This window comes from Coregonus lavaretus, assembly GCF_964263955.1.
Source record: "Coregonus lavaretus genome assembly, contig: HAP1_SCAFFOLD_55, whole genome shotgun sequence".
NCBI classification, from domain to species: Eukaryota; Metazoa; Chordata; class Actinopteri; order Salmoniformes; family Salmonidae; genus Coregonus; species Coregonus lavaretus.
In genome coordinates this window covers 1,969,017-2,041,105 of record NW_028161934.1, presented here as the reverse complement: position 1 = coordinate 2,041,105, position 72,089 = coordinate 1,969,017, and the positions used below count along the sequence as shown (strand labels likewise).

The 72,089-nt window shown below is 41.2% G+C and overlaps 1 protein-coding gene across 3 annotated transcripts; it reads right to left on the bottom strand.

Annotated features, from left to right (window-relative positions):
• Positions 1–20,360: 20,360 nt before the first annotated feature.
• Positions 20,361–58,816, bottom strand: LOC311119904 (uncharacterized protein). 3 transcript variants are annotated; one of them, XM_084194557.1, is made up of 4 exons: positions 27,020–27,103; positions 26,263–26,585; positions 24,327–24,492; positions 20,361–22,287 (listed from the first exon to the last, which is right to left on the bottom strand). In XM_084194557.1, the coding sequence occupies exons 2-4, from the start codon at positions 26,299–26,301 to the stop codon at positions 20,945–20,947; spliced, it is 1,548 nt and encodes a 515-aa protein (XP_084050683.1). In that variant the 5' UTR covers positions 26,302–26,585; positions 27,020–27,103; the 3' UTR covers positions 20,361–20,944. The 3 variants fall into 3 exon arrangements, with proteins under 3 accessions (XP_084050683.1, XP_084050681.1, XP_084050682.1); XM_084194555.1 differs by having other exon boundaries at positions 20,362–22,287; positions 24,315–24,492; XM_084194556.1 differs by lacking the exons at positions 26,263–26,585; positions 27,020–27,103 and adding an exon at positions 58,737–58,816 and having other exon boundaries at positions 20,370–22,287.
• Positions 58,817–72,089: the final 13,273 nt, after the last annotated feature.

The window sequence follows — 72,089 nt, the reverse complement described above, 5'->3', positions numbered from 1 at the left end:
CTTTCTCCAAGAAACTCATCTGAAGGTATCACAACACTCAAGTCTTAGGTGCAGATGGGTGGGTCAGGTGTTCCATTCCTCATTTCAGAGTAAGGCGAGAGGGGTGGCTATTTTACTTCACAGATCGGTACCTTTTACATGTTCTAAGGTGATCGCAGATCCCCACGGTAGATATATAATTGTCAGTGGTAGGCTGCTCAATACAAAGGTTCTTCTTGTTAATATCTATGCTCCTAATTGGGACAATGGTGATTTTTTCAAATCGGTTTTCTCTACACTCCCAGATATGTCCACCCATATGTTGATTTTAGGAGGTGACTTTAACTGTTGGTTAGACCCACAATTGGATCGATCCTCCACTAAACCTACCACCTTATCAACCTCAGCTAGAGTTGTTCGAACCTTTATGTCTGAATTCGCAGTCTCAGACCCTTGGAGAATGGTTAATCCAACTGGGAAAGCATACTCTTTTTTCTCATCGGTTCACCACACTTTTACGCGCATAGACTACTTCCTTGTTGATGACCGGCTCCTCCACTCCATATCTTCATGTTCATATAACCCAATTGTAGTATCTGACCACGCCCCTGTTACTATGGAAGTAGCTTTTCAAAATCTTGACAATCAGCGACCGCCTTGGCGACTAAAAACTCAACTGCTCAGTAATGAACACTTTGTCAATTTTGTTTTGAGTCAAATCGACTTTTTCATGATTACAAATAGAACCCCAAACATCTCTGCGTCTACTCTCTGGGAAACTTTGAAAGCTTATATCAGAGGTGAAATTATCTCCTACGCCGCACATGAGAACAAATTGAAAAGGAATAGGTTATCTATGTTAACACGCTGTATTGCCCAATTAGATGACATTTATGCCGTTTCACCATCCCCGGATATTTATAAGGAACGTTTAACTCTGCAAGCAGAATTTGACACACTATTAACAGACCAGGTTACTGAAATGCTTGTCAAGTCTAGGAGCACTTACTATGAACAAGGAGATAAAGCCAGTAAATTATTAGCTCACAAGTTACGTCAACTATCATCATCATCTCAGATTACAAAAATCCGTACATCATCTGGGATATCATTAGATCCTGGGGGGATCAATGAGGAGTTCAAGAGATTTTACCAGTCTCTATATACCTCTGAAAGTAAAGCGGATACACTGGAATTGGATGATTTCTTCCACTCACTTTCTGTGCCTTCGGTCGGCCGGGATTTGGTTAAAAAATTAGAGCAGCCGATCACTGTTGAAGAACTGTCTAACGCTGTCAAATCCCTTCAATCTGGGAGAAGCCCAGGGCCTGATGGCTACCCGACAGAGTTTTATAAAAAGTTTATCACCAAAATAGCCCCTATTCTAATTGAAATGTACAATGATGCATTTGTAAATGGTGCTCTCCCACATACTCTCACTCAAGCAACCATTTGTGTTATTCTTAAAAAAAACAAAGACCCTCTTGACTGTGCATCATACCGTCCAATTAGCCTGCTAAATGTGGACTATAAAATTCTAGCCAAAATTCTGGCAACGCGGCTAGAAACAGTCCTCCCATCAATTATCTCTCCGGATCAAACAGGATTTATAAAAAATAGACACTCATTCTTCAATCTCCGAAGATTATTTAATATTATATACAATCCTCCTGTCGACAATACCTCTGAAGCCATTATATCCCTGGACGCGGAGAAAGCGTTTGATCGGGTGGAATGGAAATACCTTTTTTACACTCTAAATAAATTTGGCTTTGGCTCCAAATTCATGACCTGGATAAAACTTCTGTACTCATCCCCCCAAGCCTCTGTCAGGACTAATAACACTCAATCAGATCGCTTCCCTTTGCAAAGATCGACACGTCAGGGTTGCCCTTTAAGTCCCTTACCGTTTGCCCTCGCCATAGAGCCACTTGCAATAGCACTTCGCTCCAACCCCCTCATCAAAGGCATAGTCAGATACGGGCACGAACACAAACTGTCTTTATATGCAGATGATTTATTAATATACACATCCAATCTTTCTGTCTCTGTCCCTGCTGCCCTTGCCACTTTCGCATCCTTCGGTCACTTATCAGGGTATAAACTAAATCTCAGTAAAAGTGAATTGATGCCACTTAACATGGCTGCAAAAAAATTCCCTCTACATAACTTGCCATTTAAAATAGCTCACAGTAGTTTTATTTATCTCGGGGTACATGTCACAATTAGGTTTGAAAACCTTTTTCAAGCCAATTTTGCTCCTCTCTTAACCCGTACTAAGGACGATTTGGAACGGTGGTCTTTGCTACACCTCTCCTTAGTTGCTAGAATTAACTCTATTAAAATGAATACTCTCCCTAAATTCTTATACCTCTATCAGTGCCTTCCAATATTTCTACCCAATGCATTTTTCAAAAAGATCGACGGCCTAATTCTACCCTTTATATGGGACAAAAAGCCTCCTAGGATGCGAAAACAGCTCTTGCAGAGGCCCAAACCAGACGGCGGTCTAGCTCTACCAGATTTCAGATTCTATTATTGGGCCGCTAACCTTAGGATCATTCAGTACTGGTTGCAGAGCAGAGTGATACTCCCACCCCCAACTTGGCTGGAGATGGAGGCTGCCTCGTCTACACCGGCATCATTGTCTTCCCTCGCTCACTCCTCTATTACAGGCCCTTACTCCTCCTTCACCAATAATATATGTGTCAAAACAACATTGAAGATCTGGAATCAATTTAGGCGCCACTTTGGGTTTCAAACAACCTCTTCCTTGGCTCCGGTAGCCTCAAACCCAGCTTTTCCCCCATCTATGATTGATGGTGCTTTCTCAACATGGTCTAATCTCGGTATTAAAAGATTCAGAGATCTGTATACTAACAACACATTTAGTACGTTTCAACAATTATCAGCTAAATTTGGTCTCCCCAGACATCATTTTTTTAGGTTCTTACAAGTCCGGAGTTATGTCCGCAGCATAGATCCAGGATTCCCCAACCTTTCTGGTGGAACACAGTTCGACACATTTCTCACCCCACTTCCTAATCAGAAAGGCACATTGTCAATAATCTATAGTCAAATTTGCTCACTACAAGCCATCTCATTAAACAATATCAAATCCTCTTGGGAGGAGGAACTGGGTGAGGAAATACCTGATGAACTATGGGAAGGGGCACTCAAAAGGGTACATAGCTCTTCTATTTGCGCTCGACACGGCCTCATCCAATGCAAACTCATTCATAGGGCCCACTGGACCAAAGCAAGACTATCAAAAATTTACAAGGATGTGAACCCTAATTGTGTTCGATGTAACCAGTCCCCTGCTAATCATGTGCACATGTTTTGGTGCTGCCCATCTCTTGTTGGTTTCTGGAAAGACATCTTTAACACACTCTCAGAATTAAGCGGTACACAGATCGAGCCAGACCCTCTCATTGCATTATTTGGAGTTTCCTTACCCACAATACAATTGACCAAAATGAATAAGGATGTAATTGCCTTTGTCACGTTGTTAGCGAGACGATTAATTTTACTTAGATGGAAATCCTCTGCAGCCCCTTCTCATGCTCTTTGGATTAAATCTATTTTGAATTGCATAAAGTTGGAGAAAATAAAACAGACACTCAATGGGTCTGTAGACAAATTCTATGCAAAGTGGGCTCCCTTCTTTTCTTATGTTAAAAGAATACATTTCCCTGCAGTTCCAGAGTGATGTATATTTATATATTGGTGATGTAAGAAGCCTGGTATGTGCATATACGACATCTCGGATGTTAAGGATGGTAATAACTGTGCTAGCTGACCTATAACAACTGGATCAAAACATATATTTTTCCTTTTGTTTTGTAAATTTTATTTATTTTATTTTTTATTATTATTATTATTTTTTGTTTGTTTTTTGTTTTATCTTATTTATGTATTTAATGTCTATTTTTTCTTTCATGTCTGTCTCTCTATGTCTTGCTGTATCGTTGTCTTCAAATTGTTGTTCCATATTCATACCAAATAACTTCCAAGTGCAATTATCTACTAAATGCTGGTACTGAAAATTCAATAAACAAAGTATATAAAAAAAAAAAAAAAAAAAAGTTGGATATGAAATGGTGTGGTCTGTCCCGCAGTCGAATTTTACAATATGCAGCGTGTCCCACAAAATGTGTACATTTATAACTTTTTTGAAAACTCTAAAACCTAACTTAACTTACATAAATTGCACTGAAAATCAGTGGTCAGCTAGCTAGAAGGGTGTCTCTAGTCGCAAAACTTACCGTTATTTTCCAGTCCATTTAAAATGTTGAGCTCGAGGTGATTTAGTCCCCCAACCGCTAGTGTCCGATGTTGGGGGGAAATTAGCTAGTGTTTGATTCATATCATCGTTTTGTTATAAAACAGCTTAGCTAAGTAGCGAAATGCTCAATCGCGACATTAGCTAGATGAGAGCTCGTGTAGGAACATAACATATGCTTCAAGAGCTAGTGTGTTAGATATGATTCCACCATGGGCGGCAACAACTGGCTACTAGTTCGTTTTATGACATGTTCAACTCATAGCTAGTTTATCCAGTGACCACCGCATTTGGAAGTACAACTACTGACTGAAATGTAGCTGACTAGTTAGCATTCTGACTCACACTGGCCATGCAGTAGGAAAATACACAGCTATCTCGATTTAAGAGCTCATGGTAGAGATATTAGAGAAAGGAGGATCTAGGAATCTCATTCGTCAATGAATGGAGGAACGTATAACACCTCACCCAGCAGACTGTCGAACAATTGCGTTTACATTGTAATGACGAAATTCTTCTTCTTCTTCAGTGGGCGTTAATGGTGGTTGGCATCCAATATCTTCCATTACCGCCACCAACTGGACTATAGTATAAATCCATTATACTTTAGGGACAAGCAGAAATGTATGCAATTACTGTATTTCCAGGGGGAGTGTCATGCTTTTTCAATTTCAGTAAGTGGGAGAGTTTAGTATTTTATTTATTTATTCCAGGGGAGGGTAATGTAATTTGTAATTGATTAAATGTCAGTATTTGTCACCATTTTGGAATTTACGTAATGTATTACCAATTCAATTCATGGGACTTTTTTTGGCATGGGAAACATATGTTTACTTTGTCAAAGCAAGTGAAATAGATAATAAACAAAAATGAAATAAACAGTGAAAAATTAACAGTAAACATTACACTCACAAAAGTTCCAAAAGAACAAAGACATTTCAAATGTCATATTATGTCTATATACAGAGTTGTAACGATGAGCAAATGGTTAAAGTAAAAAAGGGAAAATGAATAAACATAAATATGGGTTGTATTTACAATGGTGTTTGTTCTTCACTGGTTGCCCTTTTCTTGTGGCAACAGGTCACAAATCTTGCTGCTGTGATTGCACACTGTTGTTTTCCCCCAAATAGATATGGGAGTTTATCAAAATTTGATTTGTTTTCAAATTCTTTGTGGGTCTGTGTAAATTGAGAGAAATCTGTGTCTCTAATATGGTTGTGGTGTATTAACATTATGACTGTTTTGGAGGAACAAGGAATGTTGTTTATGTTAGTATCAAAAGGGAATGTTTTAGGGTGACGCCCCAGGGGAGACTGGTGATTGGCCAGAAGAGGGAGCATCATTTTATATAAATAGGGGGGAAAACGAAGGAGAGGGCAGAACGAGCAGCCATTCTGAGGCGTCGCTCTCCGGGTGTCATGTCACCTGTCACTCATGCTGAAGCTTGTGGTCTGAATAAACCTTATGATCAACGTTCAGTATGAGCAGACTCCTTTTGTTCATCAGCAATAATTGCCACCACTCACTCGATACGACATGGTCATACAATTGGCAGGAGGTTAGGAAATGCAGCTCAGTTTCCACCTTAATTTGTGGGCAGTGTGCACATAGCCTGTCTTCTCTTGAGAGCCAGGTCTGCCTACGGTGACCTTTCTCAATAGCAAGGCTATGCTCACTGAGTCTGTACATAATCAAAGCTTTCCTTACGTTTGGGTCAGTCACAGTGGTCAGGTATTCTGCCACTGTGTACTCTCTGTTTAGGGCCAATTAGCATTCTAAATTGCTCAGTTTTTTTGTAAATTCATTCCAATGGGTCAAGTAATTATCTTTTTGTTTTCTCATGATTTGGTTGGGTCTAATTGTGTTGCTGTCCTGGGTCTCTGTGGGGTCTGTTTGTGATAGTGAACAGAGCCCCAGGACCAGCTTGCTTAGGGGACTCTTCTCCAGGTTAATCTCTCTGTAGGTGATGGCTTTGTTATGGAAGGTTTGGGAATCGCTTCCTTTTAGGTGGTTGTAGAATTTAACGGCTCTTTTCTGGATTTTGATCATTAGTGGGTATTGTCCTAATTCTGGACTAATTCTGCTCTGCCTGCATTATTTGGTGTTTTACGTTGTACACAGAGGATAATTTTGCAGAATTCAGCATGCAGAGTCTCAATTTGGTGCTTGTCCCATTTTGTGAATTCTCGGTTGGTGAGTGTATTCTCTCTCACTCTGTGTCTGTACCTGTCTCTGTCTCTCACTCTTTATCAAAATTTATATGGAGGTTGGCAACCAACCTGTATATAGCTCCATCTTGTGTATTTATTCCTTTTGTGTTACTATTATGTTTTATAACTCTGGCCTCATAAGCAAGCATTTCACGGTATGTCTACACCAGTTGTATTTGGTGCATGTGATTAATAAAATTTCAGTTATTTCATCATGAATTCAAAACAGGATGCTTAAGCAGTTATTGTCTTTCTCTTTACTGTAATCAGAGAGCTAATATCAATACTATGCATGCCAGTCTCTCTTGGCTAAAAGTAAAGGAGAGACTGAGTACAGCTACATGCACTAAATAATGCCATTATTGTGGATATAACAAAATGGCCGCTACTGACCAATCAGCATTCATTTGGGCGTGGTGTGGCAGATATACGCTTATAAATCAGACATGGATATTGATACACATGTTCCAAATACTGTCAAGACTCAACATATCTAAGCACATTCAGATCGACCACACGGTGGCGCTACAACAAGCACACGTTTATATCTCTTGATCCGTTTGACTCTGAGTGATGGAATTTGGCACACGTTCCCAGGGGTGTGAGTATAGCTAACCTGTAGCGTATGGTTCATTATGCCCACATGGGGCCACCCTCCAGAGGACTCGGGCCTCCCTTGAGGAGACCCAGGCAACCCTTGAAGAGACCCAGGACTCCAACCACAATGGATTCATGGATACATGTCTGGCCACAATGTGAGGAACACAGAGGAGAGGGTGCTCCTTTGTCATTGGCAGTTGGGACATGTCAATATCAGGCAGGAGCTGTGTCCAGTGACAGGATGCTCCACCCATTTCAGCAGGCTGGACCGGCACATGGACTCACACATAGAGCTCAACAGAGCACAGAGGAGACAGGCTTTAGATGCAGTTAGGAGACGGCTGACAATGGAGCGGCTGGTGACGTTGAGAGCTTCGATCCCTGTCATCCCACTGGCGACCGACTTGGATATTGTGAAGGTTGCAAGGCAAGAAGAGGAGGAGGACTTTTTAGATTCACCTCCTTTGGCAGAGGAAGAGGAGGACGTTGGCTTCAAAGTTTATTCCTGCAACTGCCAAGCGCCGATCCTGAGTGAGACCATCCAATTCATTAGAGGACCACCTGAAGCTGATCTTTGAGATTGCTTTTATACAGCTTTTTTATATTTGTACCGGTCTATAGGGCCTGTATCGTGGTTATTATAGACTAGTATCATCATTAGTCCTGTACCGGTGTATAGGGCCTGTATCGTGGTTATTATAGACTAGTATCATCATTAGTCCTGTACCAGTGTATAGGGCCTGTATCGTGGTTATTATAGACTAGTATCATCATTAGTCCTGTACCGGTGTATAGGGCCTGTATCGTGGTTATTATAGACTAGTATCATCATTAGTCCTGTACCAGTGTATAGGGCCTGTATTTTGGTTACTATAGACTAGTATCATCATTAGTCCTGTACCGGTGTATAGGGCCTGTATCGTGGTTATTATAGACTAGTATCATCATTAGTCCTGTACCGGTGTATAGGGCCTGTATCGTGGTTATAATAGACTAGTATCATCACTAGTCCTGTACCGGTGTATAGGGCCTGTATCGTGGTTATTATAGACTAGTATCATCATTAGTCCTGTACCGGTGTATAGGGCCTGTATCGTGGTTATTATAGACTAGTATCATCATTAGTCCTGTACCGGTGTATAGGGCCTGTATCGTGGTTATTATAGACTAGTATCATCATTAGTCCTGTACCGGTGTATAGGGCCTGTATCGTGGTTATTATAGACTAGTATCATCATTAGTCCTGTACCAGTGTATAGGGCCTGTATCGTGGTTATAATAGATTAGTATCATCATTAGTCCTGTACCGGTGTATAGGGCCTGTATCGTGGTTGTTATAGACTAGTATCATCATTAGTCCTGTACCAGTGTATAGGGCCTGTATTGTGGTTATTATAGGCTAGTATCATCATTAGTCCTGTACCAGTGTATAGGGCCTGTATCGTGGTTATTATAGACTAGTATCATCATTAGTCCTGTACCGGTGTATAGGGTCTGTATCGTGGTTATTATAGACTAGTATCATCATTAGTCCTGTACCGGTGTATAGGGCCTGTATCGTGGTTATTATAGACTAGTATCATCATTAGTCCTGTACCGGTGTATAGGGTCTGTATCGTGGTTATTATAGACTAGTATCATCATTAGTCCTGTACCGGTGTATAGGGCCTGTATCGTGGTTATTATAGACTAGTATTATCATTAGTCCTGTACCGGTGTATAGGGCCTGTATCGTGGTTATTATAGACTAGTATCATCATTAGTCCTGTACAGGTGTATAGGGGCTGTATCGTGGTTATTATAGACTAGTATCATCATTAGTCCTGTACCGGTGTATAGGGCCTGTATTGTGGTTATTATAGACTAGTATCATCAATAGTCCTGTACCAGTGTATAGGGCCTGTATTGTGGATATTATAGACTAGTATCATCATTAGTCCTGTACCAGTGTATAGGGCCTGTATCGTGGTTATTATAGACTAGTATCATCATTAGTCCTGTACCGGTGTATAGGGCCTGTATCGTGGTTATTATAGGCTAGTATCATCATTAGTGCTGTACCGGTGTATAGGGCCTGTATCGTGGTTATTATAGACTAGTATCATCATTAGTCCTGTACCGGTGTATAGGGCCTGTATCGTGGTTATTATAGGCTAGCGTATTGGGAATGGATAGGCTAACTATATTGTGGTTATTATAGGGTAGCGTACCGGAAATGGTTAGGCTAACTCTGATGCAGTTTGTTACACAGTTGCTGAGAGATGTGTGTAAACCACAGGCCTATGTATCCATTCCTGCTGTTCTCAAGACCATTGTTGCATCTCCCTCCCTGCAGTCTTAGAAACATGAAGGTAAACAACTAAAATATACTTTATAACTGGTGAATAACTAAACCTTATACTCCAATTAAGCAGGAAAAATCACATTAAAACAGACCTTTAGCACTGTAAGACACGTGTTTCTCTATTGATGGTATTAAACCTGTTTTATTCTCAGGACCATGACTATAACATTGAGTGTTGGGACACAGGGCAACAACATATCCTGGTCTCTTCTACATAATAAAACTAAATATTACAAAAATAAAGTGTTTAAAAAACAATGCTAAACAAAACAAAATATTTGAAACCACACTCCAGTACATTTTACAATACCATTCACATACAAGCATGTGTTCTGCAGAAGAAATTCCCAATAAAAGCTAGAATGGTGAGGTATAATGTCTTATCAAGTGTACTTACCTGGTGAAGAGAGAGAGGTTTGGTAGGGGACCTTACTGGCTGTGTGAAACAGAAGAGTGTGAGGTCTGTGGTTGACACTAACTAGATGTACTGAGGGACTGAAGGGTAATGCAGAGCTGGCTTCCTGTCCTCATGATGCCTCTTCCTAACAACCAAAGGGCTTCACAATAAATGTGTGAACTTTTGGAGCAAAAGTATTATACTAGAAAGAAAGTTGGAAAATATCCCTATTAAAATCCTTTAAAACAAATGCAACAACATAATGTGACCATACTAATAGACTTATGGTATCTCTGTAGTTCTGTATGTCCCACCAGCTACACTAAAACCTGGTGTTTCCAGTGTACTGTACTACAGCGCTCTCTACAGGCATCTTAACAACAACAGCAGCCATTAATTTGACTCAAACACAGTCTATGGAGCAGCACTGGGGAGGTTGAATTCCACAGCAGCGTACTGGAAATCCTCTTCCTGTTTCTGGGGTTGAGTTAGGATTAAAAATACAGGTTAAGAAAACATAATAATTATATGCTGAGTGTTTGAAAATAAAAACATAAATTGGACCAGTGTCGTTGCTGATTCTACAGGATTAGCATTGAAAATGTGACCAGCGGTCGTGAAATCTAGTAATAACGTGGCTGTAGATCATTTGAATTATTGCGTGGAATTATTGCATTGGCTTATTCTTTGTTATCTTGAACCTTGTGTACTGTGTCTGTGCTGAGTACAGGATTGAACACCACTCTATAGAGAGCCCTCTATTCTGACACCTCTGGAGCAGTGCTGCAGGTAAAACAATGATCCTCCTTTCACCCTCTCTCCCTCTTTCTTTCTGTCTCTCTCTCCTTCCTTACTTCCTCTTCTCACTCACCTGAACCACATGAACCCAGAGAGACAGAGGATGAGAATCAGAACAACCACTATGATTCCTACAACTGCATTCTACAAAGACTTTGGTTCCCCAACAAACGTAACAGCAGAACAGAGATTATCATAGCCTTTACAGCACAGGAGTAGCTGCCTGCATCCTCACTGTTGATTTGGTCTAGGGAGAGGTAGTTATCTTGGGTGTTTGGGTTGGTGAGACGTTGTCTGTTCTTGTACCAGATGTAGGTGGGGTTGGAGTTGTCAGTTAGCGTACAGGTGGTGCTACAGGTCAGTATTACCTTCCCTTCCTCTGTGGCAGGAGTCTCCTTCACCTGCAAGTCTGAAAAGGGCTAAATGAAGACAAAAGAGCACAATCATCTTCATTTCCACCAATAATATAATGACTTAGACTAGATCAGTGGTTCCCAAAATGTGTATAGTCCCGTACCCCTTCAAACATTCAACCTCCAGCTGTGTACCCCCTCTAGCACCAGGGTCAGCACACTCTCAAATGTAGTTTTTTGCCACAATTGTAAGCCTGCCACACACACACTATATGATACATTTATTAAACATAAGAATGATTGTGAGTTTTGGCTCGTGGGAAGTGACAAAGTGCTCTTATAGGACCAGGGCACAAATAATAATAATATAATAATCAATAATTTTGCTCTTTATTTAGCCATCTTACATATAAAACCTTATTTGTTCATCAATAACTGTGAATAACTCAACACAGGTTAATGAGAAGGGTGTGCTTGAAAGGATGCACATAACTCTGCAATGTTGGGTTGTATTGGAGAGAGTCTCAGTCTTAAATCATTTCCCACACACAGTCTGTGCCTGTATTTAGTTTTCATGTAAGTGAGGGCAGAGAATCCACTCTCACATAGGTACGTGATTACAAAGGGCATCAGTCAAGGCAGGATACCCTGAGGGCAGCCCTATCCAGAAATCTGGCAGTGGCTTCTGATTAAATTCAATTTTCACAGAACCGCTTCTTGCAATTTCGATAAGGCTCTCTTGTTCAGATATCGGTAAGTGGACTGGAGGCAGGGCATGAAAGGGATAACGAATCCAGTTGTTTGTGTCGTCCGTTTCAGGAAAGTACTTGCGTAATTGCGCACCCAGCTCACTCAGGTGCTTCGCTATATCACATTTGACATTGTCTGTAAGCTTGAGTTAATTTGCACACAAAAAATCATACAATGATGGAAAGACCTGTGTGTTGTCCTTGTTAATGCAGACAGAGAAGAGCGCCAACTTTTTAATCATAGCCTCAATTTTGTCCCGCACATTGAATATAGTTGCGGAGAGTCCCTTTAATCCTAGAATCAGATAATTCAGGCGAGAAAAAACATCACCCAGATAGGCCAGTCGTGTGAGAAACTTGTCATCATGCAAGTGGTCAGACAAGTGAAAATGATGGTCAGTAAAGAAAACTTTAAGCTCTTCTCTCAATTAATTTTTTTTTGTCAATACTATGCCCCTTGATCACCAGCGCACTTCTGTATGTTGTAAAAGCGTTACATGGTCGCTGCCCATATCATTGCATAATGCAGAAAATTCACAAGAGTTCAGGGGCCTTGCTTTAACAAAGTTAACCATGTCACTGTAGTGTCCAAAACGTCTTTCAAGCTGTCAGGCATTCCCTTGGCAGCAAGAGCCTCTCTGTGCATGCTGCAGTGTACCCAAGTGGTGTCGGGAGCAACTACTTGCACGCGCGTTACCACTCCACTATGTCTCCCTGTCATGTTTATTGCGCCATCAGTACATATACCAACACATCTTGACCACCAAAGTCCATTTGATGTCACAAAGCTGTCCAGTACTTAAAAAATATCCTCTCCTGTTGTCCTGGTTTCCAGTGATTTGCAGAAGAGGATGTCTTCCTTAATTGATCCCCCATAAACGTAACGGACATTACCAGGAGCTGTGCCAGGCCCGCCACGTCTGTTGACTCATCCAGCTGTAACGCATAGAATTCACTGGCTTGTATGCGAAACAGTAATTGTTTCAAAACATCTCCTGCCATGTCACTGATGCGTCGTGAAACAGTGTTGTTTGATGAAGGTATTGTCTGTATAGTTTTTTTGGCCTTTTCCCCACAGCATTGTCCCAGCCATATCCGCGGCAGCAGGAAGAATTAAGTCCTCCACAATATTATGGGGCTTGCCTGTCCTAGCCACTCGGTAGCTCGCCATATAAGACGCTTCTAGCCCCTTCTTATTAATGGTATCTGTTGCATTTATACATGTCTTACTACTCAGTAGTCGTCTTAATTCTCGCTCAAAAAACTCCCGTGGTTTATTTTTCAAATTGGCATGTTTCGTTTCTAAATATATGCGAAAGAGTGAAGGTTTCATCGAGTTGTGAGATAGTACATTTGCACATATAACACACTGTGGCTGAGGCACTACTCCCAATATAAGTGAACCCCAAATCAATCATATTTGTGCCTCTTCGATGGTCCAATGTCCCTGTCTGTTGTTCGGTGCTTTCCCGGTTAAGGGGGCAGTAGCTCTTCAGCTGCATCAGATTCACAACTGTCAGTGTCCATGCTAGCTGTGCTAGCAGCAAATGTAGAATTACTGATGCTAGCATTGGATGTGCTCGTGGAAGCAGAACCACTTGTGTCGTCGACAGGTGCAGGTGTAGTACTGCTGTATCAAAGGAGTGGGAAAGGAGTTCACCATTGAGTGAGAATGGAGAAAGATCTGTTCAAATGCAACATTTCTCATGTTGTTGGTATAATGGTTGGTAAATGGAAATGACATTGACGTTGTGGAGTTGGTGGTGAATCGAATGAGACATTGTAGTTGTGACATTGTCATGGGCAAGTCATTTTGAACTATGAAGCTGTCTGAAGAACATAATGAAGAGACGCCAGAAGATTTAAGTGCCGGGAGGAATAAAGGGGTTGTTTGTTGATAATAACATTTGATTTGTCCAAATTTGATAATTTGGGTAGTAGGTATATACACTGCCAAATTAATAGTATTAAGAATGCATTGAGATAATGATCTGTATTTATTATCAGGATGAGGAAGGTCATAATTGAATTATGGATGTTTATAATGTATGATAAGATAAGTAGCTTAGTGGGTAAGAGCGTTGTGCCAGTAACCGGAAGGTCACTGGTTCTAATCCCCGAGCCGACTAGGTGAAAAATCTGTCGATGTGCCCTTAAGCAAGGCACTTAACCCTAATTGCTCCTGTAAGTCGCTCTGGATAAGAGCGTCTGCTAAATGACTAAAAATGTAAATGTAAATAAGTATACATTCTGAAAGTTGTAATGGGTGATTAAGTTGAGGGTTTTAATTTTCAATAGATAAGGATAAAGTGAAGCAATAACAATGGGTATTTTAAATTTGGTTGAGTTAAGTAATTTGGTTGGTTATAATTTATAAGATTAATTAGTGATTTAAGTAAATTATTAGTATGTATTAGTATAATTATTTTCCAAATGAAGGATAGTGATTGTTAAATTCAGAACTGTTTTATATAGATGTTATGGGTTAAAACAGTGATACATTATGGTAATGTCTTAGGATACACTTATATGATTTATGTTGAGTGGACATTGTTGAATCATACTGTTTGAATCATGGAAGTTAAGGTGAGGATTGTGAACGAAATCATGAATATGTTGAATAATTGGGTTAAAGTATTAACATATTAGTAATGATATAGATTTGAAGTATTGGGTGATATTGAAATGGATGTTTAGAGTGGTAAATATTTATGTTGATAGGCAAGTACTTAATTGGTTATTATCATGGGGTTATGATATTTTCATATGATCTGAATTTGGTTGAATTATTAAAGCAGGAATAGTTTAGGGATGTGATGATTTAACAGGGAGTGATAATAGAGTGTTATAATGTGTATGTCATATCAGGAATAATAGGAGAACAAAGTCGGAGTTGAACATTGTATATTTTAACAACCATGGGTTTTTAAGAATTGGGCCTGAGATTTTAATCATTAGAATGTGTAATTGATAATCACATAGCATTGGATGCTATTATATTAAGATTAGGAGGATATGGTCATTTAAATGCTGTTGAAGTCTTTTCAAAGTTTTTTTAGTGGTAATTCCGTAGGAACATGGATGGCAAGCATTCTAGGTCCTCTAGTGGCCATAGTAATTATTGTAGCAAAAGTTATGGGGTGTTTTCACATTTTTAGGGGATGGATTTTAAGATCTGTACAAACGATTACTAACATGCATGTGATTACAGCTAGAGATGTATCAGTTAATGTTAATACAAGGAGGGCGAGGACACATTCTTATTTTATATAGTCTTATTCCTGTTTAGAGTCTATTAATAATGTTGATTGAGGAAAAGGAATGTTAAGTTGAAAATGTATAACATGGAATTTAAGATTTACAGGATCGTAGATGTGGACAGATGAATATTTTGATAGATCAGATAGCACCCCTTGTGACCAGGGAAAAATGTGGGGTTCCTCTGACGGTGCAGAAATTATGAAGACGGGTGTTTTTGTTATTTTTATATTCATGTGTATAGATTATAATATTCATGTGACTTAGTAATGGTTATGTATAATTGTTGTGTATTGTTGATGTCATTATGTTAACAATTTATTTATATGTATGTTTTATTGGTTGCATGGCTCAGAAAAAGGGGTCATTTTAAAAGGGGGGATGTCTATGTGGGATATTTTCATATATATATATAAAAATAAGGTTTTGACAACATAGATTATTAGCATGAATATATAGTAGTTAATTATGTGTTTATCTTTTACTCAGACTGAGTTTATAGAGGTTTGAGAGGTTTAATATCCCATAAGATAGATGACTGAGAATGTATACCTTTGTTGATTAAATATATGGAGAATAAAGTTGGATTCAGGTATGAAAGGTTGAAGGGATCAATTCTCATTTATCTAGCATAGTTTAGGATCTAGTCAGAGATATATGTACTACTGATTGGAGAATATTGTATTTTATATAAAGTTATATGTGAATTGTTGGGGTTAAGTCATGTCACTTACCACAAAAGAAAAAAAAAATGATTGTAATGATGTCATGTCATAGTATTGTGAGGACAGAGGTAGAGTTACGAGATAAGTTTTTTGGGGTCATGAAGTCTACATTCCTTATGTCAAGGTAGATTAGTGATGTTTAGGATAGCATGAGTGATGGGCAGGATAATGACTTGGGGTAAAGAGTGATGAACATCAAAGACAGGGAGTGCCCATGGAGACTTACCAGATGTATGCCAGGAAGAGGGGAATAGAAGGTATATAAGGTAGAGTGTTTCCTTTGTTCAGGTTAGTTCAACTGACGAAGGGCAAAACCATGTCCGTGTGTTAGATGAACCCACGAGCTCGTGATCCAATAAATACTTGGTATAAAATCTCCACAGAATGTCTAAGTAAATTATTGCATCTTGAACTTTTCAATACCAGAAACACATCATAACAGGCAATAATCACACTTTCCTGTTGGATGCTTTACTATCATATTTAAAGTCTTATTCAACTGGCTGTGTCCCACCCTTAATCTAGTAAAAATAGCCTCCTCTCTTCTGTCTCTTCCTGCCGTCCTCCCCTCCCTGACTTTCCTCTGTACTTGAAATAAATGCCTGCCCTTAGTATCTCTATTCAACTGCTCCTGCCATCTCTGCACCATCACTGTCCATATCAGGCTTTTTGCCTCTGCTTTGCTCATTGAAACTACAACATCAACATCCCCACTACTAAGTGCTTGTTTAGCCAGTACATCAACTGCCTCGTTCCCCTCCAGCCCCACATGGGCTGGGACCCAAGTAAAACGTATCTTTATACCCATCTGTATAATCTTCCCATGGGTTTGTAGCACCTCATGAAGCAGGTCTTGTCTGCTACGTGAGGTAAAGGACTGCAGACTCATTAACACTGCACATGAATCAGAGGAAATAACTACTCTGTCTGGCTTGACTTCCTCCACCCACTGCAAGGCCAACAGTATGGCTATCAGCTCCGCCGTATATACAGCCAGATGATCTGTAATACGTTTCCTGACTGCCACCCCACATTCCTGCACTACAAATGCTGACCCAGTATGTTCTGTCCATCTGTGTAAATGGTGTTAGACTACTTTGTTGTAGTGTTCAGATAATGACTAGGGAGTTGCTGATAGAAAATTCCATTCTCAAGGCTGCAACTGATGAGCCACTATACCTGAACAATCAAACATCTATTTAAATATCAAAACTGAATTAAGTTAGGACAAATAAACATCTCATGTGTCATGTAGCCGTCTCATGTAGCCTAATCTTACTTCAGAAAGTTCATGGATAACATTTTACGTGATCTATAAAAGTTGAGTAAAGTCAAGAAAATGTTCATCAACACCCCTTTCACTAAGAATCCTGTTGTCTGCTATCGTCTAATTTAACCTGACAGCCATTTGGAACACATGCGCAAAGAGGGAGTATCTCAACAGACCTCTCTCTCCTGAGGGGGTGTCTGGGAATTACTGGTTCCGGTTATTCGCTGCTGCTATAATGGCAGCTGCTGTACACTACCAGAACAGATAGGACAACGAGCTATTTATACAAGTCTTTACAACGGGTGCATCAAAACGAATTCTCAGTTCAAAAATAAACGTAAGTCTTCTAAACTAAGCTAGAGCCAAATATACTGTATTTATAACTAAACCCCTTCTGTCAACGTATACAACTTGTTTACAATAAAATGCTTTATAGCTCCAATATAGCTAACGTTAGCTAGCTAATGACAAGCTCATCTCTGCTGCCTGGATGCTTTCACGTTTCTCTCGTCTGGGTTTCTTGCTGCTAGCTAGCACATGGACAAGCAGTAGCCTACTGCAGTAGTCAGATTACACCAATTACCAATATTTTATTTTTTACACTGCACAAATATTTGAGAACAGTCAACCCTCGAATGCTAGCTAACTAATGTTAGTTGATTGTAACATTGACATTGTCTCTGTGCGGACTACAGGTTTGGAGGCCACTCTAAAGATGAACCCTCTATCCTGACACCTCTGGAGCAGTGCTGCAGGTAAAACATTGGTGCACGATTAAGCATTAAGGCGCAATAAGTTGTGTTATCATTAATATAGTCACATGTAAAGGGTGTTGTTTGGTCAGACATGTTAGAGGAGAGAACATGATAAATGAAAAATACTATTTTCTCAACTTTCACTCCATTTCTCTCTCGCTCTCTTTCTCCCTCTAGGATTCGTCGCGCTACCCTCCTGCGTCTGTCTTCGTCTCCTCTCTCTGCTCCAGTACAGTCTGTGATGTCATGAGGGACTCTCTTTTCCATGATCCTCTATTCTCCGTGGCCCCTCTCTGCCCTAGAGAAATGAAGAGCTAATCTGGCAGCCCTGTTTTGAGCGATTTGGAGCTTTTTTATATATCTTTCTTTGCTGCAGATGACCATATAACTGGACAGTACTCTAAGTGTGATAGGACTAGGGATTGAATCACCTGATTCAGAGTGCTAGATGTTACATACTCTGAACATTCTCTTGTAACAGCAATTCCCTTACTCATCTTAATAATATTATCTATGTGTTCTGACCATGATAAAGCTGTGTCCAACATGACGCCTAGTGGTTTTGATTTTTTTTAAATTGCTCTACATGCGTTCTATTCATCGACAAATTCAATTGGGGATCATCAACAAGCATATATCTTGAACCAAATACAATACATTTAGTTTTAGAAATGTTCAACACCAATTTGTTCATATCAACCCATTCTGACACAATTCTTAGTTCACTACTGAGTACATCTGTTAGCTCATTATATTCTGATGCTGCACTATACATTGTAGAGTCATCAGCATTCATTACCACTCTTGCTTTGTTCATTAGTAAAGATAGAGTAGAGAAGTGGGCCTAGGCAGCTTCCTTGAGGAACACCACAGCGTACATCTTTACTCTTTGAAAAGCTACCATTAAAAGAACACTTTTTGCCTTCTCCTGGATAGATAGCTTTCCATCCAGGATAGAGCTGCAGACAATTTTCCTGACGTTTGCAGTGATCGCATTCGAGGTAAATGCTGCAGATGCTTGCTTAAGTGTTATTACCTTTAAAATTCAAGGGCAGTATGCTTGTCGATAATGCAACTTTGATTGAATCCAAAATGGCACCCTATTCCCTACATAGGGCACTAGAGGGAACAAGGTACCATTTGGGACATTTATACATCTGATGAAATGTCTAATTGTTCTATCAGTGGTAGTATCACATATAGAACAATGAGACAGATATGGTAGTGAGAGGAAGCCCAGTGACAGGCAGAGCGAGAAGATGGAACGAGATGGATTTTGGCTGACATTCTGCTAATTTTCTCATCGATGAAACATACAGTTTTCTGTTCCTAAAACAAGAATATGTTACGAACAGAGTGGACTACGTTTTGTAGACTTTACCCTTTGCCAAAGTTTTAAAAAATAGCGTTGTTTAGGAGTGCAAAGGCAAATTGAGATATTTCACACACCCACAGTAGGCGTTCCCTAACGGACATACGCAAATGCATGTTAGAACGCGCAAATAGTTCTAGGCCCTCTCCTCTTCTCTCTCTACACCAAGTCACTCGGCTCTGTCATTTCCTCACAGTCTCTATCATTGTTATGCAGATGACACTCAGCTACTTTTCTCCTTCCCCACCTTCTGACACCCAGGTGGCATCACGTGCCTAGCAGATATCTCAGCTTGGATGTCGGCCCACCACCTCAAGGTCAACCTGGACAAGAAAGAGCTGCTCTTCCTCCCAGGGAAGGCCTGCCCGCTCAAAGACATCTCCATCACGTTTGACAACTCCACAGTGTTGCCCTCACAGAGTGCAAAGAACCTTGGCGTGACCCTAGACAACACCCTGTCATTCTCTACAAACATCAAAGCTGTGACTCACTCCTGCAGGTTCATGCTCTACAACATCCGTAGAGTACGATCTTACTTCACACAGGAAGCGGCGCAGATCCTAACCCAGGCGTTTCTCATCTCCTGTCTGGACTACTGCAACTCGGTATCATGTTATTAACATTTTAAAAAAATATATTAAATGCTCTTATTACATGCTAAAACAAATAGTGTTGCGTTTTTGCTCTCCTCTGATTGGCAGGTAAGCCATCAATCAACTACAAAGTAGCAGTAGGAGTAGCAGTAGGTGGGATCTCCACTCATAACAATAGTAACAATGCTAACAATGCAAAACAAAACGTTTTACAATAAGATTCACATGGATACATTAATTCTGTGTAACAAATTACCAATAAAAAGTAGAATGGTAAGGTATAAGATATTATCAAGTGTATTTCCAGAGTGAATAGAGAGAAGTTTGGTAGGAGACCTTACTGGCCGTGAGAAAACAGAAGAGTGTGAGGTCTGTGGTTGACATGACCTATAAGTACTGATGGGCAGAGCTGGCTTCCTGTCCCCAAGACACCTCTTCCTAACAACCAACACATCATTCGCTTCACAATAAAAACGTGTGAACATCTTTCTGGAGAACACTTAATATACAATAAGGAAATAGAAAAATATCACAATTAAAATCCTTTAAAATAAATGCAACAACATAATTTGACCACACTAATAGGCCTATGGCTTCTGTTCTTCCGTATGTCCCATCAGCTACACTAAAACCTGGTTGAAGGGATTGTCTAATCAAGGAGAGACTTTTAGATTTCTTCAAAACAATTAAACTTTATTATTTAATTACTGCAGTAATGGAGTTGGTCAGGAACCACCCGGGAGGTAGTCTCTGAGAACTCAAAGAGCAGAACTGGGTTACAGCTCTTTATTGAAAAGACACATCCTTCTGAATACATGACAAACAGATGTGTGGAATGGGTCAAAAGGTTAGGATTTGTATGAAAGAAATGAATAACTGACAGCAGACAGTACCTGCTGTGAAGACTGTTCTCATTGTATGGAAACTAGGGTTTAGCCCCCAAGACGAGGTTCTTCTTATCAGCTATTCATAACAGATCTCGTCCCTGGTACCTTACACACACAGACACCAATTCAGTCTATGAAATGCAGGCTCAGTCAAACCGGAGACATCTCCCTGTCATACACCACTAATAATAGAATGGAATGTGGATGTTGGTTTTATCACCTAGTCATCATTTAATCAGTTGCCAGCCCAAGCTTCAGAGGCTCAACTGAGTTCACACACAGATGAAAGAGTTCCAAGAACCCTATTCTATTGCATAAAACAACCATTCGATGCATAAACAGTATGATAACAATTTTGTAATTATTCTACCATAAAGGCTTCTCTCCTGTATGTATACGTTGGTGTGTGATCAGGGATCCTGAATGATTGAAGCTCTTCCCACACTGATCACAGCTATAAGGCTTCTCTCCTGTGTGTATGCGTTGGTGTGAAATCAGGGATCCTGAATGATTGAAGCTCTTCCCACATCGATCACAGCTATAAGGCTTCTCTCCTGTGTGTATTCGTTGGTGTCTAGTCAGGTGCCCTGATTGATTGAAGCTCTTCCCACACTGATCGCAGCTATAAGGCTTCTCTCCTGTGTGTATGCGCTGGTGTGTAGTCAGGTCTCCTGATTGACTGAAGCTCTTCCCACACTGATCACAGCTATAAGGTTTCTCTCCTGTGTGTATGCGCTGGTGTGTAGTCAGGTCTCCTGAATGATTGAAGCTCTTCCCACACTGATCACAGCTATACGGCTTCTCTCCTGTGTGTATGCGCTGGTGTGTAGTCAGGTTTCCGGATAGAGCAAAGCACTTCCCACACTGATCACAGCTATAAGACTTCTCTCCTGTGTGTATGCGCTGGTGTCTAGTCAGGTCACCTGAATGATTGAAGCTCTTCCCACACTGATCACAGCTATAAGGCTTCTCTCCTGTGTGTATGCGTTGGTGTGAAATCAGGGATCCTGAATGATTGAAGCTCTTCCCACACTCATCACAGCTATAAGGCTTCTCTCCTGTGTGTATGCGTTGGTGTATAATCAGGGATCCTGATTGATTGAAGCTCTTCCCACACTGATCACAGCTATAAGGCTTCTCTCCTGTGTGTATGCGTTGGTGTGTACACAGGTTTCCTGATTTAATAAAGCTCTTCCCACACTGATCACAGCTATAAGGCTTCTCTCCTGTGTGGATGCGTTGGTGTGTAGTCAGGGTTCCTGAACAATTGAAGCTCTTCCCACACTGATCACAGCTATAAGGCTTCTCTCCTGTGTGTATGCGTTGGTGTGTAGTCAGGTGTCCTGATTGATTGAAGCCCTTCCCACACTGATCACAGCTATAAGGCTTCTCTCCAGTGTGTATGCGCTGGTGTATAGTCAAGTCTCCTGATTGTTTGAAGCTCTTCCCACACTGATCACAGCTATAAGGCTTCTCTCCAGTGTGAATCCGCTGGTGAATTATCAGTTCTCTCTGTTTAGCAAAATTCTTCCCACAGTCAAAGCAGCGGTGGTAAAGTTTATTTCCTATAAGTCTCTGCTGGTGTTTATTGAGACATTCTGATCTGGAGAGACTCTTCTGGAGAATCTTCTTGTCAGCATCATGTCGTTGTTGAGGCTCCCCAGATGATAAGCCCCTCCCACTGAGAGAGCAATGGTTAGGGCTGTCCCCTGTGAAACAAAGATATTGAATAGCATGGACATCTGAAATCAGGCTACCTGATGGGACTTTGATAAATGCTGAAAATTGCCAATCTAAATAAACGTACTACCACAGCGACCATTTAATTTTTGAGAAGCATATTTGATTCCGATTTAGGACATAGAAATAGTTTTCACATACAAACTTTGTAAGATGCATACTTTCAGTTTTTCCCGAACTCACCGCACTCGCGCAAAAGGAGGAAGCTTGCACTGCTCGTGCTAGCACATGTGCAGACAAAATATTTACGTGTCCGAAATAATTTGAAAGATTGCTCAGAAAACCAGGTGTTTTTAACAGCGTTTCTTCGATTGTCACCTTAAGCCAATTAAGATAAGCAAAGTAAGGTGTTTACATGACTAATGCCATACTCGGCCTACTGCCATAACTAGTTTAATGTCAAATTATGAGTCATGTGTTGGATTCTAGCTTGAAATAAACCCATTCATGTTACCATACTAGAACTTATTGATTACTTTCCATGTATAAGGAATGTATATGTTGGGGTCAATGGAGGGTGGATAGGAACTAAGTGTATGGAGAGTTACTGAGTGAGACAAGGGGGAGTGCAGAAAGTTTACATTCTGTCGAAACATGTTATTGTTAAATATCATGGCTCCTAAGGAGGGAGGCAAAGGGCAACAGTCTGGTTTCAGTCACTGATAAGGTAAGACAGCCGTGGGTTAGGGAGGACTGAGGAATTCATCCTGAGGTCAGGTCAGATGAAGTGAGAAGAAACAGTCATATTTCACACACATATACTTCCACGCCCACAAAGGTTCTAGCATCAGGCAGGGGCATGACTACAACAGTGAGAGGAACCAATTAAGTTCCTGCCTAGCAACAGAGATGTATTGGCTGTCTAGATGTGCAAGGAGTTGACTCCGCCTAGTAGGAGGGTATAAATATACGTGCTTGTGTAATCATGTCTTTGTCTTTGCAGCTGTATTAACCAGTGGGTGAAGTAACTTGGTTTGAGCTTTTTCTAGTTGTCTGTGAGTTTTTACTCTATTTGTTCAGAACAAACAGAGTAAAAACTATCACATGCAAACATACTCATTGTAAAGCACTAGTTATTTTGTTGCTTTGACAAAGTCATTTCTGAAGATTATAATGAATGTGATTAGTAATTGATTTACGTCTGTCCCTCATTTTAAGTTAAACCCTGTTACTCTCGTTTTAATATAGTGAAACTATTCTTTAAAAAAACATGTTTCCAAAATAAATATTGAACATCTAATAGTCAAATCATACAGTAAAAGCAGGTGAGCTGGTTCTACTCTTTTTGTCAATTTACTGCTGTTTTGTGGTGGAAAACTGAGCAAGTCAACCCTTTTACCCATACATAGACATCCTAGAAATGTTTTAACAATTAATTTTTTTTTGTTTAGATTGCATTCAATTGCCACTCCCTGTTTCACAAAACAACCTTCCATTACTCCTGTCACGAGGGGTTTTATGGCTGATTTAAAGGACTATTTTACCCATGTAATCTGGTGGTTGTGTTTTCAGTAGTCCCCTGTTACGGTCAACACTGTTACTTTATTTGGCACATAGGCACTTAGTGTAGTAATATTTTTATTAAATGTCTTGAGAAGGTAAAATATGTTTTTTTAATTACGTTTTTACAGGTATTTTCATCAATATATAATTAATCAATTAATGACTAAATTGCATAAAGATGGCAGAATTCTTATATGATGCCATTGTTTTAGCACTCTCCACTGAGTTTTGAAACTACGGTGCGCGACACTGTTCAATGTTCCAATAAAATCAACACAATCTACTTCTTTGGATTTTCACATTTCCGGTGTCTTGAAGCTAAAATTGGGATCAGGTTTACTTGCTAATGACCATACCAAAAAACAGTAAAGGAGAGAAATGTACAATACAGTGAACTTAGCAAAACAAGAATTTGTGGTAAGTACATGCGGGCCGCCATCTTTATGCACCTCCACTATTGTTACAGAAGCAGACTGTAGTCTAATCTACACACCATGGTTCTTACTTAATGAAATCAAATCTCCATCTTCCTTCTCTTCTCCTCCTCCTCTCTCAGTTCCACTCTGCCCCGGTGTTTTCCTGCAGTCGACCAGACCCAGCAGTAAAGCGGTACCGGGAGGCGTTTGACCTGGGGACTCTGGGAGGGTGGAGGGGAACGGGCTAGCTTTGTCCTGTTGGCCACAATAAACATTGAACAGTTTATCATGAAACCAAACATTTGATTAATTTAGTCTACACCTCTGATTGATTTGGGTGCATCCCTAGAATATCTCATTTTTCCTGAAATGTTCAATCATTCACTACTTCCACAAATCTAATAGCATTGGGTTGGTGGAGGCATGGGCGGCAGGTAGCTTAGTGGGTAAGAGCGTTGTGCCAGTAACCGAAAGGTCGCTGGTTCTAATCCCCGAGCCGACTAGGTGAAAAATCTGTCGATGTGCCCTTGAGCAAGGCACTTAACCCTAATTGCTCCTGTAAGTCGCTCTGGATAAGAGCGTCTGCTAAATGACCAAAAAAAAAAAAAAAAAAAAATGGGCTAGTCAGAGTTTCCACCATATTTATTATACCAGTCATTTCCTTTCAAAACAGAGAGGAAGAGGCTACTTGTGGCTTATTTGATCGAAAATACATTTCGTAATGATTAGGTTGTTACGAGTGTACTGATAAAAGTAGGACACGTGACATGACAGAAACTTTGAGAAAAACACTAGTGCCAGGTCGACACTAGTTACCACAGCCACAAATTCCTAAACCACACCTATTTCAACAATTTACTTTCTTAAAATGTAATATTAAACCTAACCTTAACCACACTGCTAACCTTATACCTGACCCTAACCTTAAAAAAAAAAAAGCACATTTCTGTTACATGAATTTATATTGTTGACTTTGTGGCTGTGGTAACTACTGCCTTCCATTTTTCCAGCAATTGGGGTTAAGTTGCTCAAAGGCACGTTGACAGATTTTTCACCTAGTCGGCTCGGGTTACTGGCCCAACGCTCTAAACCACTAGGCTTCCTGCCGCCCCTATTCCAGGTACAGAGTAAAGTAGGGGAGGATGGTAGGAATGGACAGAAGAGAGGAGGCCATCCTTACAAGGCTAAGGGTGGGACACAGCCAGCTGAATAAGTCATTAAATGTGATAGGAAAGCATCCAACAGGAAGGTGTGATTACTGCCAGGAAACAGAGACAGTGAAGCATGTACTGATACAGTGTGGGCAGTATGATAGGGAAAGAGAGAGACTGAAACTGTATGAGGGACAATGGGGTACAGGAATTGAGATTGATAAGCATACTGTGTAGAACATCGTTAGATACAGTCTCAAATATTTATATTTTTTAAGAGAAACAAGGCTGTCATATAGGATTTAGTTCCTCGATCCTTGTCTCTGGCCCACACTCCATTACAGTAGGTGGCGTAATGCACCATAACTTTCGATGACAACCGCCGATACACCCCACAGAAGATGGTGTATTTTCATTGCGAGTGGCCACTTCCGAGTATCTGGTCATATAATGGATAATCTGATTTTCAAATCAGTAGAGGTGAACAAGTGCACACTTTGGGAGGAGGGAGAGATCATTAAGTACTAGACACAGATTCCTACCCATGATATAGTAGTAGGTTACCTTGCTGAAGGAAAAAAAATCCCAACAAGTTTTACAGTCTTTTTTTTGTCCAGCCATTAACTCGAAACAGATGAATGTGGAGGATCACATTTACATTTTAGTCATTTAGCAGACGCTCTTATCCAGAGCGACTTACAGTTAGTGAGTGCATACATTTTCATACTGGCCCCCCGGTGGGAAACGAACCCACAGCCCTGGCGTTGCAAGCGCCATGCTCTACCAACTGAGCTACAGGGGACAAATATGATAAAAACTAGGCCTGTACATTTTATACAGCAGGCCTATACTGTTCAAAGGAAACCCGACCTACCGGATCCATTGGGAAAGCTATTGTTTCTTCATCAGACATTCTGGCTCACACTGGTCATGCAATAGCAAAATACACAGCTATCTCGATTTAAGAGCTCGTTGCAGAGATATTAGAGAAAGGAGGATCTAGGAATCCCATTCGGCAATGAATGGAGGAACGTATAACGCCTCACCCAGCAGACTGTAGAACAATCGCGTTCACGTTGTCATGTTAGGTCACGCGGTTCCTAAACTAATCGTAACGCAATCCCTTCTCAGAGTCAGGGTATGAGTCCAGAAACCTGCATATTTTCCTCCACAGTAGGTCATGTCACGATTCCAAAGCTATACGATATGACAGAGAACAAGTAAATTATCTCACATATAGGAAATGATTTGCAATGAAGAAATTCGTCTCCTTCTTCGATGAGGTTTAACGGCGGTTGGCATCCAATTTGTTGCATTACCGCCACCTAGTAGACTGGAGTACAACTCCCTTATATTTTGTTTGAAAATTAAAATAAAGTAAAGAAATACCCTACCATCTAACACTACACTCACAAATTCAAAAATATTATTAATAATTAACACCACCCTACTCCACTAGTTACAAATATTCATTCCTACCTCATGCCCTCAACCTGAAATGATAGGACATCACCACTTAACACTCCATGTTAACTCTTCTGATGTCAAGTCTCACACACCCAAATCCCTCTCTGCAGCTGCCACCACAATCTCAATTTTCTGTGACTTACGTTCCATCCCTGCATTCCAACGCTATACGATATTACAGAGAACAAGTAAATTATCTCACGTATAGGAAAAGATTTGCAATGACGAAATTAGTCTCCTTCTTCTTCGTTGATGTTTAACGGCGGTTGCATTACCGCCACCTACTAGACTGGAGTACAACTCCCTTATATTCTGTTTGAAAAATGAAATGAAGTAAAGAAATACCCTACCGTCTAACACTATAATCACAAATTCAAAAATATTATTAATAATTAACACCACCCTACTCCACTATTTAAATATATTAATTCCTACCTCATGCCCTCAACCTGAAATGATGGGACATCACCACTTAACCCTCCCTGTAACTCTTCTGATGTCAAGTCTCGCACACCCAAATACCTCTCTGCAGCTGCCACCACAACCTCAATTTTCTTCAATTTACGTTCCATCCCTGCAGTACAATTAATAATCATTGTTATAAATGCTAAAAATCTAATCTTACTGAAACATATAATCACTTGTTGGACTATCCCTCTGTATTGGTACATATAATAATAATAATAATATGCCATTTAGCAGAAGCGACTTACAGTCAGGCATGCATACATTTTTGTGTATGGGTGGTCCCAGGGATCGAACACACTACCTTGGCGTTACAAGCGCCGTGCTCTAAAGCGCCGTGCTCTACCAGCTGCGCTACAGAGGACCATATCTACTACTCACCACTCCTCCCACTTGACCCATCTTCCTCTACTTTTTTCACTGCCTCAGCATACGACAACTTTTTCACTACTCTTACCCTGGAAACCTCAACCTGCCTCTCTCGCACGGGACATTTCTGAACCCCAACCCCATGGGCACCCCTACATTTGGCACATACCACTACTTTCCCCAATGCTCCACATTCCTTTGTCTCATGCCCTTCTGCACAATACTCACACCTTGGAACCTCCCTCCTGCATACTGCTGCCACATGCCCATAAGTTTGACACCTGTAACATTGTAATGTATTTGGCACATAAGCTCGTACAGGATAACTGATATATCCTAACTTCACTTTGTCAGGCAAAGACTCAACTTCAAAACTAAAAAGAACAGACAATGACTCTTCTGTTTCCCCACTCTCACCACCCTGTTTGCGTCGCACCAAACGACGAGCATCAAAAACACCGGGAATCTTCCCCTTCAGTTGGTCCACTTTTACATTTACTGCTACCCCAGTAATCACTCCTTTCAATGGTGGCCTTTTCTTATTGTTTCCCCCATTTGTGTAAATCTGAGCGCCTTCTCCCTCTGACCAACGAAACACAAACAATTATCACTAGACCACTTCTGGTTACCCTCACCGATTCCACTATACACAAAGCTTTTTTCACCCATCTTGAAACCACAAATGGATCAGCCAAAAGGCAAGGGTCCACTTTTTCCAAAAACTTCACTCCTACTGTCATCTTTATCCTGACCCTCTGTGCAAGCCTCGGCCTCCGAGTACTTCACCACACCAACTACCTCCGATACTTCACCCTCATTCACTTCCATTTCTTCTCCTGTCTTCAGCTCACTCTGCTTACATTTTCTACCATTCTTCTTTAACAAACCTTCTCCCTTTTTTCCGCCATTTTTAACCGACTCAACCTTACAATCTTCCTCCCTCTCTCTCTTAGACCTCCTCTGCCTCTCCTTTTCCCTCCAATATAAGTCTCCTTATGATAATACTGCACTTCTCCTGACATACATCTGTTTCTTGCTTTATCAAGGAACGCCATTTACGAGGCTCTCCCATTTGGCCCACAACAACCTACAACACATCCAGATCTTCTTCTTCTTCTTCCCTCCTCCTTCCTCTTCTTCTTCAGTGGACTTTAATGGTGGTTAGCATCCAATATCTTGCATTACCGCCTCCAACTGGACTATAGTATAAATCCATTATACTTTAGGGACAGGCAGAAATGTATGCAATTACTGTGTTTCCCGGGGTAGGGTCATGCTTTTTCAATTTCAGTCAGGGGGAGATTTTTGTAAAAAAAAAAAAATATTCCAGGGGAGGGTCATGCAATTTGTAAATATTGCTGCTGTGATGGCACACTGGTATTTCACCCAGTAGAAATGAGAGTTAATGAAATTTGGGTTTGTTTTCAAATTCTTTGTGGATCTGTGTAATCTGAGGGAAATATGTGCCTCTAATATGGTCATACATTTGGCAGGAGGTTAGGAAGTGCAGCTCAGTTTCCACCTCATTTTGTGGGCAGTGGGCACATAGCCTGTCTTCTCTTGAGAGCCAGGTCTGCCTATGGCGGCCTTTCTCAATAGCAAGGCTATGCTCACTGAGTCTGTACATAGTCAAAGCTTTCCTTAAGTTTGGGTCAGTCACAGTGGTCAGGTATTCTGCCACTGTGTATTCTCTGTTTAGGGCCAAATAGCATTCTAGTTTGCTCTGTGTTTTTGTTAATTCTTTCCAATATGTCAAGTAATTATCTTTTTGTTTTTTCATGATTTGGTTGTGTCTAATTGTGTTGCTGTCCTGGGGCTCTGTGGGGTCTGTTTGTGTTTGTGAACAGTGCCCCAGGACCAGCTTGCTTAGGGGACTTTTCTCCAGGTTCATCTTTCTGTAGGTGATGGGTTTGTTATGGAAGGTTTGGGAATCGCTTCCTTTTAGGTGGTTGTAGAATTTAACGGCTCTTTTCTGGATTTTGATAATTAGCGGGTAACGGCCTAATTCTGCTCTGCATGCATTATTTGGTGTTTTACATTGTAAACTGAGGATATTTTTGCAGAATTCTGCATGCAGAATCTCAATTTGGTGTTTGTCCCATATTGTGAATTATTGGTTGGTGAGCGGAACCCAGACCTCTCAACCATAAAGGGCAATGGGTTCTATAACTGATTCAAGTATTTTTTACCAGATCCTAATTGGTATGTCGAATTTGATGTTCCTTTTGATGGCATTTGTAGCGTGGTTCGTTCTGCGTTGTGTACTTTTACTTCTGATGGTTGGATCATTTTTATTCGACCTGCACACAAAGAGACAACACACAATATGTTAGCCCTTGGTACAGTCACAGCTCTCAGGCACCTGCGTGAGCACATAGAAACTCACTCAAACACTGTCCCAAATACTCACGAGTTACAATAGGTACCCTAATTAGCAAGCTCGGTGAAAGTTGTTAACATAAATCGTTTATATTGTCCACATAGTAACAAAACCTATAGTTGCGTAACAGCACTTTGTGTAACTTTACCACAGTTTTATATTTACCAATTACGGAGCCAAGGACAGCATACCTTGCTAGTTGAAGGTCAGGCAAAAGAGAATAATAAGAGGGTACGTAAGTACAGATAACCCGCGATGGACCAAACCAAAATATACCAAACTTTTACAATTAGGTGTATTTACAATATAGATATCAAAAAAAATATTGTACACCGAAAAATAACATTAGCTATGCAGCTGTAATTAAATAAAGAAAACACATTGAATTATTATTATTACTAAATTATTAACATCCCCTCTTGATCTGGCCTACTTGAACTGGTCCTTGTGTGCAACTTGGTGCATAATCTAGGGGAACAACATCACACTACTACACATAGAAGGCCCTTCTTGCCTTGTCTCTCAGAACGTTCACAGCTTTGTGGAAGTTACCTGTGGCACTGATGTTTAGGCCGAGGTATGTATCATTTTTTGTGTGCTCTAGGGCAACGGTGTCTAGGTGGAATTTGTATTTGTGGTCCTGGAGACTGGACCTTTTTTGGAACACCATCATTTTGGTCTTACTGAGATTAACTGTCAGGGCCCAGGTCTGGCACAATCTGTGCAGAAGATCGCTCTATCTCTTCCTCTCAATTAAATTTCAATTCAAGGGCTTTATTGGCATTGGAAACATGTGTTTACATTGCCAAAGCAAGTTAAATAGATAATGAACAAAAGTGAATTAAACATTAAGAAAATGAACAGTAAACATTAAAATGAGAAAAGTTCCAAAAGAATAAAGACATTTAAAATGTCATATTATGTGCAAATAGTTGAAGTACAAAACGGAAAATAAATAAACATAAATATGGGTTTTATCTTCTGTGCATTTTATTTAGTTGTTGGCAACCAACTTTAAGGTGCAATACCGCCACCAACTGGACTGGAGTGTGGACCAGAGATAGTGAAGATCTAAATCCTGCCCAATGTTCTTGTCTCCCTAAGGAAACGAAATACGTCTTTAAATACTACATCCCCTGAAGATTTCCCCAGCAGTTCACTTAATCCTGGCTCTTCAACCCCATTACTCCTCAAAACGAATAACAATCGCTCCCTTTCCCTCACATATTTCTGCCATTGTTCTACTGTCTCCAGCTCCTCCGGACAATGATCACACCTCCCAGTCTGATATTTCCCCACCAGATTCAATGTACTATTGAGCCTTGTGTGTCCCAGTCTCAACCTTGTGACTACACTTTCCTCCCTTCTCTCTCGGCCTGAGGACCTCCCTGCCTCCACCTTTTCCTGGATCTTATAAAGGCGTCTTCCCTTTCTCTCTCTTACCATTTGTTTTTAACCACTGTTCTTATTAACCCCTTGGCTTCTGCTTTACTGATTGGCAATTCCATCTCAACATTACACACGTGCTGATTGTCTAGTCACTTTTACCCCTACCTACATGTACATATTACCAAAATTACCTACCTTGTACCCCTGCACATTGACTCGGTAAATAGCCTCGTTATTGATATTGTATTGTGTTACTATTTTCCTTAACAAATTTTTTTCTTACTTTTGAACTCTGCATTGTTGGGAAAGGGCTCGGCATTTACCTGTATGTGCTTGTGATTAAACTTAAACTTAATCCACAGTAATTTTTTTGACTAAATTAAGCTCTCTGGTGTATTTTGAACATTGAGCGTGAGCTCCTGTGGTTGGATAAAAAATGTGTCTTGGGCCCAGCCCCTGACTCATAAAATTGACCAGTCACATTTATTTATTTTTCTGTTTATTTGTTTATTTTGTATTAATCAGTTACCCATCAAGGCATGGCCCCCCAGTTACCCAATCTGACAATTGCCACGTCTACTCCCGCTCCCCCTCTCCGACGGTCGACGTCGCCAGTCTACTAACCACCGGTCCTGGCAATCCATCATTATGCACACCTGGCAACCTTCATTACGTACACCTGCGCCTCATCATTAGGCACACCTGGACTTCATCACTTCCCTGATTACTCCCTCTTTATTTAGCCCCTGTTGTCATCAGTCCTTAGGTGTTATTGGTTTTCCTCTCACGTTCAGTACACACTCCATGTTTGTACTTTTGTATCTGTTCAGTATTAAAACTCACTTTCTGCACCTGATTTCTGACTCCCGGTGTATACGTTACAGAATAACACCTCCCAATATGGAAGCAGCAGAAGATTCAACCCTCTTCCAGACAGTTAACGAACAAGGTCATCTACTCCATCAACACCACGACCAGCTGGCAAGACTGGGTACGGCCATGGAGGAGGTCCTCCGCGTTCTCCACCGCCGAGGTCCTCCAACCACAGGTTGTCACAGTGAGCCAGCCCCCCAGACTACCCAGCCGTCCACCCAGGTCAGCGATGCCCGACTGTCCCTTCCGGAGAAATATGCCACTACTCCATCGAAATGCTGTGGCGTCCTACTCCAGTGCTCCCTCTATTTCGTCTATCAGATGGGAGTCCACACCACCGAGGGGTCCAAGGTTACCACAGTCATTTCCCTGCTGACCGGAGGGGCGTTGGAGTGGGCTACTGCCGTCTGGGAGAGAGGAGGAGCCGGGTTCGTATTCAAGGTTAATGTATCTGTTCAGGGCGGTCTTCGACCATCCTCCAGAGGGTAGAGAGGGAGGTGAGTGACTTTTCCAGCTCCGGCAGGGTGCCCAGACCGCTGCGGAGTACGCCCTCACCACACTGTGGCGGCCTCCAGCGGATGGAATGAGCCGGCTCTCTGCACTCTATTCCTTAGTGGTCTGCGCAAGAAGGTCCAGACGGAGTTGGCATGTCGGGATGACAACATATCCTTGGATGCTCTCATCTCGATGGCCATCTGTCTGGATAATCTTCTCTGGGAGGTTAGAAGTTTATGTCGCCACTCGCCTCCCTCCTTTGGCTGTCCTGAGGCAGAGCTTGAACCAATGGAGGTAGGGGCCACACACCTCTCCGCGTCGCCGGAGACAGCTGGGGCTCTGTTCCTATTGCGGCCAGGAGGGGCACCAGCTTCAGAGGTGTCTGGTGTGCCCTAACCCAGGGTCCACTAGAGCAGAGGGGCGGCCCGGTAACCTCCCGCTCCGCCTGCCCTGCCGGAAGCTGAGCCCCCGGTTTGTGGGGCCATTCAAAGTCCTAAGGGGGATCAATGAGGCTACTTACCGATTACAGCTCCCCACTAACTGCTGTATCTCAACCTCTTTTCACGTTTCCCTCCTCAGGCCGGTGGTTCCTGGTCCCCTGGCTGATGCCGTCCCCCTCTGCCTCCCCTGGACATCGAGGGAAGCCCGGCCTAAGCAGTCAGATCCCTCCTGGACTCCCGACGTCATGGGGGTTGGCTCCAGTAACTAGTGGACTGTGAGGGGTACGGTCCGGAGGAGCGGTTTGGGTTCCGGTAGACGACATTAAAGATCACAACATCATCCCAGTTCCGGACCGGCCCGCTCCTCACCCTCGGGGCCATCCTTCTGGCCGGCGTTGTCCTGTGGCTGGAGAGGGGGGGATACTGTCAAGTCTACTCCCGCTCCCCATCTCAGACGCTGGTTGGTTTCTTTATTTTGGGATATTAAAACAACAAAAAAGTTACTGTAAAAAATGACATCACTGCACCATAATAGAACAGTAGAATATGGACTGCACAGTTTTGCATATACTTTTATTTAAAGGGATAGTTCAAGACAAAATCTAAGTAATTCTAATTGAGTAATTATAGTATTTTCAAAAAGCATATTTAAAATTTGTTTTATATTACATTAAAAGCTGCAATGCCTATTACCCATGATTTGATTGAATCCAACCCAATGTCTATTGAGCAGCACTGGGGCTGTTGAATTTCACAGTAGCATATTGGAAATCCTGGTCCTGTTTCTGGGGGTGGGACGGTGGAGTACAGAGGCACTTCCTGGTTTCTGTGTTGGATGCTTGCGTAGGTAACGTCATCCTGCTCGTCTGTGATTGGTCTCTGTGCTGCAGTAGGGGCCATGGGCATGCCTGAGACGTTGTCATACACTGGATTAGAGTCTCTCTGATGGGGAGAGAAGACAGACAACATGAGGGGTGAAAACTTAAATATTACCACAGTCATTGAGTCCATCTATACACAGATAACTGGAGTTCTCAGTCAGCTGATTCCAACAGACTCACCTGTCCATTCTCTACTGTGTCTCTCCTGTCTTGTGTGTCAAACGTGGATAATGGAGGCCTTCTTCGTGTTTTGTGAATTAATTAATCAATTAATCAATTAATAAATCAATCAACAATCAATCAAGCAATATAAATATTTTCATTGATTATAAAACAGTATGTGAAAAAGGGTCAATTCTTCTCACTCACCTGAACCACATGAACCCAAGGAGACAGATTATGAGAATTAGAACAACAACTATGATTCCTACAATTGGATTCTTCAAAGACTTTGGTTCCCCAACAAATGTAACAGGAGAACGGAGATTCTCGTAGCCTTTTACAGCACACGAGTAGCTGCCTGCATCCTCACTGCTGATTTGGTCTAGGGAGAGGTAGTTATCTTGGGTGTTTGGGTTGGTGAGACGTTGTCTGTTCTTGTACCAGATGTAGGTGGGGTTGGAGTTGTCAGTTAGCGTACAGGTGGTGCTACAGGTCAGTGTTACTATCCCTTCCTCTGTGGCAGGAGTTTCCTTCACCTGCAAGTCTGAAAAGGGCTAAATGAAGACAAAAGAGCACAATCATCATTTCCACCAATAATATAATGATTTAGACTAGATTATATAATACTGTAATGGCAGAATTACCTGTGACATTCAGAGTTATTCCAGGGAAGCTGTATCTCATTTTACCTCAGTTGTTGTAAATCTAAACTTGTATTCAGCAAAGTCACTCTCTCTCAGGTCTGTGATTCTCAGGGTGGAGTTTTAGTCTGTAGTTGGATGGTACTTCAAACGACCTGCATACTCTGGGTCCTGGCTTAGATCTGCAGTACTCCAGACTCCCATTTGTTGAACCAGGATACTTCTGTGACGTTATGCCAGCTGGGATGTCTATAAGTGCAAGTAACGTCCACTGTTGACCCCTTCAAGGAACAGATACTCTGATGGGTGTAAGTCACATTCAAACAGCTCTGATCATGAACACCTGAAAAAAAAAACGTATCTATCTGATCAATTCCTGAAACGATAATGAGACTATTTTCAAGTGTTTTAGATGCATTGGACTGGTTCATTTAAAATGAATAAAGTATATAGACACATACAATGCATTCGGAAAGTATTCAGACCCTTTGACTTTTTCCACATTTTGTTACAGCCTCATTCTAAAATGGATAAAAAAAGATATAATCATAAACGGTATAACAAAATAACATACCATCAGCCATTTTCTACCTTTTATATTATACCGTATAATTTCTACTAGTGTTACTATCCAAGAGTTCACAGATTTGTCTGTTTTTCCCCACGTTCTACTATTGGTCCACAGGCCTTAATGGTTGATACTTAAGATGATTATTATAGGTGAGTCCAGACTACACTGTAGGAGCGAGAAAATCCTCATGGTCTTTTACAGTACAGGAGAAACTGTCTGCAGAGTAACGCCAGACCACTAGAGTATTACAGGAGTATTGTTGGGAAGTACGGTCATGGAGATGTTGTCCGTTCTTGTACCAGATGTAGGTGGGGTTGGGGTTGTCGGTCAGAAGACAGGTGGTGCTACAGGTCAGTGTTCTCTACTTTTCCTCTGTGGAGGAAGACACCTTCACCTGCAGGTCTGAATGATTCTAATGAATTATTACAATTAGATATTATATATTACCTGTGACAGTCAGAGTTGTTCCAGGAAGCTGTAACACCATTCTGAATACTGTGTTTTAAATCTGAACTTGTAGTCAGCTGAATCGCTCTCTCTCAGGTCTGTGATTCTCAGGGTGCAGTCTTTCTCTTTAGTCCCAGGGTACTCAGCACGACCTGCATACTCTGGCACTGAGCCCAGGATTTTAGGCGCCTCATTACATTTATTTTAGATTTACCAGTTTGATTCTGAGACTACATGATTACTTGGATGTTGATATGTGCAGGGCAGTTCCACTGTTGAGCTTTTCATAGCACAGAAACTCTGATGGGCGTAAGTCACGTTGAAACAGTTCTGACACAGAACACCTAAAACAGTAGTAAGCGCATTACTTTATTCAATTAGGTTCTTCAATTATTATTGCACTCAACAAAAATAAACGCAACATACATCAATTTCTACGATTTTACTGAGTTACAGTTCATGTAAAAAAATCTGTCAATTGAAATAAACGAATTAGGCCCTAATCTATGGATTTCACATGATTGGGAATACAAATATGCATCTGTTGGTCATAGATACCTTTAAAAAAAAGATAGTATCTGGTGTGATACAGCTCCGAACACCCCCACCCACCTCAACATACACCCCTGAATGATTTGGGTGCATCCCTAGAATATCTCATTTTTCCTCAAATGTTCAATCGTTCATTACTTACCACAAATCTAAGAGCATTGGATTGGTGGAGGCATGGGCTAGATTCCACCATATTTCTTATACCAGTCATTTCCTTTCAAACAGCGAGGAAGAGGCGAAGCAAGAGGGTTAACTGGGCCCAAAATCAGGCTTCTGGTTTATTTTTCAGAATACACATTTTATAACGATTAGCTTGATTGGAGTGTATTTGTAAAAGTAGAACACGTGACATCCCGGCAACTTTGGAAGCAAAAAAAAAACACTATATGGGAGTAGTGCCTGGACGTCACAAGTTACCGCAAACGAAGTCATAAATCACGCCCATTTCTACCATTAGTCATATTAAAATTAGATTTTAACCCTAACAACACTTCTAACTTTATGCCTAACCCTAAATAAATAAAAATACGATATAGACGTTTGACTTCGTGGCTGTGGTAACTAGTTGAAACACGCATATCTGCCCTCTCATTGGCTATAATGGTCCCACCTGATCTTACTTGAGTAAAAGTCTAAAAGTATTTGGTTTTAAATATACTTAAGTATCAAAAGTAAATGTAATTGCTCAAATATACTTAATTATTAAAAGTAAAAGTATGAATAATTAAAATGTCTTTATACTAAACAAATTTACGGATAGGCAGGGGCACACTCCAACACTAAGACAGCATGTACAAACAAAACATTTGTGTTTAGTGAGTCCGCCAGATTAGAGGCAGTAGGGATGACTAGGGATATTCTCTTGATAAGTGTGTGAATTGAAACATTTTCTATCCTGCTAAGCATTCAAAATGTAACGAGTACTTTTGGGTGTCAGGGAAAATGTATGGAGTAAAAAGTACATCATTTTATTTAGGAATGTAGTGAAGTAAAAGTAAAAGTTGTCAAATATATAAATAGTTAAGTAAAGAACAGATACACAAAAAAAACTACTTAAGTCGTACTTTAAAGTATTTTTATTTAAGTACTTTACAACACTGCGTAAGTCTTTCTTCTGTATTTATAACTAACCCCCTTCTGTCTATGTATATAACTTGTATACAATAAAATATAGATGTTATTTCAAAATAACAGTAAACATAATGCTTTATAGCTCCAATATAGCTAACGTTAGCTAGCTAATGACAAGCTCATCTCTGCTGCCTGGATGCTTTCACCTTTCTCTCATCTGGGTTTCTTGCTGCTAGCTACCACATGGACAAGCAGTAGCCTACTGCAGTAGTCAGACTACACCAATTACCAACATTACATTTTTACACTACACAAATATTTGAGAACAGTCAGCCCTTGATTGCTAGCTAACGAACGTTGGTTAATCGTAACATTGACACTGTCTGTGTGCTGACTACAGGTTTAACTAACGTTAAAATGCAAATCAATTTATAACATTTTGACATGCGTTTTTCTGGATTGTTTTGTTGTTATTCTGTCTCTCACTGTTCAAATAAACCTACCATTACAATTATAGACTGATAATTTCTTTGTCAGTGGGCAAACGTACAAAATCAGCAGGGGATCAAATACTTTTTTCCCTCACTGTATACTGTTAAAAGGAAACCAGATTTACCGGATCCATCATGGAAGCTATTGTTTCTTCAGCGTTTCTTACAAAGACAAGAAATGTGTAGGCTACAGTACGTTTACTTTGTTTTCACAGCATTCAGATAAGGATTAGGGGGTTGCCGGGAGAGAATTCCAGTCTCAAGGTGCAACTGATGCACCCCTAGACCAGAGCAATCAAACATCTATTTAAATATCAAAACTCAATTACATTATGACAACATAACATCTCACATCTCATGTAGGCTAATCCTATTTCAGAAAGTTCCTGGATAAGATTTGACCTGATCTATAAAAGTTGAGTAAAGTCAACAAAACGTTCAACAACACCCCTTTCACTAAGAATCCTTTTGTCTGCTATCTTCTACTTTTACCTGACAGCAACTTGGAACAGAGTTCTATATTAGTCCAGATGTTCTCAAGGCTATTGTTGCATCTCCCTCCCTTCAGCCTTAGAAACATAAAGATAGACAACAAAGTTTATAACTGGTGAAAAACTACACCTGATACTTCAATTAAGCAGGAAACAGCACTTATTATAACAGATGTGTAGCACTGTAAGTAATGTGTTTCTCTGTTGATTGTTTTAAACCTGTTTTATTCTCAGGACCATGACTATAACATTGAGTGTTGAGACACAGGGCAACAACCTATCCTGGTTACTTCTACATAATACAACTAAACACTTAAAAATTACATATATTTAAAAATGAATATGCAATCAGCAATGTAAAACAAAACAAGAAAACATGAAACCACATTCCAGATGTATGTTTTACAATGACATTTACATGCAAGCATGCGTTCGTCGGACCAAATCACCAATAAAAAAGTAGAATGGTAAGGTATAAGACATTATCAAGTGTGTTTCCAGAGTGAAGAGAGAGAAGTTTGGTAGGAGACCTTACTGGCCGTGAGAAAACAGAAGAGTGTGAGGTCTGTGGTTGACATGACCAATAAGTACTGATGGGCAGAGCTGGCTTCCTGCCCCCATGATGCCTCTTCCAAACAACCAACACATAATTCGCTTCACAATAAAAAATTGTGAACATCTTTTTGGAGCACACTTAACATAAAATAATGAAAGTGTAAAGATATCCCTATTAAAATACGTTAAAATAAATGCAACAACCTAATTTGACCACTCTAATAGGCTATTGGCTTCTGTACTTCCGTATGTCCCATCACCTACACTAAAACCTGGTGAAGGGATTTACAATAAATATGTGAACATCTTTTAGGACCAAACTAATTATACAAGAGGCCTATGCTCCTTATAAAAAATAGATTATTATTATAGATTTAAAAAACAGAATTAATGTGATAATTAGCCGTTGTTGAGCAGATAATGGATTGAATTGATTGATCTATTGAATACACATAGTATTGTTGAAACATTATTCTACATTATACAATTATTTAATGGATAATAGGAGTTAATTAAATAAGATACAGCTCTGAATACCCCCACCCCACCACACACATACACACAGCACTCCTACTAAGAGACACTTGATACAAATGGATCCAGAGCTGCATATTATGCTACACAGGTTACCATGGTAATCAGATTTAGAAAACTGTTACATTTTCTATTAAAACTTTATTTAGGGATCTGGAACCGGTGCAGGAGAGGAGGGCGATAAAAGATGACATGTTTGTGCTTTCTGGTGTTTTTTCATTGACCCTGAATGAGCAAAGATCTTTCCACATAGACAGGAGTAAGGTTTCTCTCCAGTGTGTGTGAGCTGGTGTGTAGTCAGTTCTTCTGAATTCCTGAAACTCTTCCCACACTGATCACAGCTATAAGGCTTCTCTCCTGTGTGTATGCGTTGGTGTGCAGTCAGGGATCCTGAATGATTGAAGCTCTTCCCACACTGAACACAGCTATAAGGCTTCTCTCCTGTGTGTATGCGTTGGTGTGTAGTCAGTTCTCCTGAACGATTGAAGCTCTTCCCACACTGATCACAGCTATAAGGCTTCTCTCCTGTGTGTATGCGTTTGTGTATAGTCAAGCCTCCTGATTGATTGAAGCTCTTCCCACACTGAACACAGCTATAAGGCTTCTCTCCTGTGTGTATGCGTTGGTGTTTAATCAGGGATCCTGAATGACTGAAGCTCTTCCCACACTGATCACAGCTATAAGGCTTCTCTCCTGTGTGTATGCGTTGGTGTGTAGTAAGGGATCCTGAATGATTGAAGCTCTTCCCACACTGATCACAGCTATGAGGCTTCTCTCCTGTATGTATGCGTTGGTGTATAGTCAGGTGTACTGATTGATTGAAACTCTTCCCACACTGATCACAGTTATAAGGCTTCTCTCCTGTGTGTATGTATTGGTGTGTAGTCAGGGATCCAGAATGATTGAAGCGCTTCCCACACTGATCACAGCTATAAGGCTTCTCTCCTGTGTGTATGCGTTTGTGTATAGTCAGGGCTCCTGATTGATTGAAGCTCTTCCCACACTGATCACAGTTATATGGCTTCTCTCCTGTGTGTATGCGTTGGTGTGTAGTCAGGTACAGTGAACGATTGAAGCTCTTCCCACACTGATCACAGCTATAAGGCTTCTCTCCTGTGTGTATGCGTTGGTGTGTAGTCAGGGATAGTGAACGATTGAAGCTCTTCCCACACTGAACACAGCTATAAGGCTTCTCTCCTGTGTGTATGCGTTGGTGTGCAGTCAGGGATCCTGAATGTTTGAAGCTCTTCCCACACTGATCACAGCTATAAGGCTTCTCTCCTGTGTGTATGCGTTGGTGTGTAGTCAGGTCTCCTGAACGATTGAAGCTCTTCCCACACTGATCACAGCTATAAGGCTTCTCTCCTGTATGTATGCGCTGGTGTACAGTCAGGTTTCCTGATTTCCTGAAGCCCTTCCCACACTGATCACAGCTATAAGGCTTCTCTCCTGTGTGAATGAGTTGGTGTGTAGTCAGGGATCCTGATTGAGTGAAGCTCTTCCCACACTGATCACAGCTATAAGGCTTCTCTTCTGGGTGTATGCGTTGGTGTGTAATCAGGGATCCTGAATGGTTGAAGCTCTTCCCACACTGATCACAGCTATAAGGCTTCTCTCCTGTGTGTATGCGCTGGTGTGTAATCAGGGATCCTGATTGATTGAAGCTCTTCCCACACTGATCACAGCTATAAGGCTTTTCTCCTGTGTGTATGCGCTGGTGTTTAATCAGGGATCCTGAATAATTGAAGCTCTTCCCACACTGATCACAGCTATAAGGCTTCTCTCCTGTGTGTATGCGTTGGTGTGTAATCAGGGATCCTGAATGATTGAAGCTCTTCCCACACTGATCACAGCTATAAGGCTTCTCTCCTGTGTGTATGCGTCTGTGTGTAATCAGGGATCCTGAATTATTGAAGTGCTTCCCACACTGATCACAGCTATAAGGCTTCTCTCCTGTGTGTATGCGTCGGTGTGTAATCAGGGATCCTGAATGATTGAAGCTCTTCCCACACTGATCACAGATATAAGGCTTCTCTCCTGTGTGTATGCGTTGGTGTGTAATCAGGTATCCTAAATGATTGAAACTCTTCCCACACTGATCACAGCTATAAGGCTTCTCTCCTGTGTGTATGCGTTGGTGTGTTCTCAGGGCTCCTGATTGATTGAAGCTCTTCTCACACTGATCACAGCTATAAGGCTTCTCTCCTGTGTGTATGCGTTGGTGTGTTCTCAGGTCTCCTGATTGACTGAAGCTCTTCCCACACTGATCACAGCTATAAGGCTTCTCTCCTGTGTGTATGCGCTGGTGTATAGTCAGGTGTGCTGCCTGATTGAAGCTCTTCCCACACTGATCACAGCTATAAGGCTTCTTTCCAGTGTGAATCCGCTCGTGAATCATCAATTCCGTCTGTTTAGAAAAACTCTTCCCACAGCCAGAGCAGCGGTGGGGAGGATTCTTCCCTATAAGTCTCTGCTGGTGTTTACTGAGACGTTCTGATCTGGAGTGACTCTTCTGGAGAGACGTCTTGTCAGAATCGTGTTGTTGTTGAGCCTCCCCAGATGATAAGCCCTTCCCACTGAGAGAGCAATGGTTAGGGCTGTCCCCTGAGAAACAAAGATATTGAATAGCATGGACATCTGAAATCAGGCTACCTGATGAGACTTTGACAAATGCTGAAAATTGCCAATCAAAATAAACATACTACTACAGCGACCACATTATTTCTGAGAAGCATATTTGTTTCCGAATTCGGACATGTAAACTGTTTATAAGATCCATACTTTCACTTTTTACAAACTCACTGCACTCGTGCAAAAGAAGGAAGTTTGCGCTGCTCGTGCTAGCACATGCACAGATTAAATATGCCTACATGAATCTGATTAAGGCGTTTACGTGTCCTAATAATTCTAAAGATTGCTCAGAAAACCAGGTGTTTTTAACAGCGTTGCTTCGATTGTCACCTTAAGCCAATTAAGATAAGCAGAGTAAGGTGTTTACATGACTACTGCCATAACTGGTTTAATGTCAAATTATGAGTGTGCATGTAAACACTCATTGTAAAGCCCTAGTTAGATTTGAGATTTTAGTCATTTAGCAGACGCTCTTATCCAGAGCGACTTACAGTTAGTGCATACATTTCTTTTTCATACTGGTCCCCCGTGGGAAACGAACCCACAACCCTGGCGTTGCAAACGCCATGTTCTATCAACTGAGCTACACAGGACTATTCCTGAAACTATTCCTTAAAAAAATATGTTTGCAAAAGAAACATTGATCATCTAATAGTCAAATCATAGAGTAAAAGCAGGTGAGCTGGTCCTAATCTTTGTAAATGTTATGCTATTTTGTTGTGGAAAACTGTGCAAGTAAACCCTTTCACCCATACATAGACATGCTAGAAATCTTTTAACAAGTACATTTTTTTGTGAAGATTGCATTCAAAACAACCTTCCATTCCCTCTGTCACAAGCGGTTTTATGGCTGATTTTAAAGGACTATTTCACCCATGTAATGCACCGGCTTTGTTGTTTTCATCAGTCCCCTGTTACATTCAACCATGTCACGTTATTTGGCAAATAGCACTTAGTATATTAATATTTTTATTCAATGTCTTGAGATTGGAAAACATGTTTATGAAGTTGAACATGTGCTCTTTATGACCAAATGATAAATTAGGTGATTTTTGTAAAATTTATTTTTAAATACCATATTACACTTTTAAAAATGGGTGGAACTACCCAGATTTTCTCGTCAATATATGATTAATCAATTAATGACTAAAGTGCATAAAGATGGCAGACTTCTGATATGTCATTGAAAATTGGGAACATGTTTACTGTGCTAATGACCATACCAAAAAAACAGTAAAGGAGAGCAATGTACAATACAGTGAATTTAGCAAAATTAGGAATTTGTGGTAAGTACCTGCGGGCCGCCATCTTTATGCACCTCCACTATTGTTACAGAAGCAGACTGTAGTCTAATCTACACACCATGGTTCTTACTTAATGAAATCAAATCTCCATCTTCCTTCTCTTCTCCTCCTCCTCTCTCAGTTCCACTCTGCCCCGGTGTTTTCCTGCAGTCGACCAGACCCAGCAGTAAAGCGGTACCGGGAGGCGTTTGACCTGGGGACTCTGGGAGGGTGGAGGGGAACGGGCTACCTTTGTCCTGTTGGCCACAATAAATATTAAACAGTTTATCATTAAACCAAACATTTGATTAATTTAGTCTACACCTCTGATTGATTTGGGTCTATCCCTAGAATATCTCATTGTTCCTCAAATGTTCAATCATTCACTACTTCCCACAAATCTAATAGCATTGGGTTGGTGGAGGCATGGGCTAGTCAGAGTTTCCACCATATTTCTTATACCAGTCATTTCCTTTCAAAACAGAGAGGAAGAGGCGACTTGTGGCTTATTTGATCGAAAATACATTTCATAATGATTAGGTTGTTACGAGTGTACTGATAAAAGTAGGTCACGTGACATGCTGGAAACTTACCCCCCCCCCCCCCCAAAAAAAAATAATAATGTCATTTTAAACCTAATCTTAACCACACTTCTAACCTTATGCCTGACCCTAACTTAAAATGAAAAAGCATATTTTTGTTTTCATGAATATCTATGATATACATTTTTGACTTTGTGTTTGTGGTAACTAGTGGAAACCGTTGTGCCTGTTGTTCACATGCGTATCTGCCCTCTCATTGGCTAGAATGGTCCCACCTGATCTTGCCTCCTCCCGACTGCCTTTCATTTTTTAAGACATATCTTTCATTGCCGTTACATATTAGAAGGCAATGAATTATTGGAACATGGGTTGTCTCACCCCACAAAAGGGGTTCTACAGAAAAGTTGGGAGCATGAACATGGACAGAATAAAACCTTTGGATGGGTGGGTGATAAGCAGGCGAGGCAGATGGGATTGTATGGTCGGGACTTTAGCCCCATGGTACCTATCCCTGTGAGTCCACCATGGCTATTCCCACCTCCAGTAGTTGATTTACAAGTGTTGGAGAGAGTATGGAAAGACAGGGAGGGGGTTGATTCATCTGTTATTATTTAATAGGCGACTGGAAACTGTAAATCTTAATTTTTTGCCCATATATACAGACGGACCAAAAGACCCATGGACAGGTAAGACTGGATCAGCCTTTGTTGAACAGGAAAGTGGGGTGGCTGTCAGGAGACGTATTACAGACCACCTGGCTGTGTACATGGCAGAGCTGATGGCCGTACTGTTGGCCTTGCTGTGGGTTGAGGAAGTCAAGCCAAACAGAGTAGTTATATGTTCTGACTCATGTGCTGTGTTGATGAGTCTGCAATCAGTTAGCTCACATAGCAGACAATGACTGCTAAATGAGGGAATTCAAATTCATGCCCGGCTGAGACAGATGGGTGTCCATATAAGCTTTGCTTGGGTCCCGGCCCATGTGGGGGTGGAAGGGAATGAGGAAGTAGATATGCTAGCTAAACAGGCCCTTAGGAGACAGGAGGTTAAGGTGCCAATGAGCAAGACAGAGGCTAAGGGAATGATATGGGCAGTGGTGGTGCAGAGATGGCAGGAACAGTGAAACAGTGAAACAGTGGCACTAAGGGCAGGCATCTATTCATTGTTTACATTTTAGTCATTTAGCAGAAACTCTTATCTAGAGTGACTTACAGGAGAAATTAGGGATAAGTTGCTCAAAGGCACAATGACAGATTGTTCACCTAGTCGGCTCGGGTTACTGGCCCAACGCTCTAAACCACTAGGCTACCTGCCGCCCCTATTCCAGGTACAGAGTAAAGTAGGGGAGGATGGTAGGAATGGACAGAAGAGAGGAGGCCATCCTTACAAGGCTAAGGGTGGGACACAGCCAGCTGAATAAGTCATTAAATGTGATAGGAAATCATCCAACAGGAAGGTGTGATTACTGCCAGGAAACAGAGACAGTGGAGCATGTACTGATACAGTGTGGGCAGTATAATAGGGAAAGAGAGAGACTGATACAGTATGAGGGAGAAGGGGGTACAGGGATTGAGTATGATTAGTGGTTAAGAGCGTTGTGCCAGTAACCTAAAGGTCACTGGTTCTAATCCCCGAGTCGACTAGGTGAAAAATCTGTCGATGTGCCCTTGAGCAAGGCACTTAACCCTGATTGCTCCTGTAAGTCGCTCTGGATAAGAGCGTCTGCTAAAATGACTGAAATGTAAATGTAAATAAGCATACTGAGTAGAACATTAGATACAGTAGCAAATATTTTATATTTTTAAAGAGAAACGAGGCTGGCAGGTGGGATTTAGTTCCTCGATCCTTGTCTCTGGCCCACACTCCAGTACAATAGGTGGTATAATGCACCATAACGTTGCATAACAACTGACGATAAACACAACAGAAGAGGTATTTTCATCGTGAGTTGCCACTTGAGTATATGGTCATACAGTGGCTTGAGAAAGTATTCACCCCCCTTGGCATTTTTCCTATTTTGTTGCCTTACATCCTGGAATTAAAATGGATTGTCTGGGGGTTTGTATGATGTGATTTACACACTTTGAAGATGCAAAATATTTTTTCTTGTGAAACAAACAAGAAATAAGACAAAAAAACAGAAAACGTGAGCGTGCATAACTATTCAACCCCCCAAAGTCAATACTTTGTAGAGCCACTATTGCAGCAATTACAGCTGTAAGTCCCTTGGGGTATGTCTCTATAAGCTTGGCATATCTAGCCATGGGATTTTTTCCCATTCTTCAAGGCAAAACTGCTCCAGCTCCTTAAAGTTGGATGGGTTCCGCTGGTGTACAGCAATCTTTCAGTCATACCACAGATTCTCAATTGGATTGAGGTCTGGGCTTTGACTAGGCCATTCCAAGACATTTCCCATTAAAACACTCAAGTGTTGCTTTAGCAGTATGCTTAGGGTCATTGTCCTGCTGGAAGGTGGAAAACCGTCCCAGTCTCAAATCTCTGGAAGAATGAAACAGGTTTCCCTCAAGAATGTCCCTGTATTTAGCACCATCCAACATTCCTTCAAATTCTGACCAGTTTCCCAGTCCCTGCCGATTAAAAACATTCCCACAGCATGATGCTGCCACCACCATGCTTCACTGTGGGGATGGTATTCTCGGGGTGATGAGAGGTGTTGGGTTTGCGCCAGACATAGCGTTTTCCGTGATGGCCAAAAAGCTGGGGAGTCTCCCACATGCCTTTTGGCTAACACCAAACGTGCTTGCTTATTTTTTTCTGAAAGCAATGGCTTTTTTTCTGGCCACTCTTCCATAAAATCCAGCTCTGTGAGTGTACGGCTTAAAGTTGTCCTATGGACAGATACTCCAATCTCAGCTGTGGAGCATTGCAGGTCCTTCAAGGTTATGTTTGGTCTCTTTGTTGCCTCTCTGATGAATGCCCTCCTTCCCTGGTCCGTGAGTTTTGGTGGGCGGCCCTCTCTTGGCAGGATTGTTGTGTTGCATATTCTTTCAATTTTTTAATAATGGATTTAATGGTGCTCTGTGGGATGTTCAAATTTTCAGATACTTTTTTATAACCCAACCCTGATCTGTACTTCTCCAAAACTTTGTCCCTTACCTGTTTGGAGAGCTCCTTGTTCTTCATATGCCCGCTTGATTAGTGGTGTTTCAGACACTGGGGCCTTTCAGAACAGGTGTATATACAGTGAGGGAAAAAAGTATTTGATCCCCTGCTGATTTTGTACGTTTGCCCACTGACAAAGAAATGATCAGTCTATAATTTTAATGGTAGGTTTATTTGAACAGTGAGAGACAGAATAACAACAAAACAATCCAGAAAAACGCATGTCAAAATGTTATAAATTGATTTGCATTTTAATGAGGGAAATAAGTATTTGACCCCCTCTCAATCAGAAAGATTTCTGGCTCCCAGGTGTCTTTTATACAGGTAACGAGCTGTGATTAGGAGCACACTCTTAAAGGGAGTGCTCCTAATCTCAGCTTGTTACTTGTATAAAAGACACCTGTCCACAGAAGCAATCAATCAATCAATCAGATTCCAAACTCTCCACCATGGCCAAGACCAAAGAGCTCTCCAAGGATGTCAGGGACAAGATTGTAGACCTACACAAGGCTGGAATGAGCTACAAGAACATCGCCAAGCAGCTTGGTGAGAAGGTGACAACAGTTGGTGTGATTATTCGCAAATGGAAGAAACACAAAATAACTGTCAATCTCCCTCGGCCTGGGGCTCCATGCAAGATCTCTCCTCATGGAGTTGCAATGATCATGTGAACGGTGAGGAATTAGCCCAGAACTACACGGGATGATCTTGTCAATGATCTCAAAGCAGCTGGGACCATAGTCACCAAGAAAACAATTGGTAACACACTACGCCGTGAAGGACTGAAATCCTGCAGCGCCCGCAAGGTCCCCCTGCTCAAGAAAGCCCATATACATGTCCGTCTGACGTTTGCCAATGAACATCTGAATGATTCAGAGGAGAACTGGGTGAAAGTGTTGTGGTCAGATGAGACCAAAATTGAGCTATTTGGCATCAACTCAACTCGCCGTGTTTGGAGGAGGAGGAATGCTGCCTATGACCCCATGAACACCATCCCCACCGTCAAACATGGAGGTGGAAACATTATGCTTTGGGGGTGTTTTTCTGCTAAGGGGACAGGACAACTTCACCGCATCAAAGGGAAAATGGAGGGGCCATGTACCGTCAAATCTTGGGTGAGAACCTCCTTCCCTCAGCCAGGGCATTGAAAATGGGTCGTGGATGGGTTTTCCAGCATGACAATGACCCAAAACACACGGCCAAGGTAACAAAGGAGTGGCTCAAGAAGAGGCACATTAAGGTCCTGGAGTGGCCTAGCCAGTCTCCAGACCTTAATCCCATAGAAAATCTGTGGAGGGAGCTGAAGGTTCGAGTTGCCAAACGTCAGCCTCGAAACCTTAATGACTTGGAGAAGATCTGCAAAGAGGAGTGGGACAAAATCCCTCCTGAGATGTGTGCAAACCTGGTGGCCAACTACAAGAAACATCTGACCTCTGTGATTGCCAACAAGGGTTTTGCCACCAAGTACTAAGTCATGTTTTGCAAAGGGGTCAAATACTTATTTCCCTCATTAAAATGCAAATCAATTTATAACATTTTTGACATGCATTTTTCTGGATTTTTGTTGTTGTTATTCTGTCTCTCACTGTTCAAATAAACCTACCATTAAAATTATAGACTGATCATGTCTGTCAGTGGGCAAACGTACAAAATCAGCAGGGGATCAAATACTTTTTTCCATCACTATATATATATATATATATATATATATATATATATATATACAGTGGGGAAAAAAAGTATTTAGTCAGCCACCAATTGTGCAAGTTCTCCCACTTAAAAAGATGAGAGAGGCCTGTAATTTTCATCATAGGTACACGTCAACTATGACAGACAAATTGAAAAAAAAAAATCCAGAAAATCACATTGTAGGATTTTTTATGAATTTATTTGCAAATTATGGTGGAAAATAAGTATTTGGTCACCTACAAACAAGCAAGATTTCTGGCTCTCACAGACCTGTAACTTCTTCTTTAAGAGGCTCCTCTGTCCTCCACTCGTTACCTGTATTAATGGCACCTGTTTGAACTTGTTATCAGTATAAAAGACACCTGTCCACAACCTCAAACAGTCACACTCCAAACTCCACTATGGCCAAGACCAAAGAGCTGTCAAAGGTCACCAGAAACAAAATTGTAGACCTGCACCAGTCTGGGAAGGCTGAATCTGCAATAGGTAAGCAGCTTGGTTTGAAGAAATCAACTGTGGGAGCAATTATTAGGAAATGGAAGACATACAAGACCACTGATAATCTCCCTCGATCTGGGGCTCCACGCAAGATCTCACCCCGTGGGGTCAAAATGATCACAAGAACGGTGAGCAAAAATCCCAGAACCACACGGGGGGACCTAGTGAATGACCTGCAGAGAGCTGGGACCAAAGTAACAAAGCCTACCATCAGTAACACACTACGCCGCCAGGGACTCAAATCCTGCAGTGCGAGACGTGTCCCCCTGCTTAAGCCAGTACATGTCCAGGCCCGTCTGAAGTTTGCTAGAGTGCATTTGGATGATCCAGAAGAGGATTGGGAGAATGTCAGATGGTCAGATGAAACCAAAATAGAACTTTTTGGTAAAAACTCAACTCGTCGTGTTTGGAGGACAAAGAATGCTGAGTTGCATCCAAAGAACACCATACCTACTGTGAAGCATGGGGGTGGAAACATCATGATTTGGGGCTGTTTTTCTGCAAAGGGACCAGGACGACTGATCCGTGTAAAGGAAAGAATGAATGGGGCCATGTATCATGAGATTTTAAGTGAAAACCTCCTTCCATCAGCAAGGGCATTGAAGATGAAACATGGCTGGGTCTTTCAGCATGACAATGATCCCAAACACACCGCCCGGGCAACGAAGGAGTGGCTTCGTAAGAAGCATTTCAAGGTCCTGGAGTGGCCTAGCCAGTCTCCAGATCTCAACCCCATAGAAAATCTTTGGAGGGAGTTGAAAGTCTGTGTTGCCCAGCGACAGCCCCAAAACATCACTGCTCTAGAGGAGATCTGCATGGAGGAATGGGCCAAAATACCAGCAACAGTGTGTGAAAGCCTTGTGAAGACTTACAGAAAATGTTTGACCTGTGTCATTGCCAACAAAGGGTATATAACAAAGTATTGAGAAACTTTTGTTATTGACCAAATACTTATTTTCCACCATAATTTGCAAATAAATTCATTAAAAATCCTACAATGTGATTTTCTGGAATTTTTTTTCTCATTTTGTCTGTCATAGTTGACGTGTACCTATGATGAAAATTACAGGCCTCTCTCATCTTTTTAAGTGGGAGAACTTGCACAATTGGTGGCTGACTAAATACTTTTTTTCCCCACTGTATATATATACAGTGGGGAGAACAAGTATTTGATACACTGCCGATTTTACAGGTTTTCCTACTTACAAAGCATGTAGAGGTCTGTAATTTTTATCATAGGTACACTTCAACTGTGAGAGACGGAATCTAAAACAAAAATCCAGAAAATCACATTGTATGATTTTTAAGTAATTCATTTGCATTTTATTGCATGACATGAGTATTTGATACATCAGAAAACCAGAACTTAATATTTGGTACAGAAACCTTTGTTTGCAATTACAGAGATCATAAGTTTCCTGTAGGTCTTGACCAGGTTTGCACACACTGCAGCAGGGATTTTGGCCCACTCCTCCATACAGACCTTCTCCAGATCCTTCAGGTTTCGGGGCTGTCACTGGGCAATACGGACTTTCAGCTCCCTCCAAAGATTTTCTATTGGGTTCAGGTCTGGAGACTGGCTAGGCCACTCCAGGACCTTGAGATGCTTCTTACGGAGCCACTCCTTAGTTGCCCTGGCTGTGTGCATCTTCAATGCTCTTACTGAGGAAAGGAGGTTGTTGGCCAAGATCTCGCGATACATGGCCCCATCCATCCTCCCCTCAATACGGTGCAGTCGTCCTGTCCCCTTTGCAGAAAAGCATCCTCAAAGAATGATGTTTCCACCTCCATGCTTCACGGTTGGGATGGTGTTCTTGGGGTTGTACTCATCCTTCTTCTTCCTCCAAACTCGGCGAGTGGAGTTTAGACCAAAAAGCTCAATTTTTGTCTCATCAGACCACATGACCTTCTCCCATTCCTCCTCTGGATCATCCAGATGGTCATTGGCAAACTTCAGACAGGCCTGGACATGCGCTGGCTTGAGCAGGGGGACCTTGCGTGCGCTGCAGGATTTTAATCCATGACGGCGTAGTGTGTTACTAATGGTTTTCTTTGAGACTGTGGTCCCAGCTCTCTTCAGGTCATTGACCAGGTCCTGCCGTGTAGTTCTGGGCTGATCCCTCACCTTCCTCATGATCATTGATGCCCCACGAGGTGAGATCTTGCATGGAGCCCCAGACCGAGGGTGATTGACTGTCATCTTGAACTTCTTCCATTTTCTAATAATTGCGCCAACAGTTGTTGCCTTCTCACCAAGCTGCTTGCCTATTGTCCTGTAGCCCATCCCAGCCTTGTGCAGGTCTACACTTTTATCCCTGATGTCCTTACACAGCTCTCTGGTCTTGGCCATTGTGGAGAGGTTGGAGTCTGTTTGATTGAGTGTGTGGACAGGTGTCTTTTATACAGGTAACGAGTTCAAACAGGTGCAGTTAATACAGGTAATGAGTGGAGAACAGGAGGGCTTCTTAAAGAAAAACTAAGAGGTCTGTGAGAGCCGGAATTCTTACTGGTTGGTAGGTGATAATATACTTATGTCATGCAATAAAATGCAAATTAATTACTTAAAAATCATACAATGTGATTTTCTGGATATTTGTTTTAGATTCCGTCTCTCACAGTTGAAGTGTACCTATGATAAAAATTACAGACCTCTACATGCTTTGTAAGTAGGAAAACCTGCAAAATCGGCAGTGTATCAAATAATTGTTCTCCCCACTGTATATATATATATATATATATATATATACACACACACACACAACTTTTGAAGTTAATATAATGCCATTGTTAAGTGAAAGAACCACTCCGGAAAAGGGCGGGACAGCTGCTCCGGATGTGAACATGAAAAATATATTAAATTCACTTTCTAATGATAGGAAGAACCATTTCAAAGTAGAGAAGTGTAGGCAGGAGATAATAAATAAATATTATGTCATTGTTGATGGAATCTGTCTGATATACAAAAAGCTTGGGGAAAAATACAGAGAATGTCTAACTCATTGACAAAGACACGATGGTCTTTAACTGTATTAGCTGAAGTCAGACAACGAGATCAGAAAGTCCTTTGTGATACTCATGATAGGACATTGCAGAGAGATAAAGAGAGTTTGAGGGCTCTTGGTGAACAGATAAAAACATTAAAAGAGGAAATTCAACAATTGCAGGAGGCATGTGTGCTAAAGGAAGACTTGGCCCCCACCTGTGGGCTCTCTGTTTTACCCTCATGCTGAGTTGTGCAAGGCAGATCGGGTTTCAAGCATCTGGTCAGCACTGCCTGGCTTTGAGTCAACAGATTCTGACAGCGGTGACAAACGATGTCTTAGGCCAATCAGAACAAAGGCTGTTAAAGGGAGTAAAGACAAACCCCCTTGACAGTAATCACACATAAATCAGCATCTCCAAAACTTGGATGAATGGTCAAAGACTTTTAAGCATCCACGAGACATGGGTATGAAGACGTGGAACCATTTAAAGTGATTTAAAAAACTCTACATCCATATGATGGGTTACAGTTGTTAGGCTTTGTTTTGAACACCCATGAACATGGTGTACTTGAAGAAAACGTTTATAGCGCTGTGGGTGATGAAATGTATTTATGTCACTGATGGGTGCCAGAAAGTCTGGGTGCCAGGAATTCTGGGGGGCTACTGCTGTTAATCTTAGAATGAGTACGTGATGGAATGTCCTGACTGGGGTGCAAACTGATACCATCGAGGTTGGGAGCGACACCCAATGATGGTTGGCAACTGTTGGTTAGAACTTGTTTACACTCAAGTATATAAACTGAGAGATCTCTGGGTCTATCATTTGGATAGCAAGAGGCAACTTAGTTGTATCTTGTTGTTTTGAATCTGGTACCATATTATTCAATACCTTGTATCAAATCAAAAAGTGTTTAGTTATATTAGCGCATCCTGAATTCCTTAATACCACAGAAACTCATCATATCAACCTTAAAATGAGGGACAGACGTAAATGAATTACTAATAACATTCATAATAATGCTCAGAAATGACTGTCAAAGCAACAAAATAACTAGTGCTTTACAATGAGTATGTTTACATGCACACTCATAATTGGACATTAAACTAGTTATGGCAGTAGGCTGAGTATGTTATTAGTCATGTAAACACCTTACTCTGCTTATCTTAATTGGCTTAAGGTGACAATCCAAGTAACGCAGTTAAAAACACCTGCTTTTCTGAGCAATCTTTAGAATTATTAGGACATGTAAACACTTTAATTAGAGATATAGCGGTGTATTTAATATGTGCATGTGCTAGCACAAGCAGCGCAAGCTAACTTATTTTGATCGTGTGCAGTGAGTTCAGAAAAACTTAAAGTATGCAGCTTAGAAATAGTTCTCACATACAAAATGTATATGTCCGAATTCTGAATGAAGTATTCTTCTCAAAAATAACATGGTCCCTGCGGTAGTATGTTTATTTTGATTGTCAATTTTCTGCATTTATCAAAGTCCCATCAGGTAGCCTGATTTCAGATGTCCATGCTATTCAATATATTTGTTTCACAGGAGACAGCCCTAACCATTGCTTTCTCAGTGGGAGGGGCTTATCATCTGGGGAGCCTCAACAACAACATGATGCTGACAAGACAGAGAAGAGTCTCTCCAGATTAGAACACCTCAAGAAACACCAGCAGAGATGTATAGAGAAGAAATCTCACCACTGCTGCTTTGACTGTGGGAAGAGATTTGCTAAACAGAAGGAATTGATCATTCACCAGCGGATTGACACTGGAGAGAAACCGTACTGCTGCTCTCAGTGTGGGAACCTTAAATCTCAGAGAATTCATACAGGGGAGAAGCCTTACCCCTGCTTTGATTGTGGAAGAGCTTCAGTCAAATCAGGAGCCCTTACTGCACACCAACGCCTACACACAGGAGAGAAGCCTTATAGCTGTGATCAGTGTGGGAAGAGCTTCAGGAGGTCAGGACACCTGACTACACACCAACTTATACACAGGAGAGAAGGCTTTTAGCTGTGATCAGTGTGGGAAGAGCTTTAGGAAGTCAGGACACCTGACTACACACCAACTTATACACAGGCGCAATCCCTTATAGCTGTGATCAGTGTGGTCCTGACTTCCTGAAGAGTTTAAATCAATCAGCAGCCCTGAGTGGCGCAGTGGTCTAAGGCACTGCATCGCAGTGCTAGCTGTGCCACTAGAGATCCTGGTTCGAATCCAGGCTCTGTCGCAGCCGGCCGTGACCGGGAGACTCATGGGCAGCGCACAATTGGCCTAGCGTTGTCCAGGGTAGGGGAGGGAATGGCCGGCAGGGATGTAGCTCAGTTGATAGAGCATGGCGTTTGCAACGCCAGGGTTGTGGGTTCGTTTCCCACGGGGGACCAGTATGAAAAAAATATATATATATATATATGTATTCACTAACTGTAAGTCGCTCTGGATAAGAGCGTCTGCTAAATGACTTAAAATGTAAAATGTAAAAAAAAAAATGAGCAAACACTAATGCATACACACAGGAGAGAAGCCTTATAAATGTATATGTGGAAAGAGCTTTGCTCGTTCAGGGTCACTGATAAAACACCAGAAAGTGCAAACCTGTATTCTTTAATCTCCCCCCTCTCCAGCACCGGTTCCAGATCCCTAAATAAAGTTTCAATAGAAAACATTTTGTAAAGATTAATCTATCTCCCATTCTCTAACAGTTTACTAAGTCTGATTACCATGGTAACCTGTGTAGCATAATATGCAGCTCTGGATCCATATGTATCAAGCGTCTTGGAGTAGGAGTGCTGTGTGTGTGTGGTGGGGTGGGGATGTTCAGAGCTGTATCTTATTTAATTAACTCCTATTATCCATTAAATAATCGTATAATGTTTCAATAATACTAGGTGTGTATTCATGTATTCAACAGATCAATAAATCTAATCCATTATCTGCTCAACAACATCTGCTTATCATATTAGTTATGTTTTTTTAATCTATAATAATAATCTATTTTTTATAAGGAGCATAGGCCTCTTGTATAATTAGTTTGGTCCTAAAAGATGTTCACATATTTCTTGTAAATCCCTTCACCAGGTTTTAGTGCAGCTGATGGGACATACGGAAGTACAGAAGCCATAGGCCTATTAGTGTGGTCAAATTATGTTGTTGTATTTGTTTTAAATTATTTTAATAGGGATATCTTTCAACTTTCGTCATTGTATATTAACTTTGCTCCAACAAGATGTTCACACATTTTCATTGTGAAGCGAATTATGTGTTGGTTGTTAGGAAGAGGCATCATGGGGGCAGGAAGCCAGCTCTGCCCATCAGTACTTATAGGTCATGTCAACCACAGACCTCACACTCTTCTGTTTTCTCACGACTACTAAGGTCTCCTACCAAACTTCTCTCTCTTCACTCTGGAAATACACTTGATAATATCTTATACCTTACCATTCTACTTTTTATTGGGGATTTGTTAGAAGGAACGAATGCTTGCATGTAAATGTCATTGTAAAACATACATCTGGAATGTGGTTGCATGTTTTCTTGTTTTGTTTTACATTGCTGATTGCATATTCATTAGTTGTATTATGTAGAAGAGACCAGGATTTGATATGAATTAATGTATCCATGTGAATCTTATTGTAAAACGTTTTGTTTTGCATTGTTACTATTGTTATGAGTGGAGATCCCACCTACTGCTACTTTGTAGTTGATTGATGGATTACCTGCCAATCAGATAAGAGCAAAAACTCAACAATATATTTGTTTTGTTCTAGCATGTAATAAGAACATTTACTATATATTTTTTAATGTTAATAACATGATACTGAGTTGCAGAAGTCCAGACGGGAGATGAGAAACGCCTGGATTAGGATCTGCTCCGCTTCCTGTGTGAAGTTTGATCGTACTTGTTATGACGAGTTTCTCTGGTATCTAGTACTTCAGGATGTAAGAGAATAGTTGAACACATTAGATGGAGAGTTGATTCATGTTTATTTGATTGTTACAGTACTGGATTCAATGACAAGCGTTACGGGCGTAGCCTCTTGTCATCTGAATGACTTCCATAGAAAATCCCTAAGTTTATGATGCTCTCCAATCTACTTCTGTCCAACAGTTGCCAACCATTATTGAGTGTCCGACTACAATAGGATCCCCCTACATGGTATCATGTGGCACCCTAGCCAGGCCATTCCATCACATACCCCTCCTAATATTAGCAACAGTGGCCCCCAATCTATCTTGGCACACTGACCTTCTGGCCCCCCATCCGTGACCGACACAACACACGGTGTGTCATTGTCCTGTCACTCACATACAGCTCATGATTTTACAGACATTAAGAAATCCTGTATCAAAAGTCGTTATATCAGTACTCTACGGGTGTCGTAGAGCAAAAACCTGCAGGAGCGAGTCACTGTAGAATTATTTATTATTTTTGTACTTTTTACTCCACAATGACCACACTGCTAATCTTATGCCTGACCCTAACCTTAACATAAAAAAAGCACATTTATGTTTTGACTTTGTGGTTCCAACTGCCTTCCATTTTTTAGACATTTATTTTAATTGCCATTACATATTAGAAGGCAATCGCTGGCAATTAATTATTGGGTTAACTTACAGGAACATGGGGTGTGTCACCCCACAAAAAGGGTTCTACAGAAAAGTTGGGAGCATGAACATGGACAGAATAAAACCTTTGGATGGGTGGGTAATAAGCAGGCGAGGCAGATGGGATTGTATGACAGGGACTTTAGCCACACAGTACCTATCCCTGTGAGTCCACCATGGCTATTCCCACCTCCAGTAGTTGATTTACAAGTGTTGGAGAGAGTACGGAAAGACAGGGAGGGGGTTGATCCATGTGAGTTCTTTAAAAAGCGACTGGAAACGGTAAATCTGTATTTTTTTGACATATATACAGATGGATCAAAAGACCCATGGACAGGTCGGACTGGATCAGCCTTCGTTGAACAAGAAAGTGGGTTGGCTGTCAGGAGACGTATTACATTCCACCTGGCTGTGAACAAGGAAGAGCTGATGGCCATACTGATGGCCTTGCTGTGGGTGGAGGAAGTCAAGCCAGACAGAGTAGTTATATGTTCTGACTCATGTGCTGTGTTGATAAGTCTGCAATCATTTAGCTCACATAGCAGGCAAGGCCTGCTATATGAGGGAATTCAAATTCATGCCTGGATGAGACAGCTGGGTGTCATTACAAGCTTTGCTTAGGTCCTGGCCCATGTGGGGGTGGAAGGGAATGAGGAAGTAGATATGCTAGCTAAACAGGCCCTTAGGAGACAGGAGGTGCCAATGAGCAAGGCAGAGACTAAGGGAATGATATGGGCAGTGGTGGTGCAGAGATGGTAGGAACAGTGAAACAGTGGCACTAAGGGCAGGCATCTATTCATTGTTTACATTTTAGTCATTTAGCAGGCAATGTCATCTAGAGCGACTTACAGGAGAAATTAGGGTTAAGTTGCCCAATGGCACATTAACAGATTTTTCACCTAGTCGGCTCGGGTTACTGGCCCAACGCTCTAAACCACTAGGCTACCTGCCGCCCCTATTCCAGGTACAGAGTAAAGTAGGGGAGGATGGTAGGAATGGACAGAAGAGAGGAGGCCATCCTTACAAGGCTAAGGGTGGGACACAGCCAGCTGAATAAGTCATTAAATGTGATAGGAAATCATCCAACAGGAAGGTGTGATTACTGCCAGGAAACAGAGACAGTGGAGCATGTACTGATACAGTGTGGGCAGTATGATAGGGAAAGAGAGAGACTGAAACTGTATGAGGGATATTGGGTACAGGAATTGAGTTTGATAAGCATACTAAGTAGAACATCGTTAGATACAGTCTCAAATATGTTTATTTTTTAAGAGAAACAAGGCTGTCATATAGGATTTAGTTCCTCGACCGCTGTCGCTGGCTCACACTCCATTACAGTAGGTGTCAAAATGTACCGTAACTTTGGATGACAACCGCGGATAAACCCCACAGAAGAAGACGTATTTTCATTGTGAGTGGCCACTTCCGAGTATCTGGTCATATAATGGATAATCAGATTTTCAAATCAGTGGAGGTGAACAAGTGCACACTTTGGGAGGAAGGAGAGATCATTAAGTACTAGACACAGATTCCTACACATGATAAAGTAGTAGGTTACCTTGCTGAAGGAAAACAAATCCCAACAAGTTTTTTTTTTTTTTTTCTTCCAGCCATTAAACACGGAACAGAGGAATGTGGAGGATCAAATATTATAAAAACTAGGCATATACATTTTATACAGCATGCCTATACTGTTAAAAGGAAAGCAGACTTACCGGATCCATTGGGGAAGCCAAATTTCCTTCAGCGTTTCTTCATCAGACATTCCGGTTCATACTGGCCATGCAGTAGCAAAATACACAGCTATCTCGATTTAAGAGCTCATGGCAGAGATATTAGAGAAAGGAGGATCTAGGAACCCCATTCGGCAATGAATGGAGGAACGTATAACGGCTCACCCAGCAGACTGTCGGACATTCACGTTCACCTTGTCATGCTGGGTCACGCAATCCCTTCTCAAAATCAGGGTATGAGTCCAGAAACCTGCATATTTTCCTCCACACTAGATAATGTCACGATTCCAAAGCTATACGATATTACAGAGAATAAGTAAATTATATCATATATCGGTAAAGATTTGCAATAACAAATTCGTCTCATTCTTCTTCTTCTTCAGTGGGCTTTAATGGTGGTTGGCATCCAATATCTTGCCCAGCTGGGACCAGGACTCGGTCAGAACTTGGGTTGAGTGAAGGCATGAACGGCTGAGAGTCAGCGTCGGGTGTCGTCATCTGGACCAACACCATGCCGACCTTCATGGTGTCACAAGGGTTTGTGTTACAGGGATAAAAGCTCGGGCAGATCAAGGCAACTTCAAGGGAGTTGATGGAAACAATTATTTATCTACATTAACATTGCTATCAATTGTATTGGGTTGCACAAAAACAGTCTGCGGGATGCCAGAAGTTAAATAAAATTCAATTTAAACGTAATGTGTCAGTGGGCAGGAAGGTTGGTCATTACGAAGGGAGGAATTTGGAACAAAATCTAAAATAAGTCATGCACATGCACCATATGTGGACAAAAAAAAAAATTGTGGGGGACTTTTATTTTGACATGATGTAAGCAGGTAGCAACGTTTGGAAAGTCTGTTTAATAATACGATGCCGGATTTTCCTAAATAAAATTCTGGGGTCATTAGCCAACAGTGGTAGATTAATACTCCTTTAAAAGTGCGTTCCCAGAAAAACAATCTTGAATCCTTCCTCTGTTGTCTCTGTTCTGCAGATGCCAAGATCAATGCTCAGACAGAGGAGACTGCGCTGCCGGGGCCAATAACTATGGAGGACTAAAAGTGCCACAATTAAATAAATAAATACACCATTAAATAATTACTTAAATGTGTCATTAATTAATTAAAATTAGAATTAAATACATAAATGTGTTATTAAATGTGTCATTAATTAATTCAAATACCGATTCATTTTATGTAAAATACATATATAATAATTTCACTATTTACATTTACATTTCATGGTCCTGCGTTGGAGTGCTTCCTGAATTACTTAAAACTGTCAAACTGACCCATCAAAAGTTGGTAGGCGGAACCTAACGCCTGATTGGTTACCCTCTGCATCAAGCCAAGACAAATCAATTCCGGATAATGTCAGCAGGTCCTGCTTCTACATCCTCTGCTAAGTTTAAAATATCTCTAACCAACTCCCTGGAAAGTTCACGGAGATCCTCCATTGTCTCTATCCAGGTTGGCCTACTCTACTTCAGACCAAAGCAATGGATCAGACTAGATTCGCGTTAGCCCCGCCCACTGACTTTGATGGGTCAGTTTGACAGTTTTAAGTAATTCATGAATCACTGCAATGCAGGATCATGAAATGTAAATGTAAATAGTGAAATAATTATATATGTATTTTACATAAAATGAATCGGTATTTGAATTAATTAATGATACATTTAATTACACATTTATGTATTTAATTCTAATTTGAATTAATTAATGACACATTTAAGTAATTATTTAATGGTGTATTTATTTATTTAATTGTGGCACTTTTAGTCCTCCATAAATAACGGCTTGACCTGAATACATGCTGTCTGCAGGTGAGCAAAACCTCACCTAACATGACAGCCTCTCAGTTTGGCTCTCAAACCAAACTCTATTTGAGATTCTCAATTCATACATTATTAAAATTAACTTGGCTATCACCAAGAATTGTGTGCATCCATCCTATTTTGTGTGAAATATTGCATACTCTGGCATTGACTATGACCAGGCCTATTGGAAAAGCAGCAGTGAGAGCCACCCTCCCTGGCTGATGTTCCTCTTGGTATCTCTTTGGCAGCTCTACCCCAACCTAGACCCCAACATGGTACCTCTCGCCCAGCAGCTCAGCACTCACCTTATCATCAGTGCAGGAGGGAGATGTGGGTGTGTTGTGGAGGGGGCTTTGGACCCTGATTGATGAAGGATGGAAGTGGTAGATATGGTGAGTATTAGGCCCTACACAAAGAGAATGAAGTAGCACTCTGGAACGTCATGTGGTCCACTAAGCCAATACTGTTCTACTGTTACAGTCACCGCTTGAGTTCCAATAATTTATCCTGTAGTGTACACTCGTTCACTACTTTCCACAAATCTAAAAGCATTGGATTGGTGGATGCATGGCCTAGTGGGAGTTTCCACCATATTTCTTATTCCAGTCATTTCCTTTCAAATCAGTGAAGGGAAGTGAACAAGTGAACACTTTCGGAGGAAGGAGAGATAATTGGGACAGACTGTAGTTGTGGTGGTTTGAGTCAGGTGTAGGAAGACCACTAGTGGATTAATAGACTGTAGTTGTGGTGTTCTGAGTCAGGTGTAGGGAGACCACTCGTGGATTAATAGACTGTAGTTGTGGTGTTTTGAGTCAGGTGTAGGAAGACCACTAGTGAATAAAGACTGTAGTTGTGATGTTTTGAGTTAGGTGTAGGGAGACCACTAATGGATTAATACTGTAGTTGTGGTGTTTTGAGTCAGGTGTAGGGAGACCACTAGTGGATTAATAGACTGTAGTTGTGGAGTTTTGAGTTAGGTGTAGGGAGACCACTAGAGGATTAATAGACTGTAGTTGTGGTGTTTTGAGTCAGGTGTAAGGAGACCACTAGTGGATTAATAGACTGTAGTTGTGGTGTTTTGAGTCAGGTGTAGGGAGACCACTTGTGGATTAATAGACTATAGTTGTGGTGTTTTGAGTCAGGTGTAGGGAGACCACTAGTGGATTAATAGACTGTAGTTGTGGTGTTTTGAGTCAGGTGTAGGGAGACCACTAGTGGATTAATAGACTGTAGTTGTGGTGTTTTTAGTCAGGTGTACGGAGACCACTAGTGGATTAATAGACTGTAGTTGTGGTGTTTTGAGTCAGGTGTAGGGAGACCACTAGAGGATTAATAGACTGTAGTTGTGGTGTTTTGAGTCAGGTGTAGGGAGACCACTAGTGGATTAATACTGTAGTTGTGGTGTTTTGAGTCAGGTGTAGGGAGACCACTAGTGGATTAATACTGTAGTTGTGGTGTTTTGAGTCAGGTGTAGGGAGACCACTAGTGGATTAATAGACTGTAGTTGTGGTGTTTTGAGTCAGGTGTAGAGAGAACACTAGTGGATTAATAGACTGTAGTTGTGGTGTTTTGAATCAGGTGTAGGGAGACCACTAGAGGATTAATAGACTGTAGTTGTGGTGTTTTGAGTCAGGTGTAAGGAGACCACTAGTGGATTAATAGACTGTAGTTGTGGTGTTTTGAGTCAGGTGTAGGGAGACCACTAGTGGATTAATAGACTGTAGTTGTGATGTTTTGAGTCAGGTGTAAGGAGATCACAAGTGGATAAATAGACTGTAGTTGTGGTGTTTTGAGTAAGGTATAGAAAGACCACTAGTGGATTAATATACTTTAATTGTTGTGTTTTGAGTTAAGTGTAATGAGACCACTAGTGGATTAATAGACTGTAGTTGTGGTGTTTTGAATCAGGTGTAGGGAGACCACTAGTGGATTATTAGAGTGTAGTTGTGGTGTTTTGAGTCAGGTGTGGAGAGACAACTAGTGGATTAATACTGTAGTTGTGGTGTTTTGTGTCAGATGTATGGAGACCACTAGTGGATTAATAGACTGTAGTTGTGGTGTTTTGAGTCAGGTGTAGGGAGACCACTAGTGGATTAATAGACTGTAGTTGTGATGTTTTGAGTCAGGTGTAAGGAGATCACAAGTGGATAAATAGACTGTAGTTGTGGTGTTTTGAGTAAGGTATAGAAAGACCACTGGTGGATTAATATACTTTAATTGTTGTGTTTTGAGTTAAGTGTAATGAGACCACTAGTGGATTAATAGACTGTAGTTGTGGTGTTTTGAATCAGGTGTAGGGAGACCACAAGTGGATTAATAGACTGTAGTTGTGGTGTTTTGAGTCAGGTGTAGGGAGACCACTAGTGGATTAATAGACTGTAGTTGTGGTGTTTTGAGTCAGGTGTAGGGATACCAGTTGTGGATTAATAGACTGTAGTTGTGGTGTTTTGAGTCAGGTGTAAGGAGACCACTAGTGGATTAATAGACTGTACTTGTGGTGTTTTGAGTCAGGTGTAGAGAGACCACCAGTGGATTATTAGAATGTAGTTGTGGTGTTTTGACTCAGGTGTAGGGAGACCACAAGTGGATTAATAGACTGTAGTTGTGGTGTTTTGAGTCAGGTGTAGGGAGACCACTAGTGGATTATTAGAGTGTAGTTGTGGTGTTTTGAGTCAGGTGTGGAGAGACAACTAGTGGATTAATACTGTAGTTGTGGTGTTTTGTGTCAGATGTAGGGAGACCACTAGTGGATTAATAGACTGTAGTTGTGGTGTTTTGAGTCAGGTGTAGGGAGACCACTAGTTGATTAATGGACTGTAGTTGTGGTGTTTTGAGTCAGGTGTAGGGAGATCATTAGTGGAGTTAAATACTGTAGTTGTGGTGTTTTGAGTCAGGTGTAGGGAGACCACTAGTGAATTAATAGACTGTAGTTGTGATGTTTTGAGTCAGGTGTAGGGAGATCACAAGTGGATAAATAGACTGTAGTTGTGGTATTTTGAGTAAGGTATAGAAAGACCACTAGTGGATTAATATACTTAAATTGTTGTGTTTTGAGTTAAGTGTAGTGAGACCACTAGTGGATTAATAGACTGTAGTTTTGGTGTTTTGAGTCAGGTGTAGAGAGACCACTAGTGGATTAATAGACTGTAGTTGTGGTGTTTTGAGTCAGGTTTAGGGAGACCACTTGTGGATTAATAGACTGTAGTTGTGGTGTTTTGAGTCAGGTGTAGGGAGACCACTAGTGGATTATTAGACTGTAGTTGTGGTGTTTTGAGTCAGGTGTAGGGAGACCACTAGAGGATTAATAGACTGTAGTTGTGGTGTTTTGAGTCAGGTGTAGGGAGACCACTAGTGGATTAATAGACTGTAGTTGTGGTGTTTTGAGTCAGGTGTAGGGAGACCACTAGTGGATTAATAGACTGTAGTTGTGGTGTTTTGAGTCAGGGGTACGGAGACCACTAGTGGATTAATAGACTGTAGTTGTGGTGTTTTGAGTCAAGTGTAGGGAGACCACTAGAGGATTAATAGACTGTAGTTGTGGTGTTTTGAGTCAGGTGTAGGGAGACCACTAGTGGATTAATAGACTGTAGTTGTGGTGTTTTGAGTCAGGTGTAGGGAGACCACTTGTGGATTAATAGACTGTAGTTGTGGTTTTTTGAGTCAGGTGTAAGGAGACCACTAGTGGATTAATAGACTGTACTTGTGGTGTTTTGAGTCAGGTGTAGAGAGACCACCAGTGGATTATTAGAATGTAGTTGTGGTGTTTTGAGTCAGGTGTAGGGAGACCACAAGTGGATTAATAGACTGTAGTTGTGGTGTTTTGAGTCAGGTGTAGGGAGACCACTAGTGGATTAATAGACTGTAGTTGTGGTGTTTTGAGTCAGGTGTAGGGATACCACTTGTGGATTAATAGACTGTAGTTGTGGTGTTTTGAGTCAGGTGTAAGGAGACCACTAGTGGATTAATAGACTGTACTTGTGGTGTTTTGAGTCAGGTGTAGAGAGACCACCAGTGGATTATTTGAATGTAGTTGTGGTGTTTTGAGTCAGGTGTAGGGAGACCACAAGTGGATTAATAGACTGTAGTTGTGGTGTTTTGAGTCAGGTGTAGGGAGACCACTAGTGGATTATTAGAGTGTAGTTGTGGTGTTTTGAGTCAGGTGTGGAGAGACAACTAGTGGATTAATACTGTAGTTGTGGTGTTTTGTGTCAGATGTAGGGAGACCACTAGTGGATTAATAGACTGTAGTTGTGGTGTTTTGAGTCAGGTGTAGGGAGACCACTAGTTGATTAATGGACTGTAGTTGTGGTGTTTTGAGTCAGGTGTAGGGAGATCATTAGTGGAGTTAAATACTGTAGTTGTGGTGTTTTGAGTCAGGTATAGGGAGACCACTAGTGAATTAATAGACTGTAGTTGTGATGTTTTGAGTCAGGTGTAGGGAGATCACAAGTGGATAAATAGACTGTAGTTGTGGTATTTTGAGTAAGGTATAGAAAGACCACTAGTGGATTAATATACTTTAATTGTTGTGTTTTGAGTTAAGTGTAGTGAGACCACTAGTGGATTAATAGACTGTAGTTTTGGTGTTTTGAGTCAGGTGTAGAGAGACCACTAGTGGATTAATAGACTGTAGTTGTGGTGTTTTGAGTCAGGTTTAGGGAGACCACTTGTGGATTAATAGACTGTAGTTGTGGTGTTTTGAGTCAGGTGTAGGGAGACCACAAGTGGATTAATAGACTGTAGTTGTGGTGTTTTGAGTCAGGTGTAGGGAGACCACTGGTGGATTATTAGAGTGTAGTTGTGGTGTTTTGAGTCAGGTGTGGAGAGACAACTAGTGGATTAATACTGTAGTTGTGGTGTTTTGAGTCAGATGTAGGGAGACCACTAGTGGATTAATAGACTGTAGTTGTGGTGTTTTGAGTCAGGTGTAGGGAGACCACCAGTGGATTAATGGACTGTAGTTGTGATATTTTGAGTCAGGTGTAGGGAGATCACAAGTGGATAATAAGACTGTAGTTGTGGTATTTTGAGTAAGGTATAGAAAGACCACTAGTGGAATAATATAGTTTAATTGTTGTGTTTTGAGTTAAGTGTAGTGAGACCACTAGTGGATTAATAGACTGTAGTTTTGGTATTTTGAGTCAGGTGTAGAGAGACCACTAGTGGATTAAAAGACTGTAGTTGTGGTGTTTTGAGTCAGGTGTAGGGAGACCACTTGTGGATTAATAGACTGTAGTTGTGGTGTTTTGAGTCAGGTGTAGGGAGATCATTAGTGGAGTAATAGGCTGTAGTTGTGGTGTTTTGAGTCAGGTGTAGGGAGACCGCTTGTGGATTAATAGACTGTAGTTGTGGTGTTTTGAGTCAGGTGTAGGGAGACCACTAGTGGATAAATAGACTGTAGTTGTGGTATTTTGAGTAAGGTATAGAAAGACCACTAGTGGATTAATATACTTTAATTGTTGTGTTTTGAGTTAAGTGTAATGAGACCACTAGTGGATTAATAGACTGTAGTTGTGGTGTTTTGAGTCAGGTGTAGGGAGACAACTAGTGGATTAATAGACTGTATTTGTGGTGTTTTGAGTCAGGTGTACGGAGACCAGTAGTTGATTAATAAACTGTAGTTGTGGTGTTTTGAGTCAGGTGTAGAGAGACCACTAGTAGATAAATAGACTGTAGTTGTGGTGTTTTGAGTCAGTTGTAGGGAGATCATTAGTGGAGTAATAGACTGTAGTTGTGGTGTTTTGAGTCAGGTGTAGGGAGACCAATAGTGGATAATAGACTGTAGTTGTGGTGTTTTGAGTCAGGTGTAGAGAGACAACTAGTGGATTAATACTGTAGTTGTGGTGTTTTGTGTCAGATGTAGGGAGACCACTAGTGGATTAATAGACTGTAGTTGTGGTGTTTTGAGTCAGGTGTAGGGAGACCACTAGTTGATTAATGGACTGTAGTTGTGGTGTTTTGAGTCAGGTGTAGGGAGATCATTAGTGGAGTTAAATACTGTAGTTGTGGTGTTTTGAGTCAGGTGTAGGGAGACCAATAGTGGATAATAGACTGTAGTTGTGGTGTTTTGAGTCAGGTGTGGAGAGACAACTAGTGGATTAATACTGTAGTTGTGGTGTTTTGTGTCAGATGTAGGGAGACCACTAGTGGATTAATAGACTGTAGTTGTGGTGTTTTGAGTCAGGTGTAGGGAGACCACTAGTTGATTAATGGACTGTAGTTGTGGTGTTTTGAGTCAGGTGTAGGGAGATCATTAGTGGAGTTAAATACTGTAGTTGTGGTGTTTTGAGTCAGGTGTAGGGAGACCACTAGTGAATTAATAGACTGTAGTTGTGATGTTTTGAGTCAGGTGTCGGGAGATCACAAGTGGATAAATAGACTGTAGTTGTGGTATTTTGAGTAAGGTATAGAAAGACCACTAGTGGATTAATATACTTAAATTGTTGTGTTTTGAGTTAAGTGTAGTGAGACCACTAGTGGATTAATAGACTGTAGTTTTGGTGTTTTGAGTCAGGTGTAGAGAGACCACTAGTGGATTAATAGACTGTAGTTGTGGTGTTTTGAGTCAGGTTTAGGGAGACCACTTGTGGATTAATAGACTGTAGTTGTGGTGTTTTGCGTCAGGTGTAGGGAGACCACTAGTGGATTATTAGACTGTAGTTGTGGTGTTTTGAGTCAGGTGTAGGGAGACCACTAGAGGATTAATAGACTGTAGTTGTGGTGTTTTGAGTCAGGTGTAGGGAGACCACTAGTGGATTAATAGACTGTAGTTGTGGTGTTTTGAGTCAGGTGTAGGGAGACCACTAGTGGATTAATAGACTGTAGTTGTGGTGTTTTGAGTCAGGGGTACGGAGACCACTAGTGGATTAATAGACTGTAGTTGTGGTGTTTTGAGTCAAGTGTAGGGAGACCACTAGAGGATTAATAGACTGTAGTTGTGGTGTTTTGAGTCAGGTGTAGGGAGACCACTAGTGGATTAATAGACTGTAGTTGTGGTGTTTTGAGTCAGGTGTAGGGAGACCACTTGTGGATTAATAGACTGTAGTTGTGGTTTTTTGAGTCAGGTGTAAGGAGACCACTAGTGGATTAATAGACTGTACTTGTGGTGTTTTGAGTCAGGTGTAGAGAGACCACCAGTGGATTATTAGAATGTAGTTGTGGTGTTTTGAGTCAGGTGTAGGGAGACCACAAGTGGATTAATAGACTGTAGTTGTGGTGTTTTGAGTCAGGTGTAGGGAGACCACTAGTGGATTAATAGACTGTAGTTGTGGTGTTTTGAGTCAGGTGTAGGGATACCACTTGTGGATTAATAGACTGTAGTTATGGTGTTTTGAGTCAGGTGTAAGGAGACCACTAGTGGATTAATAGACTGTACTTGTGGTGTTTTGAGTCAGGTGTAGAGAGACCACCAGTGGATTATTAGAATGTAGTTGTGGTGTTTTGAGTCAGGTGTAGGGAGACCACAAGTGGATTAATAGACTGTAGTTGTGGTGTTTTGAGTCAGGTGTAGGGAGACCACTAGTGGATTATTAGAGTGTAGTTGTGGTGTTTTGAGTCAGGTGTGGAGAGACAACTAGTGGATTAATACTGTAGTTGTGGTGTTTTGTGTCAGATGTAGGGAGATCACTAGTGGATTAATAGACTGTAGTTGTGGTGTTTTGAGTCAGGTGTAGGGAGACCACTAGTTGATTAATGGACTGTAGTTGTGGTGTTTTGAGTCAGGTGTAGGGAGATCATTAGTGGAGTTAAATACTGTAGTTGTGGTGTTTTGAGTCAGGTGTAGGGAGACCACTAGTGAATTAATAGACTGTAGTTGTGATGTTTTGAGTCAGGTGTAGGGAGATCACAAGTGGATAAATAGACTGTAGTTGTGGTATTTTGAGTAAGGTATAGAAAGACCACTAGTGGATTAATATACTTTAATTGTTGTGTTTTGAGTTAAGTGTAGTGAGACCACTAGTGGATTAATAGACTGTAGTTGTGGTGTTTTGAGTCAGGTGTACGGAGACCAGTAGTTGATTAATAAACTGTAGTTGTGGTGTTTTGAGTCAGGTGTAGAGAGACCACTAGTAGATAAATAGACTGTAGTTGTGGTGTTTTGAGTCAGTTGTAGGGAGATCATTAGTGGAGTAATAGACTGTAGTTGTGGTGTTTTGAGTCAGGTGTAGGGAGACCAATAGTGGATAATAGACTGTAGTTGTGGTGTTTTGAGTCAGGTGTAGAGAGACAACTAGTGGATTAATACTGTAGTTGTGGTGTTTTGAGTCAGGTGTAGGTAGACCACTAGTGGATTAATAGACTGTAGTTGTGGTGTTTTGAGTGAGGTGTAGGGAGACCACTTGTGGATTAATAGACTGTAGTTGTGGTGTTTTGAGTCAGGTGTAGGGAGACCTTAAGTGGATTAATAGACTGTAGTTGTGGTGTTTTGAGTCAGGTATAGAAAGACCACTAGTGGATTAATATACTTTAATTGTTGTGTTTTGAGTTAAGTGTAGTGAGACCACTAGTGGATTAATAGACTGTAGTTGTGGTGTTTTGAGTCAGGTGTACGGAGACCACTAGTGGATTAATAGACTGTAGTTGTTGTGTTTTGAGTCAGGTGTAGAGAGACAACTAGTGGATTAATACTGTAGTTGTGGTGTTTTGAGTCAGGTGTAGGTAGACCACTAGTGGATTAATATACTGTAGTTGTGGTGTTTTGAGTGAGGTGTAGGGAGACCACTAGTGGATTAATAGACTGTAGTTGTGGTGTTTTGAGTCAGGTGTAGGGAGACAACTAGTGGATTAATAGACTGTATTTGTGGTGTTTTGAGTCAGGTGTACGGAGACCAGTAGTTGATTAATAAACTGTAGTTGTGGTGTTTTGAGTCAGGTGTAGAGAGACCACTAGTAGATAAATAGACTGTAGTTGTGGTGTTTTGAGTCAGTTGTAGGGAGATCATTAGTGGAGTAATAGACTGTAGTTGTGGTGTTTTGAGTCAGGTGTAGGGAGACCAATAGTGGATAATAGACTGTAGTTGTGGTGTTTTGAGTCAGGTGTAGAGAGACAACTAGTGGATTAATACTGTAGTTGTGGTGTTTTGAGTCAGGTGTAGGTAGACCACTAGTGGATTAATATACTGTAGTTGTGCTGTTTTGAGTGAGGTGTAGGGAGACCACTTGTGGATTAATAGACTGTAGTTGTGGTGTTTTGAGTCAGGTGTAGGGAGACCTTAAGTGGATTAATAGACTGTAGTTGTGGTGTTTTGAGTCAGGTATAGAAAGACCACTAGTGGATTAATATACTTTAATTGTTGTGTTTTGAGTTAAGTGTAGTGAGACCACTAGTGGATTAATAGACTGTAGTTGTGGTGTTTTGAGTCAGGTGTACGGAGACCACTAGTGGATTAATAGACTGTAGTTGTTGTGTTTTGAGTCAGTTGTAGAGAGACCACTTGTGGAATAGTAGACTGTAGTTGTGGTGTTTTGAGTCAGATGTAGGGAGACCACTAGTGGATTAATAGACTGTAGTTGTGGTGTTTTGAGTGAGGTGTAGGGAGACCACTAGAGGATTAATAGACTGTAGTTGTGGTGTTTTGAGTCAGGTGTAAGGAGACCACTAGTGGATTAATAGACTGTACTTGTGGTGTTTTGAGTCAGGTGTAGAGAGACCACCAGTGGATTATTAGAATGTAGTTGTGGTGTTTTGACTCAGGTGTAGGGAGACCACAAGTGGATTAATAGACTGTAGTTGTGGTGTTTTGAGTCAGGTGTAGGGAGACCACTAGTGGATTATTAGAGTGTAGTTGTGGTGTTTTGAGTCAGGTGTGGAGAGACAACTAGTGGATTAATACTGTAGTTGTGGTGTTTTGTGTCAGATGTAGGGAGACCACTAGTGGATTAATAGACTGTAGTTGTGGTGTTTTGAGTCAGGTGTAGGGAGACCACTAGTTGATTAATGGACTGTAGTTGTGGTGTTTTGAGTCAGGTGTAGGGAGATCATTAGTGGAGTTAAATACTGTAGTTGTGGTGTTTTGAGTCAGGTGTAGGGAGACCACTAGTGAATTAATAGACTGTAGTTGTGATGTTTTGAGTCAGGTGTAGGGAGATCACAAGTGGATAAATAGACTGTAGTTGTGGTATTTTGAGTAAGGTATAGAAAGACCACTAGTGGATTAATATACTTAAATTGTTGTGTTTTGAGTTAAGTGTAGTGAGACCACTAGTGGATTAATAGACTGTAGTTTTGGTGTTTTGAGTCAGGTGTAGAGAGACCACTAGTGGATTAATAGACTGTAGTTGTGGTGTTTTGAGTCAGGTTTAGGGAGACCACTTGTGGATTAATAGACTGTAGTTGTGGTGTTTTGAGTCAGGTGTAGGGAGACCACTAGTGGATTATTAGACTGTAGTTGTGGTGTTTTGAGTCAGGTGTAGGGAGACCACTAGAGGATTAATAGACTGTAGTTGTGGTGTTTTGAGTCAGGTGTAGGGAGACCACTAGTGGATTAATAGACTGTAGTTGTGATGTTTTGAGTCAGGTGTAGGGAGACCACTAGTGGATTAATAGACTGTAGTTGTGGTGTTTTGAGTCAGGGGTACGGAGACCACTAGTGGATTAATAGACTGTAGTTGTGGTGTTTTGAGTCAAGTGTAGGGAGACCACTAGAGGATTAATAGACTGTAGTTGTGGTGTTTTGAGTCAGGTGTAGGGAGACCACTAGTGGATTAATAGACTGTAGTTGTGGTGTTTTGAGTCAGGTGTAGGGAGACCACTTGTGGATTAATAGACAGTAGTTGTGGTTTTTTGAGTCAGGTGTAAGGGGACCACTAGTGGATTAATAGACTGTACTTGTGGTGTTTTGAGTCAGGTGTAGAGAGACCACCAGTGGATTATTAGAATGTAGTTGTGGTGTTTTGAGTCAGGTGTAGGGAGACCAAAAGTGGATTAATAGACTGTAGTTGTGGTGTTTTGAGTCAGGTGTAGGGAGACCACTAGTGGATTAATAGACTGTAGTTGTGGTGTTTTGAGTCAGGTGTAGGGATACCACTTGTGGATTAATAGACTGTAGTTGTGGTGTTTTGAGTCAGGTGTAAGGAGACCACTAGTGGATTAATAGACTGTACTTGTGGTGTTTTGAGTCAGGTGTAGAGAGACCACCAGTGGATTATTAGAATGTAGTTGTGGTGTTTTGAGTCAGGTGTAGGGAGACCACAAGTGGATTAATAGATTGTAGTTGTGGTGTTTTGAGTCAGGTGTAGGGAGACCACTAGTGGATTATTAGAGTGTAGTTGTGGTGTTTTGAGTCAGGTGTGGAGAGACAACTAGTGGATTAATACTGTAGTTGTGGTGTTTTGTGTCAGATGTAGGGAGACCACTAGTGGATTAATATACTGTAGTTGTGGTGTTTTGAGTCAGGTGTAGGGAGACCACTAGTTGATTAATGGACTGTAGTTGTGGTGTTTTGAGTCAGGTGTAGGGAGATCATTAGTGGAGTTAAATACTGTAGTTGTGGTGTTTTGAGTCAGGTGTAGGGAGA

Bases quoted from the DNA above. Each gene is read 5' to 3' on its own strand.
- LOC311119904 (XM_084194555.1), bottom strand. From the start codon at position 26,301: ATGTCTGATGAAGAAACAATAGCTTTCCCAATGGATCCG. The intron at 24,493-26,262 runs GTAGGTCGGGTT...TGTGGCCAACAG, and splicing joins TAGCTTTCCCAATGGATCCG to GACAAAGCTAGCCCGTTCCC. The intron at 22,288-24,314 runs GTGTGTAGATTA...TTTGTTTCACAG, and splicing joins TTCATTAAGTAAGAACCATG to GGGACAGCCCTAACCATTGC.